Raw genomic sequence first — 64,025 nt, 5'->3', positions numbered from 1 at the left:
TCAAAGTCTGGTCCAAGAGTGGAATTCTACCTCAGGAGAAGTAAGACACAAGACCTGACACTGGAGGAGGTGCACTCTGTGAGACCGGAAAAGGGACAGAGGTACAGTTACCCTGTATTCATGAAAAACCTATTCACCTAATTGTAGATTGCTTAAAAATGTAATGATGTAGTATACTTCTGGTTTCAAGCAAATTCAATTACATTTTGATTTACTTTTTCTTTAGTGTGATTAGAAATCATACTGTTTATGTAAATTACATGTTTAAAATTATACAAGACTTTATTCACAGAACTACAATGCAACCCTGCTTTTTCAACAGCTGCTGCTGATGGGCCAGATTCCGATCTCAGTTGCAGCAGTGCAAATCTGGAATAATCCCATTGAACTAAAAAACTAATTGGGATTTACACAGGTGTAAATAAAATCAGAATATGGCCATTTTTTGTACTCATGCTAAATGCAGAACTTAAAATCTCCATGGAGATGGTGGTGGCTTTGTTTTCAGACATAGCACTAGGTTTAAGCCATTTTAACATTGAAAAGAAGAAACTGAATATAGAGTTACTATTAGCAAGCAAAACAATGTTGAGTCACAGTAAAGGTTACTGCAGGACACATCCCATCCCACCCAAAACCTTAAATGTATGGAAATAAGAAATTAGGGGGGAAAATTTGTGCCTTCTCTTCCACTTTTATATTAACACACTCCAGTGCTCCATAATGCTTTGACTTCCATCTTCAACAGATACCCAAAAACAATACATCCCCCAACTTCATCAGATTTACACTGTAAGGCAAAACCTTAACAGTTACTTCATATGCTCAGCGCTTTTATATCAAGAGATCAGCATATTTGCCTGTCGCATTCCATCCATCCGGGAAATTTATTTGCCTTAATTTTGCCAAGGTTGCTGTTGCTGGTGTTGATACGTGGGCAGAGTTGGCATTGAGGTTTGTTGCATGGATTGGTTCCTGAGTTAGAGTTGTTATGGTGTGATGTGTGGTGACTGGTGAGAATATGCTTAAGGTTGGTGGGTTTTCACAGCATATTCTCACCAGCAACCACACACCACACCATAACAATTCTGACTCTAACTCAGGAACCAATCCATGCAACAAACCTCAATGCCGACTCTGCCCACATATCAACACCAGCAACACCATCACAGGACCAAACCAGATCAGCTACAAGATCACTGGTTCATTCACCTGCACGTCCACCAATGCTATGTATATTTGCCAAACTGGACAGTCACTATGTAAAAGGATGAATGGACACAAGTCAGATATCAGGAATGGCAATATACAAAAACCTGTAGGAGAACACTTCAACCTTCCTGGACACACAATAGCAGATGTAAAGGTAGCCATCTTACAGCAAAAAAACTTCAGGACCAGACTCCAAAGAGAAACTGCTGAGCTTCAGTTCATTTGCAAATTTGACACCATCTGATCAGGATTAAACAAAGACTGTGAATGGCTTGCCAACTACAAAAGCAGTTTCTCCTCCCTTGGTGTTCACACCTCAGCTGATAGCAGAGAACCTCACCCTCCCTGATTGAACTAACCTCCTTATCTCTAGACTGATTCTTGCCTGAATATTTATACCTGCCTCTGGAAATTTCCATTGCATGCGTTTGACGAAAGTGGGTATTCACCCACAAAAGCTCATGCTCTAATACATCTGTTAGTCTTAAAGGTGCCACAGGACTCTCTGTTGCTTTTTACAGATCCAGACTAACACGGCTACCCCTCTGATAGTGAGAGTCTGTCTACCTGGGCTGGAAATTGGGAGGTACTCTCCCAGCTGCAGTGTAGACATACCCAAAATGGATGACCTGCATTCTCAAGGAAATTGCTCTTTTTCCCCTCAGTCTTGGAATCAGATTTGTGCAGATTTGATTGTAGCACTGGTGACTTAAATTTGAGTTGTCTTAAATAAGTTGTTTTATTCTTTTGGGGAGGGGAGCTGTGTACATTTTCCTTGAGAAAACTGATGTACTTCTGAATTAGCATACAGGCATCCAGATAAAATGATAATGAGATTTTTAGAAATACTGTTATGTTATTTTGGTACATATATTTATAAGGCCTGTAGTCAAGGGGAAGGCTTGCATTTTTGTGTGGATATTTAAAGTTGAATTTTGACCCTGTGAGGATCACACACAAACTGATTGTGAGCAGCTTCCCCAAAAGTGTAAAAAATAATAAGGCAGGTGGAAAACTATTATTTTAAAGAGCTTCACTATTTTAAGCCAATTTCATGAATGGGGGCCGGGGAAGGGTCTGACTAGGGTGACCAGATGTCCCGATTTTATAGGGACAGTCCTGATATTTGGGGCTTTTTCTTATATAGATGTCTATTACCCCCCATCCCCATCCCGATTTTTCATGCTTGCTGTCTGGTCACTCTAGGTCTGACTCATGGCTTTTGAACCTTTCGAGATCCCTTGGGTCAATGCATTGAACACTGTAGGGTCAAGGGCCTAGTTTTTTGACTCCTAGTCCCTACTTGCACCTCTAAACTATGCTACCTCCTTTTTCAGGCTGAAGGTTGGAAAACAGTTTATTATATGACATGACTGGTTTGCACCAGTGACAGGTCTTCCATGTGGAAATGTACAGCCACCATATGCCACTAGGCTGGCTGCTAGAGTCTTTTCACAAGCATTATGAAATACTCATCTTTTCAGTAATCCGCATTATCTTATATATGTATAGAAACCCACTTTTTAAGATCATACACTGGATTGCTTGCCAGAAAAACCACCCCTGATCAATGTCTAATGTGAGTTTCTCAACCTGTACACCAAACCCTTTTCTTTTCTTTTTTTGAAGAGACACGGTTTGTAAGATTGCTAGATGGGAGCTATGCCCATAATGCTAGGGGCTGAATCACCAGCCTGTAGCCTCAGCTGGTAGCACTACCCTGCCATGTGGGAGTCCCAAGTTTGGAGCAATCTTTGCTCCCTGGGCTAGCTGAAGGGTAAACACAAAAGCTTGCACTTGTTAGCTTAAGTCTGTTAAATTCCACATTAATTTTCAAACGCTGGGACTCCACAGCAAAGATTTTTTTTTCTAAGTACAAAAATCAAATACTTCCGCGAGCCTCCACTTGTCCATTTCACGGGACACCCCGGCTCCGAGCTCTCACCTTACAGGCTCCACCACCCGCCTCACGCCCTGCATGGGAGGCAGCCCAGCCCGGCTGTCACGCGCGCACGCCCTTGAAAAGGCCGGGCAAGAGCGAGCCCCGCCTGCCGTGCGCTGCCTAGCGGGGCGGCCCCGAGGTCAAGCAGAGACGCGCGCAGCCGCCGCTGCTTGGGGTCCGGTCATGTGGGGCTGCCGCGGGCTGAGCTGCGCAGCCCGGGTTCTGCTTGGTGTCCCGCGGGCGGCCGGGGGCTGGACCAGCGGCCGCCGCCCGCTGCAGCCTGGTGAGTGGCGCCGTGCAGCCGGCTGTCCCGCTGGCTTGGGTCGGAGAATGTGCCTAGCCCTTTTTGGAGGCGCGCCGGCAGGAGGCCGAGGCCGTGGTGTGCGGCAGGGGAAGCTCTATACTTAGTGCGCAAGGCTTGGCGCACTGCTGCGCGTGAAAGTGGCTGTGCTGGGGGGCTTGCGTCTGGAAGCTGCGGTGTGATGTTAAAAAAAAAAAAATATGACATGGCTGGGACTGAGCAGGCTCATGCGAAGTGAGGCTACTCCGTAGCATCTGCTGAAGCTGCTGCCCTGCCCCTTACTCTGGTCTGGTATTACAAGTTCATAGATTTTGTTTGCACTGCAGTTGTAGTCCTAAATCCCAGGATATTAGCGAGCCATGGTGGGTGTGGTGATACCGTGGAAGTTATGAACTGACTGATCAACCAAGCACCTCATTTGGAACCGAAAGTATGTGATCAGGCAGCAACAGAGACACAAAAGGCAAATGCAGTACTATGTTAAATGTAAACTACTTAACATTTTCTTTTTATTAGGTAAGGAAGCTGCCTCTGTCCTTGTTTCATTTAAATTAAGATGGTTTAAAAGCAGCATTTTTCTTCTGCATAGTAAAATTCTAAAGCTGTACTAACTCAATATTCAGTTGTAAACTTTTGAAAGAACCACCATAATGTTTGCTCAGAGTTATGGACATTCCCTTATCTGTAATCGCTAAGGAAGGTCTGAGAAATGTGTGTATATCTGTATAATCAGATACACAAGGCCTGAACACTCTAGGACAGAGGTAGTGAATAGGCAGACCATGAGCCAAATCTAGACCAGCAGATGCTTTTGAGTGGACTCTGAAATGTTTTTATTTAACTTTATTATTATTAATTATTTTATTTATTATTAGCATCATTATTGTTGGGTGTATGTGTTTTTTTGTTTTTTCCTCTCTCTCTTTCTGGAGTCTGGACCTTGACTATACCAGGTTCAAGAAACTTGGACCTTGACAAAAAATAATTGACTAACCTGGTTCTAGGATGACTGTAAAGGTAGACAAGTGGTATCTGGAAAGTCAAGAGAATTTTAGCAATTAAAAAAGAAAGTGACTCTTAATCACTGTTAAATTTTATGTGAATACTTCTCTAATTTAAAATGACTATTGCCCAGATATTTAAAGGTGTTTAGGGCCATGTCTACATCTAAAATTTTGCAGCGCTGGTTGTTACAGCTGTATAGGGCCAGCGCTGCAGAGTGGCCACACTTACAGCAACCAGCGCTGCAAGTGGTGTTAGATGTGGCCACACTGCAGCGCTGTTGGGCGGCTTCAAGGGGTTTCGGGGAACGCGAGAGCAAACCGGGGAAGGAGACCAGCTTCGCCGCGGTTTGCTCTCGCGTTCCGCGAACCACCCTGCAAACCGCAGGGAAGGAGACCTGCTTGCTCGGGTTCGGGGAACGCGAGAGCAAACTGGGAAAGGAGACCAGCTTCGCCGCGGTTTGCTCTCGCGTTCCGCGAACCACCGTGCAAACCGCAGGGAAGGAGACCTGCTTGTTCGGGGAACGCGAGAGCAAACCGCGGCGAAGCTGGTCTCCTTCCCCGGTTTGCTCTCGCGTTCCCCGAACCGCCGAGCAAGCAGGTCTCCTTCCCTGCGGTTTGCAGGGTGGTTCGCGGAACGCGAGAGCAAACCGCGGCGAAGCTGGTCTCCTTCCCCGGTTTGCTCTCGCGTTCCCGGAACCACCCTGCAAACAGCAGGGAAGGAGACCTGCTTGCTTGGGGTTCGGGGAACGCGAGAGCAAGCCGGGGAAGGAGACCAGCTTGATTACCAGAGGCTTCCTCAGGTATGCTGGGATACCTGCTTATTCCACGGAGGTCAAGAAAAGCGCTGGTAAGTGTCTATACTTGATTACCAGCGCTGGATCACCAGCGCTGGATCCTCTACACCCGAGACAAAACGGGAGTACGGCCAGCGCTGCAAACAGGGAGTTGCAGCGCTGGTGGTGCCCTGCAGATGTGTACACCTCCTAAGTTGCAGCGCTGTAACTCCCTCACCAGCGCTGCAACTTTCTGATGTAGACAAGCCCTAGGTGTTGCTGAACTCAGTCCAATTGAGTGTCAATGGGATTTTGGCTCCTAAGTGATTAGCCTGCTTTTGAAATGACAGGCTCTTAAATCAGTTAGGGGTTGGACTGCTGAGCACAGCAATGCCAAAATACTTAGACTCAGATTTTTAAGATATCAGTCCTTTATCCAAAGTGTTAATTTCAGAAAATTTGTTCCTTCAGTTATTAACGCTCCCAGTCAATATGCATCATTCAAGATGTCTTCCAGCAAAAACAAACACACACAACCAAAATAAGTGTCTTTTCAGGCCTTTTTCTTATCAAATTGCTTTTTAAAAAAGATTTCTGTTTTTATTAACCTGATAGTCATTTTTATTGCTACCATGTAAGTGGAATGGGTCTATGACCAGCCAGTAGGAAACCAAGGATTTAAAATACATTGTAAATAAAAATCCATTTTATAGTGCTGAAAAGTGTATTTAACTCTTTCCTGCTAGGAGTTTTATTAAAATGCAAATGAACCTGAGGGACAAGCACAGTCCTTAACATAAATATTAGCAGAAAATACAGCCTACATTTTTGTGATTAAGGCCTGCACCTATGTTGAGAATTAAGAGGGAAACCTACTATCAGGTTGCAAAAAGAAACAATTTCATTGTCAGTATTGATCAAAGATAGGAAGCAAATCCCACTTCTTTGAGCCATCTCACAATACCTTTTAAAATCCACTTTAGAACCTCATAGAGCAGTGGTCCCCAAGCTTTTCGTCTGGCAGGCACCAGATGAAGGACTGTGGCGGCAGTGGAGCACCCGCCGAAATGCTGCCGAATTTCTGCGGCAACGCCTCTCGCTGACATCACTTGGCGACAAGCGGCGTCATCAAGAGGTGTCGCCGCCGGCCAGGATGTGGGCGCATTTAGATGCGGGCACTGCGTTGGGGACCCCTGTCATAGAGAATAAACAGACCACTCCTTCCTGACTCTTGGGAAAAGAGAGAAATGTGTATATACTTTATTTCTAATTTTGGGAGGCACTAGGATAACCACGGTGGCAGATAGTGGAATAACTCTGGCTCACCTTAACGTCTGTAAATTTGCCATTTAGTGAATTTTCAGTGGGAAATTCCCTCAGATTGGAGCATCTTAATTTTTTAGCATGATTACTGGTAACCACCTTTTCCAAGATTTCTTTTTTTCCCCCCCACCCTCTGCTTCTTGTGGGATAACAGTCCTTTTTCTTTTCCTAGTAAATGTGATCTTTCGAAATCTTGACACTGCTGCTGATTGTAGTCTTTCGTATAAAGAACTCAAAGGCTTGCTAAAATCCCAAACAACTCTTATTGATGTTCGAGAGAAGTGGGAAATTGGACAGTTTGGAAAAATTCCTGGATCCGTCAACATACCATGTAAGTTATATGTATCACTGCATAGCAACAAGATCAGAAACCTTTAAGCCTAAACTTGCAAGCAAACTCTGGTGACTTGACAAAAACAAGTTGCAATACATATGGCAACCTCTTCTGGGAAACTAACTAGTGTAAATCTTCACCAACGAAACTCCTTCATTAATTACACATAAGAGGCTTTGCATCTATTCTTGCAGTGGGTGAGGTTGTGGAAGCTCTGCAGATGAACCCAAAAGACTTTAAAGAACGGTACAATCAAGATATGCCTGCTAAATCTGACCATCTAGTCTTTTCCTGCATGGCAGGAGTGCGAAGCAAGAAGGCATTGGATATTGCTATGTCTTTGGGCTTCAGCAGGTAAGCAACTGAGGTGCTGGCTGGGTAAGCTCTCGTATGGAGAACAGGATGAATGGGAAAAGTCACTTTCTGAAAAGTAGACTCCTTCCCTGGTGGGCTCAGATTAGAGAGGCTGCAAAGACAGATCCCCCATTATTATTGACTGGGTACATATCCCCTCAGGAAGGAATGCAAATAAAACTTCTAGAACCCATAAATGATGGCTTTTTGGAGCAACTTGTCCTGGCACCCACAAGGGAAGAGGCAAATTTTTTTTTTTTTATTTCAGGGGTGGGCAAACGTTTTGGCCCAAGAGCCACATCGGGGTTGCACAACTGTATGGAGGGCGACGGCTGTGCCTCCCCAAACAGCCTGGCCTCTGCCCCCTATCTGTCCCATCCCACTTCCTGCCCCCCGACTGCCCCCCTCAGAACTCCCCCCCACTCCTTGTCCCCTGACCACTCCTTCCTGGGACCCCCGCCCCCTCTCCACACCCCTACCCCAATAGCCCCCCTGGAACTCCCATCCCCTATCCAAGGGCCCTCTGCTCCTTGTCCGCTGACCACCCCCTCCTAGGACCCCTGTCCCTAACTCTCCTCTGGGACTGCATCCCCTTATCCAACCCTCCCTTTCCCCGACTGCCCTCCTGACCCCTAGCCACATCTGTGCCCCCGACAGGCCCCCTCGGGACTCCCACTCCCAACTATCCTTGTTCCTCATCACCTGACTGTCTTCCAGGACCCTTCACTCCCTTACCAACAGCAGGAGCTTGCAGCCGTGACACCCAGCCAGAGCCAGCTGCACTCCCCACGCTACCCAGCGGGAGCGGCGGGCAAGAGCGTGCCGCTGTGGGGGAGGGGAAACAGCGGGGGAGGGGCTGGGCACTAGACTCCCCAGCTGGGCAGAACGGTCCCGCGGGCCGTAGTTTCCCTACATCTGTTTTATTTAGTCCTAAGTGGAGCACAGGCTCTGGTCCAGGAGGGAAATATAGCTGAACCATTTGGTAATAGCGAGCATAAGTTTAATTACATTAACATCCTTGTAGGAGGGCAAATACCAAAGAAATGCTACTGGGGTAGGTTTAACTTCAAAAGGGGGAATTACACAAAAGTGAGGAATCTAGTTAAACAGAAGTTACAAGGAACAGTCACAAGGGTGAAATTTAAAAACACCATAATATAGGTGCAAACTAAATGTATACCCCAAATCAAAAACAAACAGTAAAGGAACAAACATAAGCTAAACAGCAGTGTAAAAGGAAATTACAGGCAAAAAGTCATCTTCTGAAAATTGGAAGTCAGAGCCTAGTGAGGAAAATAGAAAGGAGCATAAACTCCGGCAAATCAAGTGTAAAAGTATAATTAGACAGGCCAAGAAGAAAACTGGAAGATCCACTTGCAAAAGATACAAAAACTAACACTAAGAAAAATTAAGTACATCAGAAGAAGGATGTGCCAAAGGATGATCAAGTTGCTAAAGGAGCATCCAAGGCAGACAACGCTGTTGCAGAGAAGCTAAATTAATTCTTGTCAGTTTTCACTGCAGAGAATGTAATGCAATGCAACCCCATACGCAAGGTGTCCCCTACTCCTCCAACTGCCAGAAGAATTTGGCAGTAGCCACTGTTAGAGACCAGATATTGGGCTAGATGGACCATAGGTCTGGCCTAGTCTGGCCATTATCATCTTAAGGGTACAGGTGAAAACAAATACAACTTAGGTACTAGTTATTTTCATTTTTTTTGTCTTAAATATGGGCTATATGAAAATGGTACTTTGCAGATATGCTCCCAGAATCTATTCAGAGACATCTCTGGTCAATCAGTAACAAGACTTTTTTTTTCCCCACTGCTGTCAGCTCTGCAAAACCAGAACAGCTCTGGGAGACTGAACTGAATTCTCTTGTTGCATATCAACAAAACTATTGGCTCACTTGGCAATTGCAGTGCCATCTGTGCAATGCTATTGTCTTCAAATAAAGCCCTCAATTATATAATCCTTTGCTAGATTGCTCAGGTATATGGTAATTAAGGGCATAACATGATTGCACAGGTGTAAGATGAAAGCAGCACTTAACTGCAGAATTCTTATTACTCAGGTTCCTCTTATCTAGCCATCAATCTGACTTTCAGGCCGCAGGCTGAGTTTGGTCTGCTGGCAGTCGTGGTTCTTGTAAACTGAGCAAATATTGAAGTGGAAATAGTTCAAACCAAAATGGAATCTCTCAATTCCAATCTTGTACTCTACTCTTCTGAGAAGAACCAGACTAAACCATCTATAACCCCACATTTGTTATGTGTGTGTGGTTTTTTTTGTTGCTACTGGTTTTTTTTTTTCACCCCTCCCCCCCGCGTGGAGTTTCAACATTTGTTTTCATATTGCTTCATAGAGAAGGCTCTTGTGTTATTTCCTCTTTTAAATTTGGTTACTTTGTAGATTGGAAAAACCTCCTTAATTAATGTCAGCACACAGTTTTTTAAACTGTCATTCTGGCCCTAAATGCTCCACTACCCACCTACCTGCCTCTTTATGGTATTTTCTAGATCAGTGGTTCTCAAAGCCGGTCCGCCACTTGTTCAGGGTAAGCCCCTGGCGGGCTGGGCTGGTTTTGTTTACCTGCCGCGTCTGCAGGTTCGGCTGCTCGCGGCTCTCACTGGCCGCGGTTTGCTGCTCCAGGCCAGTAGAGACTGCGGGAAGAGCGGCCAGCACATCCCTCAGCCCACGCCGCTTCCTGCAGCCCCCATTGACCTAGAGCGGCGAACCACAGCCAGTGGGATCTGTGATTGGCCAAACCTGTGGATGCGGCAGGTAAACAAACCGGCCCTGGGCTGCCAGGGGCTTTCCCTGAACAACCAGCGGACCAGCTTTGAGAACCACTGTTCTAGATACTATAGCATCTGGGAAGGTGTTGGGTACCAGTCAGATATTGAACCTTCTCTCCCTCACCTACATCAATACAGAGAATCTCAACAGTCTGAAATTCATATTGCAAACATAACAGGTTTTTCATTAGTTAACTTATCTAACAGCTATGCACGGAAAATGTGAGTGGTGGATTTAAAACAAATTCCAACTCTCTTAAACTAGTGCAAACGTGAGGCCAAAATGGTCTTCACTGTAGTGGTTTGAAATGTTTCCACTCTATTACCAATGCATTCAAGATGTTTATACACATCTCCTTGGAGAATGTATAGCTCAGATATGAATCTAGGATAGCTCAGTGGTTTGAGCATTGGCCTGCTAAACCTAGGGTTGTCAGCTCAATCCTTGAGAGAGGCCATTTAGGGATCTGGGGCACAAATCTGGGGATTAGCCTCGCTTTGAGCAGCGGGTTGGCCTAGATGATCTCCTGAGAGCCCTTCCAACCCTGGTATTCTATGAATCTGGTTTCTGAAAGTGAGGTTTGAACAGATGAAATATTAAGGACTAAATTGATACCACTTAAATCTCCCAAAGTAAAGTGAATGTACTGCTGTTTCACAGCTACTTGTTCAAACTTCATTTAAACATGGCCAGTGCTTTCATTTTTTTCCCCTCTGAATGCAATATGCATTGACAGATGCCACCACTTGCTTGATATTTAATCAGTTATTCCTTTTCTCTAATTGAAATAAGATCACTAAGTGAAAGTAGGCCATAAAGACTACTGCCAAATACTTGCATTTTGCTCTGTGAAACCAGGAGCAATTACATTGTTTGCAATAGTGAACACTGCCACTATTATGCAATGTCTCAAACTAATCTTTTTAATATAAAAGCAACTAGGCTTTAATCTTTTTTTCACAAGATTACCAGCAGTAGTATATCCATAACACTGACAATCTTCTGTATACTTTCAGAGTTCAGCACTATGCTGGTGGCTTGGAGGAGTGGGCAAAATATGAATCGCCAGAGAAAAAACAATGAAGATAAATTTTGGAATATAAGCCTTGTTATATAGTACTAGCCTTGTGTAAATTTCAGGACACTATCTTGTATGAAATAAGATTGAGAATGTAGTCTGAAGGAGAATGATTGTTTATATATGTAAAGTTAATACACTGTTAAATATACTGGTTATCTTGAATTTAAATTGATTGAGAGTCGAAGATTACATGAGTAGACTGTTCATTCTCCTTTGGTCATATGTTAAAATTACTGTGGAATTACTCCATGAAGAAAACTTAACGTAAAGCTAAGGACTTCAATGTAAAAACTGAACATGCTGTACTAAAATATATACATATACATCATAGTAATGTGTATAACAGGGGATCATGATTAAACTTAGTGATGAGTAAGACTTTATACAAGTCATTTTGTTATATATTCCTCTTGGCACAGTTATCTAGAAACATGTCAGATTGCAGTTATGTTAATTGGGTTAGAATGATACTTTGCAGATAAGTACCAATTTATTCTGAGTATAGCAGCTGTTCTTAACCTGTCTGTCTTGTCAGGAGGGCAAATAGGAAGGGAGGAACAGATCCTGCAAACACAAGAGGTGACACTCTCAAATTTGACTGCAAAATGTAATGAGTCTGGCTATAGGGAGCTATGCCTGGGTACTTCAAGAAAGGTTAGTAACATTTGTTTAAAAGCAAATGTAGAGTTTTGGACAGAAAACGACAGACAATACATATACCTCCCTTATGAGCCTAATGTGAAATAAGAATTTAGGCATAGATGTGATGTGATTGATTTTTAGGTTAGGATTCTTCAGAGCCCAAGGGAGTTAGACACTGACTAGGTCTACAGTCAGAACTACAAATCAGTTAGCAACCCCGCTCAAATAAAGTACACTTGCTATTGTATTACAGTAGAATCCCCATTTTATAAACTAATTTGGCATTGAGTTCATAAAATTGAACATTATAAAGTTATAGTACGATGCACTGCATCATTTTCTTGTCCTTCATACTACTGCAAAGTGACTTGCAATGCACTGAAGGAATCAGAATATGAAGAGATGTCTACTTGCTGCTCTCACATTTTTATTGTGTAACACTTTTCCCATCAGGAAAAATAGTTTGTATAAGTTGTAGCTTATAAAACTTAAGTTCTATTGTGCTTAGACTTGCAGTTTGTTGCAGATTAGATCACAGGCTACTCTGAACAGCTTTGCCCCATAACTTTCCATCTGCATATGGGAAGAAATGTGGATTTTTCTTTTAGATATGGGTCTTACTGGTTACTTGTGCCTGACTAGACAACTGTAATGCTCTCTAATGGGGCAACAACTATTGAGCAGTGGGTTCAGTATGGGGTATACACCTGTTCGTTGTATATTGCTAAACGAGGAGGGGAGAACTACCAGGACAGATTCTTGCTAAATAGGAATAGAGGGGGTGTCATAACCTAGTCCCAGATTTGGACCTTAGCGTCCAAAATATGGGGGTTAGCATGAAAACCTCCAAGCTTAGTTACCAGCTTGGACCTGGTAAAGCTGCCACCACCCAAAAAATTAGTGTTTTGGGGCACTCTGGTCCCCCCAAACCTTCCCTGGGGACCCCAAGACCCAAATCCCTTGAGTCTCACAACAAAGGGAAATAAACCTTTTCCCTTCCCCCCTCCAGGTGTTTCTGGAGAGATACACAGAAACAAGCTCCGTGAATCTAAACAGAGGGATTCCACCCTCCTCGTTTCCAGCCTTGGAAAACAGAAGTACCGAGAGCTAATCTCTCTTCCCCCCTCACCCAGAGGGAATACAAAGTCAAGCTAGTAAATCTAACACACACAGATTTCCCCCTGACTTCTTCCTTCCACCAATTCCCTGGTGAGCACAGACTCAATTCCCTAGAGTTCCCCACTAAAGAAAAACTCCAACAGGTTTTAAAAAGAAAGCTTTATGTAAAAAAGAAAAATACATAAAAAATGGTCTCTCTGTATTAAGGTGACAAATACAGGGTCAGTTGCTTAAAAGAAATATGTATAAACAGCCTTATTCAAAAGAATACAATTTAACACATTCCAGCAACTATACCATGTAAATACAAAAAAAAACAAACGATAACCCTTATTGTTTTATGATCTCTGTACTCACAACTTGGAAACAGAAGATTAGAAAGCAGGAAACAGAAATCCTCTCATAGTCGAGAGAGGGACAGGCAGAAACCCAAAGAACCAAGGATTCAGACACAAACTTCCCTCCACCCAGATCTGAAAAGTCTTGTTTCCTGACTGGTCCTCTGGTCCGGTGTTTCAGGTTTCTTCTTTCCAGGTGTAAGAGACATTAACCCTTAGCTAACTGTTTGACACGCCCCCCAAATTGCAGACAGTGGGGAAGCTCACTGGCGCCGATTTCCTTCTAGAACTTTAAAATAAACAGATTAATACAACACATGCACCTTTACATATACCACTAAGTATTTTCGTTGCTGGTGAACCGCTCCCCGCAGGTGCACCTGAGGGTATTTCAGGCTCTGGCTGAGCCTTTTGGGTATGGCTGTCTTGCTTCTGCCAGTTCTGGCTCGCTGGCGCCCACTGGCGTTGAGTTTGAAGATGTGGTTGCAATTGCTGGTTGCTGTTCCAGTTCCGGGCCTGGGACTGGAGGCGCTGTGGCTGTTTCAGTGGTTGGCATGGAATCCGGGTCCACTACCTCTGTCTGGGTCTCTGGTAACACAGACAGGGCGTCTGTGGACGGCTCAGGAACAGGAACAGGTCTGGAAGCTTGCCTGGTTTGGCTATGTGTAACCATTTCCACTCGCTTGGCCCGCTTCACCTGGTTGGCCAAGTCTTCCCCCAGTAGCATGGGGATAGGATAATTGTCATAGACTGCAAAAGTCCACATTCCTGACCAGCCTTTGTACTGGACAGGCAGTTCAGCTGTAGGCAAGTCTACAGCTTGTGACATGAAGGGGTAAATTGTCACTTGGGCCTTTGGGTTGATGAATTTGGGGTCTACGAAGGATTGGTGGATAGCTGACACTTGTGCCCCCGTGTCTCTCCATGCAGTAACCTTCTTTCCGCCCACTCTCAAATTTTCCCTTCACTCCAAGGGTATTTGAGAGGCATTTGGGCCTGGGGATCTTTTCGGTGATGGTGGTGTAATGAACTGCACTCGGCGGTCTTTGGGCAGTTGGCCTTGATATGTCCCAGTTCATTACACTTAAAGCATCTTCCATCTGATGGGTCACTGGGTCGAGGTGAGTTACTGGAGACTGGTGAGGTGGAAGAATAGGGCGTCTGTGGCTTTACTTGGGTTGTATGTGGGGTCTTTGGCTATCCTCGGTTGTAGGGTTTATGGTCGGTGTGCCCCCTGGGGTATTCGTTCCCCTTGACAGTAGCTTTTTTGCTTTCTGCCACTTCCATCCATCTGGCTCCAATCTCCCCCGCCTCAGCGAGATTTTGGGGTTTTCCATCTTGTATGTACCGTGTTATGTCCTCAGGAACACCATCCAAGAACTGCTCCATTTGTATGAGGAGGTGCAGTTCTTCCAACGATTTAACATTGTGTCCTGATATCCAGGCCTCATAATTTTTCCCAACATAGTAGGCGTGTTTGGGAAATGACACATCTGGTTTCCACTTTTGGGTTCTGAAACGCCGACGGGCATGATCCAGGGTTATCCCCATTCTGTATCTGGCCTTGGTTTGAAAAAGTTTATAGTCGTTCATTTGCTGCTTAGGCCTTTCAGCTGCCACCTCTGCTAAAGGTCCACTGAGCTGTGGCCTCAATTCTACCATGTACTGGTCTTCAGGGATGCTGTACCCAAGACAGGCTCTTTCAAAATTTTCCAAGAAGGCCTCTGTGTCATCACCTGCCTTGTAGGTGGGAAATTTCCTGTGCTGTGGAACAATCATTGGCGCAGGGTTGTTAGGGTTGGCTGTGTTTTGCTTAGCCTTTTCTAATTCCATGGCCTGTCGGTGGGCTTCCCTCTGGAGTTCCAGCTGTTTTTGGTGGTCTGCATCTTTGGCTTCTTGCACTCTTTTGTAGGCCACCTCTCTGGCTGCTTGTTCTCTTTTGTAGGCCACCTCTCTCTCTTAGTTCCATCTCTTTTTGTTTTATTTCCAGTTGTCGCCTGTGTTCAGCTTCTTTGAATTGTTCTTCTGCCTCCCTTTTTTCCTTGGAAGTCATGGTTCCTGTTTTCTTGTGTTGGGGTGCCCTCTGATGTTTGTTATCTGAACTGCAGGTTCTCTGTTGCCTCCTGGGATCTGCCTAGCAACAGTGCCTTTTTCCCTTTCTTCCTCTAGCTAATCTTTTCAATGTAAAGTAAACCAGAAAAACCACTTTATTTGCATGTGTATATTGCTGGTATTTGACTCCTAATGGGAGTGCTATTGTGTCACAAAAGACCCTTTTGTCACAGCTTAATGGTTCCTTGCTTAATATGCAAGCCAGAAACTGCGAGAGAGAGCAGAGAAAAAAAAATTCTCTCTGGTTCCCTTTAAAACCAAACTGTTTCTCTCTGCTTAAAAGCCCCTAGCAGAGAAAAGAAAAATATAATATTCCTATTGGCTTCTGGATTCTATCTTTCCCACAAATGCTGCCACCATGTCATAACCTAGTCCCAGATTTGGACCTTAGCGTCCAAAATATGGGGGTTAGCATGAAAACCTCCAAGCTTAGTTACCAGCTTGGACCTGGTAAAGCTGCCACCACCCAAAAAATTAGTGTTTTGGGGCACTCTGGTCCCCCCAAACCTTCCCTGGGGACCCCAAGACCCAAATCCCTTGAGTCTCACAACAAAGGGAAATAAACCTTTTCCCTTCCCCCCCTCCAGGTATTCCTGGAGAGATACACAGAAACAAGCTCCGTGAATCTAAACAGAGGGATTCCACCCTCCTCGTTTCCAGCCTTGGAAAACAGAAGTACCGAGAGCTAATCTCTCTTCCCCCCTCACCCAGAGGGAATGCAAAGTCAGGCTAGTAAATCTAACACACACAGATTTCCCCCTGACTTCTTCCTTCCACCAATTCCCTGGTGAGCACAGACTCAATTCCCTGGAATTCCCCACTAAAGAAAAACTCCAACAGGTTTTAAAAAGAAAGAAAAATACATAAAAAATGGTCTCTCTCTATTAAGGTGACAAATACAGGGTCAATTGCTTAAAAGAAATATGAATAAACAGCCTTATTCAAAAGAATACAATTTAACACATTCCAGCAACTATACCATGTAAATACAAAAAAAACAAACAATAACCCTTATTGTTTTATGATCTCTGTACTCACAACTTGGAAACAGAAGATTAGAAAGCAGGAACCAGAAATCCTCTCATAGCCGAGAGAGAGACAGGCAGAAACCCAAAGAACCAAGGACTCAGACACAAACTTCCCTCCACCCAGATTTGAAAAGTCTTGTTTCCTGATTGGTCCTCTGGTCCAGTGTTTCAGGTTTCTTCTTTCCAGGTGTAAGAGACATTAACCCTTAGCTAACTGTTTATGATGGGGTTACTGTGTAGGGAAATGTTGTGAACCACTGATTAAGTCCATTTGCAAGTTATTGGAACATGATTTAGCAGTGCTTCATATGATAAGTGAATTGCACATGTCCTCTAATCTGCACAAATAGCTTCCCTGTGGGGTTGGAGTTTTGACTTAGCCCTGGTCTACACTGGGAGGGGTGGGGGGAAATCAATCTGTTATGCAACTTCAGTTATGTAAATAACATAGCTGAAGTCGATGTACTTAGATCGACTCACTGTGGTGTCTTCCCCGTGGTGAGTCGACTCTGCTTGCACCTTTCATGGCGCTGAAGTACAGGAGTCTATGAGAATGCGCTCAGGAGTCGACGTATTGCGTCTAGAGTAGACGCAATAAATTGATCCCTGCTGGATTGATCGCTACCTGCCAATCTGGTAGGTAGTGAAGACATACCCTTAGCCAAGTAGTATGCCAAATAAGGCTGACAGACCACCTCTTTATATGCAACCCTAGAAGCACTAAGCTAGCTATCCCCTCCTCTTAAAGGAAGAAGGTGCTTTGGAAGGGCACTTTCCAACAATAGAACTCTACCTCTCCACCCAAGTTGTTTTGACAGAATCTTTATTTGTTGGTGAAAAGGGTACACTTAAAGGTTCTCTCTCTTGCAGGCTTTTATTAAGGGTGTTAACACAGATTTACCTTAGAGGGACAGTTGAGGTGTTTTGTGTGTATCTTAAATGTTTGTACACATGAGGGGAGACAAGTACTTAAAAAAAATCTAATTAAAAGGTGTAGACATCCTACTAAAAGGTACCAGAAACCAGCTCATCTATTTGCCTTTAGTAAGGCTTTCAGTTTATGCTGTTTACTTCATGTATTGTGTGTGTAGACACAGTTCTTTTTGGAGGTCAGTCTACAGAGCTATTTTAGGTCTATAACCTGTTTTCCCCCCCCCCCCGCATTATCACCTTCAGGTGGGGATTCTCTGGTCACCATTTTCTTGTATCTGCTGCACCAGTGTAATGACATTTTAGCTCTGAGGACAAGCAGAGAAGTGATACTTGTCTAATGCAATCAATGAACTCTTTAGAACTACATTTGAAAAAATACTTTCACCACTATAATCATGAAAACATATTTACATGCAGAAGCAAGAAGTTTTGAAAACAAATGGTTAACTTTCTAGTCTAAAACCTTGAATTAAAACTGTAGATTGTAAAATACTTATTTTGCTAGTACAGCTACTACTGAGGAATACTACTTCAATAAAGCTTTAGTTCAGGAATAATCAGTGTTAAGAACTACACGCAATCATTGTTAGTTTATATTGATTTATTCCTACTCATTGTATCCATGTTATAAACAATACACTGTTTAAGTTTCAAGGGATAAAACCAACAAGCCAGTTTTCAAGAGTAGAAGGACCAAGTGTCTTTACCAACAAAAGTAATGAAATATAAGGCTAAAATACCTGTTGTCTTACTATAAAGCAGGTTTTAATTTGCATCAGATTTTTATAAAAATAACTAGAATAAGTGCAAGTAGCCTCACTGATTGCATACAAAACCACATTTTGATTGCACTTCATTGAATGAGGAGTCCAGTAGAGGACTACAAAAAATAAGGGGGGGTTTTAAATGGTCAAGTTTTAGAATTAACAAGGTCTATCAGGCCAGGTTTTTCAAGCACTTAGTCTATATTTTAGACCTGTGTAATGTGTTAGTATGCTTTAGAAAAAAATTAGATTGGATAAAAAAGCTATTGGACTTCAGTTTTTATCATTTGGCTTTTATTTGTGGGCAAATCAGCATTTTCAGTTGAGAATTAAATAGTATAGAAGCTGTTGGGCAAGAGGGACAAAACATTAACATTTTTAGGGCCTAATCGTGCCTTATGTGGGAGGTTCTGCATGACTCAGGAATGTAGGCTACAACCCGTGGTTTGAAGGAAACTCATTTTGTCCAGCAAGTAGGTAACAAAAGAATCCCATTGCAGTAATTCTTAAGAGCTACTCTTAGTCACATTTTAAAACAGCCTTGATGAAGCTTGTTCCTTTCAATAAACTTCTACAAAATCTCAAATTCATGACATGAAGGCAGACTAACAGTGTACACCTTTTTGTACCAAAAAAACCCACAATAAAAAAAATCAGCTGGATAATATTGCTAGGTGCTTCTAGAACACTTGAGTATTGCACAGTATAGTACTTGCAAATAATTTATAAACTTTAAAATTCCTAATATTTGAAATAGTGAAGAAAACTGAGGTTCATTTCAAATGTCCACTATACATATTGCACTTTTCTGGTAGGCTGGGCTACTAAGTTTTGTGGAAAAATATCCAAGCTAGATGTACTGAGTAAAACAGTATCACTTCAGTCCAGAAGAGGAACTTACTTTCCTGCACTGTTTTCAGGTTTTTGTAGCTTTTGTTGCTGAAAGATTAGTTTTTGTTTTTTTTATAATATGCTAGGTAAATGACAAGATTTATACACTGTCCTCCTTCAGTAACAAACTGAATGATTAAAGACATAGGATCATTAATATGGTTACAATCAACAGGCTTCATTACTGTAGTTTAAAAAATAATCTTCACTTTAATGGCAATCTACATTTTTCTGAAAGCAAACAAACAAAACAGTATTCAGCTATTAATACTGAAGTGGATGTGTGAATCGTTTGAAGCTCTGTTCAAAACTTTTGAATGCCTTACATTGAGAAATCTTGCTAATATGTTGTTCCAGTGTTAAAGGGGTTCATTGCAGTTTTAAAGAAAAAGCTTTCAACATGCTTGATAGAAACAAGCCATTTATTCTTCAAGTTCTTTGTCAAAGATATTATTAAAACCTTCTGTCCATTTCATGAACACAATTAAGATCCTAGTATGTCTTGATCCAAAGTGGTCCATAATAAAGTTCTTTGGAATGTCTTAAGACTGGTTATAGCTGGAGTTCTGACTTCCATTTGGACCCTGTTCTCCTTCACTGTTTGGAGGGAGGAATACATATTTCAGATACAAAATGTATATTCATTACATTGCTAGCCTTTAAGAAAGGAAGAACTATTGTTGTGCAATAGCAGACGAAGCACTAAAAGCCTCTTGAAATGAAGAATCTTTAGACACAAAATTCAGAGCATTTTTTTTTGCTTCTCCCAACTCTATGCAATTAAAAACTCACTGTTTTGATAACTAGGTCTACATAAATTAATTCCACTAGAAAACATGCAAAACAACCAACACTTGAAGGACCTGATTTTCCAAACTGCACATGCAAAAACATTGTCCAATTGCGAACCGCATTTACCTCTGCAGTTACCATAATTAAGCTCACATATTTGCATGTGCAGATTGTCAATTTACACAACACCCAATCACCATACCTACACAAGCAAATTTTGCATAAAATTGTACATGCATAGTTCTGAGCAATCAGACCTTCCTAGTTATGGTGAACTCATGTAAATGAAGTTCCTTATGTTTGCTGAACTGAATCAAAGATGTTCTCATTAAATGAATTTAATCAGAAAAGCTAACATTAAAAAAAATGTTGATAGGAGAGTAGTTTTAAACAAGAAGCAACTCTTCTTCATGGCTCCCAAACTAGTAAATAGGAGTAAGTCTATCATGGAAAGATCTGCACTGTAAACATATTTACTATGCCCCAATGAAATATTCACTTGTGTTTTAAGAGGAAGTGTCTAGTTTAAGACATTTGTACAATATTATGAAGTGGTATGAAAAAAGAAAATTAAAGACATTATTGTACCTGTTTGGAGGTGGTTTCGGTTTAGGCATCTTATTAAGAATAGTAGCCATTTCTTTCCTCTCATCAAAGTTCTTCCACTGTTCATACAGTTTTAGAATGACCCTGATTATTTCCAAAATCTAATTAGAAAGATATTTGAGATCAGATACTGTAGTGGTTCTGTGTTCATCACTACCCATACAAATGTGTAGCCACTAACCAACCAAAATGTAAGTATGATGCTTTCTCTATATCAGAGTGGCTTTCACATCAGTCTCAACAATTTAGCAATCTTAACTATTTCCACAGATAGCTGAGAGCATCTTGGTCTAGCTCAGGGGTTCTAAAGCTTTTCCTTACAGTAAATTACATCATAACACTTGTAAGGGATGGTCTAGATTCACTTGGTCCTGCCTCAGGCACAGAGGACAGGACTTGCAGGGCTAGAAGGGATCTTGAAACATCATTTCTATGATACTGCAAAGTGTTTCTTGGGCCACTTTGCCTCCCATTCAGAATTACACAAGCCACTATTTTTCTCCCCATCAAAAACTGAACATTCCACCTGTTACATGGAAAAATATTAGGAATGTGTTTTTAGCTTCTTTTAAGACTATTTAGCAGCTGGTAACCAGGATAGGCAGTAGCATATAACCAGCCAGCTCTCCACGGATCACCCAGCAAGTGGTCTGCAGACCAAAGGTGCTCCGTGGACCATGGTTTGATAACCACTGGTTTAGGTACCCTAGAGGAAGGGAGGGGCTGAACAGTGCACAATTATTTTGTCCTATGAACTGTAACATTCCCAGAGCAGCTCTTTTGTTTGCCAAAGAACCGTCTATAATAGGTGAAAAAAATCAAAAATTGGTAGTTTATTCTCTTTTTATTCATACCACTTATTTTTGCTCTGTGGCTGTCTTAGCTTTGCCCTCTCTTCCTACTAACCTCTACAAATATGACTTTCTAGTGCAGTATTTTTACTAAGAAAGGATTGCATGTGATGTATGGCTCTCACATTGGCAATCGCTGACTTAATGTTAGATAGTAAAACAAAAATAAATAAAAAACCCTGAGTTCAGATAAAGCATTGAGCACCATGGAAGCAACATACATCTCTGAAATCAAGAGTCACAATTAGCTAAGGAGTCTAGTGATGTGAACGGTTAAGCCTAGGCTGTCGTCAGTATCAGTAGTGGGAAGTCTAAACACACAAATATATTCAATAGCAGGAGTAACTTGGTAGCTAGGTAAGACCATCCATTGGTGCAGAGTCGTTTCCCCCTGTACTCCCTGTCGTGTTCAACTCATTTTGCCTTACACTTGTAGGCACAACACTCTGCAACTGTGCCATGCAGTCAAGCCCAAAGTGTGATTCATATTGCCTGGTTCAGCAAAGCTCTTAAGCATGAGCTTAAGTGCTTTAATGAATGGAGGTCATAGTGCTTTTCATCCAGAAAGATTTGCTGTGTGTAAAGCACTGTGGAAACTACAGAACAGTTATATTAAAAATAAGAATGGCAAATAAGCAACCAGTACTGCAGGAAGAATTAGGCAGAGTTGTCCACACTGGAGTTTGGCCAGAATGCTTGGGCTAACACCTTTATTTTGTGAAAAATGCCATAGACTATTTAATGACCACAACTAAACAAGAGCTCAGTTTTATGTTTCATCTGAAAGATGACAACTCCAGAAGCACTCTGTGTTTGAGCATTGGCTCAGAGGACAGAGTGCTATGCACTGAATCACCAAGTCCTCCTCCTGAAATACCTGGGTTTTTCGAGATGTCTCCCATCCAACTCCTGCCTAGCTTTAACAGTTCATAGTATGCATCATTTAACGAGAGTATAAATCTAAATCAGGGATTGGCAACCTTTGGCACATAGCCTACCAGGATAAGCCCCCTGGCGGGCTGGGCCAGTTTGTTTACCTGCCGTGTCCAGAGGTTCGGCCAATCGTGGCTCCCACTGGCCACGGTTCGCCGCTCCAGGCCAATGGGGGCTGTGGAAAGCGGCATGGGCAGAGGGATGTGCTGGCCGCCGCTTCCCGTGGCCAGTGGGAGCCGCGATCGGCTGAACCTGCGGACGCAACAGGTAAACAAACCAGTCCAGCCCGCCAGGAGGCTTACCCCGGCAGGCTGCATGCCAAAGGTTGCCGATCCCTGCTCTAAAATGATACAGATGCAAAATATCAATTCATAACATTAATGACATCTTTCTGGTCAGTATGTATCAAGTAAGAAAAAAAAATACCTTCTCCATATCAACAGACAACTCAGCAAACCACTGCCTTGCATCCTTCTGCTGGACAACACAGGCCACATGTAGGCAAGCTGCAAAGCAAAATGTGTGTGGGGACATGTCTACTGAACAAAGATTAGTTTGTTTATTGTAACAAGAACAGATGTTTGTAAATGAAAATAATTTTCAGAATACATTTTCTACTATTATTTACTTCTTTATAATTCTGAGGGCTTCTGCCTCCCTTTACCACTGTCTATTCTACAACACTTCCAAGTTACAGTTTTCAAGGATTAAGCTCAGAATCAAGCTTTCCGGTTTCTTGCTACAGTTTCAAGCCATATGATTGCATGGTCAATAACATCTGATGTGCTAATTGAAGGAGATGGTGGGGATAACAAATCAACATTTTTTAATACAGTGGATTTGCTAAGAAATGCCCATTCATGGAACACTATGCAAGATGAAACCATTCAGATACAGAGAAGTAGTTTAACTTGTTACCTACCTAGGGCTATCATGAAGGGAGGGTACAGTAGACAAAGATCAGTTCTATATGTGTCATTCACTATCCTCCTGTGCAAACAAAAGTGGTAGATAAAATGAGAATAAAGGTGAACAACAGGGTGTTTACTTCAGAAGTTACCATCCATTTTTATTTTAAAAGTTAGGAGCAATTTTTTTTTTTTTTTTTTTACATTAAGGCAGTCAGAAATAAAGGTGGGGAAAATCATGAATATCTGTATCCAGGTACACACACTTCTCATCCTGAATCTTTTGACTCATTCCCAAGTGACCATAGTAATGGTTTGCTTCTAAGCAGTCTACTTAGAAGTATATTGTGCTTCCTAATAAAATGTTGCTTTGCAAAGTATTTTGAAGATTCATCATAAAATTGTCAACATGAACCAATCCTCACAGCTCTCCTGTGAAGTATTATAATCATTTTATGGAGGAGGAAACAAGGGCAAAAAGAGTAAGTAGCTTGTTCAAAGCTACAGAGGGAGTCATGTCTGAGTTTAAGTTATAATTCAAGAGCTCTTGGCTTCTACTAGACAGTCCAGAGTGGCATAGGCTAAATTTTTATTGCATTTTTTTTATTTTAAAAACAAAGCTTTGTTAATCTAAACAGTGGTTTTCAAACTAGAGTATGCATATCTCTAGGGGTACGCAAGCTCTCATCAGGGGGTACGTGAGAAAAATCCTGTAATGGTGGACAATGCATTTTACTTAGTACGGAAGTTTTCAAACTAGGGGGATCGTACCCGATGGGGGGCACTGAGGAAAGTTCTCACGGAGGGCGAGTGGCAACACCAGGCGACTTGGGCCAGCGCCTCATGGATGGGCTTGAGGAGGGAGTGCCACCTCCACCGGCCACCCAGCCTGTCTGGGTCGGGGCCAGGGGAGGTTGCAAGGCATTGAGCCCCGCCTTTGAGTTACCATTTTTAGTTGCACCTCCCTGCCAACCCAGACAGGTGGGTGGCCTGTGAGGTGAGTCAGGGGTGGAGGTGGCATTCCCTCCCCAAGCCCCACCGCGCAGGGCAGGTCCAAGCCACCTGGCATCCTTACTCACCCCCTTGAATGTTCCTCCAGGCCTCCGCTGAAAATCCTCTAGAAGCTATTGCTAAATGGAGTGCCATTCCAGATTTCTGCCCGTGACCCACCCACCCACACATAGAATCTGCCTATCTCAGATGGGGGCACTTTGTGTAGACGACATTATTTGGAAAGTGGTACACAGCCTAAAAAGTTTGAAAATCACTGATCTAAAAGAACAGATCAACTGTATACTACTTCTGACATTCTACTATGACAAGGTACAACAAAAAGCTCTCACATTAGCAGGGAAAGAGCATCTCTATTCAATGTTCATTATTTAGCAGGGCAGGCACTATGCTACTAGTTCTGGTCTACACACAAGTTTAAAATCAGTTTAAAAACAGAATAGTTACCCCACTGTGAATCCCTGTGTAGACACATTTACATCAATAAATTGCTGCCACTTTGTGTTTAGACCTGGCCAAACCAACTTGTAATTGACCATCTCTGAATTTTTTTATTTTTTCAAGTTAGCTTTCCTACTGAAAGGATGCACTAGTATTAACCTTTGTCTTCATTACCATGCGAGGGGTAGCAGCATGTCTTCTTGGCCCATATCCTGCACATATTGGAGCAAAGGTCTATAAGGATGATACACTATCAAACAGCAATCCTAGAAATAAGTTTAAAAAAATCAAATTATAACTATAATAGAAAATACACTGTCATCAGTTTGCATTACAAATGTTGATTTAACAAATCAGTTTTTTTTCTTTATTTTCCCTTTCAGTTTCATAGATTTTAGCATCATGACACCCTAAGTCTCTGATAATGAGGGAAGCACTCTCCTAAAATACCATTAAATAGACTGATTGCCAGTCTGTCCTTGTCATTTTCTTTTCCCTTAGAGAGGCAAAGTGCCACATCTGCAGCACACTGAAACCTTATTTGCCTACAAACCCATAATTCTCAACTGAAAATTCAAAACGCTGCCAGAAAACAGTCTGTCACTAAATAATACTATACATGAGAAACTTGCCAGAATCACTGACACTGGTCTACACAGCTCTGAATTTTCTTCCTTACTCTTAAGGTTGGAGTGTACAGTAACTCCTCACTTAAAGTCGTCCCGCTTAATGCTGTTTTGTTGTTACGTTGCTGATCAATTAGGGAGCATACTCAGGCTACGTCTACACTACAGCATAAAATCGAAATTACTAAAGCCGGTTTTATAAAACCGATATTATAAAATCGATTTTATGTGTCCACACTAGGGCACATTAATTCGGTGGTGTGCGTCCATGGTCCTAGGCTACCATCGATTTCCAGAGCGGTGCACTCTGGGTAGCTACATTAAAGGAATGAGACCAATAACTTTGATTTCCGTCCACACTAACCCTAAATCGATATAGTAATATCGATTTTAGGGTTACTCCTCTCGTTGGGGAGGAGTACAGAAATCGATTTTAAGAGCCCTTAAAATCGATTTAAAGTGCCTTGTAGTGTGGACGGGTACAGAGTTAAATCGATTTAACGCTGTTTAAATCGATTTAACTGTGTAGTGTGGACCAGGCCTCATTTGAAGTTGTGCAATGCTCCACTCTTACGCTGTTTGGCTGCCTGCTTTCTCCACAGCTCGCAGCCTCCCTATGGCCCCCTCCCCCGTCAGTGCCTCCCACCCACCGGCAGACTCTGCTGATCACCGCCTTCCCCTTCTCCCCCCGCCTCCTGCCAGCGGCAATCAGCTGGCTTGCGGCATTTTGGAGGCAGGAGGGAGGGGGGAGGAGCGAGGACTTGGCACGCAGGCTCCCACCCGCCTCCCGAGCATGGCAAGCCAGCTGATTGCCCCAGGCAGAAGGGGGGGGGAGCGAAGACTCGGGGTGCCTCCCCCCTCCCTCCCCTACTCGGCAATCAGCTGGCTTGTGGCATTTAGAAGGGAGTGGTGGGAGCGGGGAGGAGCCAGGACGCAGCAAGTGAAGTAAAAGTGGGGAGAAGAGGCGGGTCAAGGGTGGGGGCTTGGGGGAAGGAGTGGAGTGGATGGGCTAAAGGTTGGTGCTTGCAGAGTAGGGGAAGCTGCCCTGGAAACTAACCCACCATTTACATTAATTCTTATGGGGAAATTGGATTCATTTAACATCGTTTCACTTAAAGTCGCATTTTTCAGGAACATAACTACAACATTAAGTGAGGAGTTACTGTACAAGGAAGAACAAAGACCCGCCCCCCTCGCCTCCCAACGATAGCTAGTTATAGGTATGCAACACTGGAGGGCTGTCTCAGTGAATATATGCTACATATAATGCTGAAATTAAATATTACCTGTACATTGTTTCAGGGGGGAAATGTTAATTGTCACAAAAAGTAACTTTCTGTAAATAAAGTCAGTTACAATTGATGTCTGATTAATTATCAAGATCAGAGACTGTTCCTAAGCACAGCACAGGATGCCGATATTCAAAACACCTCTTTCTCAACAAAAGAAATATTACTCTTTTTACAAAAACACTGAAAGTCAAATACAGGGAATTTGGGACATTTCATTGCTGCAGTACCTTCAACTATTTCTTCTTCCATATTTACAAAAATTAACCTATGTATTATATCCTTATCATGCATTTAAAAAGGCTTTTCTTTCTGGTACTAGTTATGTGAAGTGTAGTCTAGTTATCTGAGCTGACTCCCTCTGCAGCCTGGGACAAGTCGCTTAATCTCCCTGCCTTTGCTTCACTTCCTCCACTATAAAAATTAAAATAATCCCAACAACAACCCTAACAAAGAGTCAAGTTAGCTAAATATTGGTGTGATGCTCTGAAGATGTAGACACTAAATAAATTATTTAGTATTTGGGCAATTCCAAGAACTGCACACCTGTATTTGGTACATTTAAGTGCTTTATAGTACTGGATACAGGTAGTGGCGAAATTACAAATCTATACAATTACATATTTAAAAACCTATGTTAAAATAACGTTATTTAGGTTGTAGAATTAGGCATTCAAATTTAAGAAATGTCAGATTTTAGGTGCCCTCTGAAACCTTAATTCGGCCACCTGCACTGCATCATACTACAGTCTCTAGTTACATGATCACATACTATTTGATCAAAAATATTTAACTACGATTGTACTGTTCCACAGGACCTCTGCCTCATTCAGTGCACAAGATGGACAATGTTCAGGGAATGAGGCAGATGTTCAATATTTATTTTTATCTTAATTATTAATGTGTGACTCTGTCTTAACAGGACACATCCAACCCCTGCAATGAATTCAGAATTATTAATTTCCTTGTGGTATTTTCTAGAGCACTAATCATTCTAATATCTGAATGCTTCACAAATATTAATGAATTTATCCTCAGATTTGCACTGTAAGAATTTGAATGTTCACATTCGGTTATTATTTTGGCATGCTGCCAAAGTTTAGCTGAAAGGAAAATAGTGACTTTCAAAAGTTTCTCTCTGCCAAACCTGAACAGAATTTCTTGGTACAAAAGAAACATCCCTATCTCTGATCCTATGGTCTTCAGCCTGTTAAATTTCAGAGTCCTTCTGCACATACTGGAAGTACTGTATTAAAGTTTTTCAAAAATCTTTACAGTGCAAAATGGCAGGCAACCTAAATACAGGAGGTCGCTGACCTCCACATATTCGAAAACACAAGTTAATTGAGAAAAGGGGACAATAAGAACCTCAACAATGAAACTCACGTTGAAAAAACAAATGGCAGCTCCATACATATTATTTCGTATGTGCAGAATCCAGAACATTCTTACTAGGTAAAAATAAACTAATGTGGTAGTAAGAGAAAGAAAGACACCTACCATTAATTCTAAAAGATAGAATTCACATTCTAATATCTGCAAAGAATTAAAAATATAATTAAGCAACAATTTTCTCTTAACAGGAAAGAGAGTAAAGGGTTAATCAGTAACCAGACCAATACATTTTTCTACATATAAGCATTCCCATATACTACGAATTGCACAAAAAACCTCAGTCATTCCCAAGAGCTTTCACCAATTTCAAAATTTCTTTTATAGAAATACTACAAACCAATTAAGAAATATCTGAACAGAAAACATCTTTAGCTAGTCAACTGTCTCATCATTTTAATAACCACACCACTTCTAAGAATGGTTTTATTTTCCTATCACTGCTATGTACTTAATTAAGTATTTTCATGTAATTGTTATATGAATATGTTCTGTAGACTATTTCATTTACAGAACTTACGCTGCTTTGTTCACCTGGGGCTGGATCTTTCAAGGGGTTGAGTGCCCCCAACTTAATTGGAGGTTAAAAACAGATGAGGGCACTTGCGCCTTTGTACGTTTAGTTTCTCTACTGTTACAGCAAAGATAAATGAAATGGAAGGGATATTCGGCATATTGACAGATGCATAGGATATTAGAGTATAAAATGTTACTAAAATATTCTGTCAAATTATAGACATCAAGACAAGATATCTCATATTCAAGACTCAGGATAATTGTTTAGCACCACGAGAAAGGGACTAGACTGCATTTGTTCAGTTAAAGCAAGCAATATTTTCCTGCATATTAAGAAAGGCTATGAACTATAATGATGGCACTAACTGTGTTACACTAAACTAGAAGACATTTAACATTTCTAATACAATTATGTGGCACATAGGAATGTCAGTTACCAGCCTCCAATCACATATTTCATTACCAATAAGTAATTTCAGAGGTATCTACTAAGAGATTGGGTATGCTGAAGTTTCCTGTGGTATCGGTTCCATGTAACCACACCTTGATGTATCATACAGTTCTATAAAACTGAATGCTGACTCAACAAGAACCAGAATAGCAGTGTTGTTCAATATTATACTTTTACGTGATTTTGAGTTTGACCCTGAAATAGCAGCACAGCATTGCCCCAGAGATCTATATCAAGATTTAAAGAAGAATTAATATATAGAATTGGGCTGGCCGGCTCTTTTGGAGAGCTGTACAAATGAAAATGAAAAAAATATACTGAGATTAGAATTTAGTTGTATATTATATATCACAGTTACCAAGATCGTATGGAGACATGCTTTGCCTATGGGAATATAATAGTAAAAGCTAAAAAGAAGTAAATTTGAAAAAAATATATTACATTAATAAAATCTGCACCAATCCCCTCATTATTGTGAGGCTGCATTACCAAAGATCTTGCCTTCAAAACACTTGGAAATTTCTTAACTCTAACTAAGAGTTGTAGAAAAATGGACAGATTTTTACTACAGATTAAATATTGGGGACAAAAATAAAAAACCCTTAAGATGAGCCAACTGTTCCCATGTGTAGGCCTGGTGAGTATCCCAGGAACTGGAATTACTTTGATCTACCCTGGAGCAGCGTACTTGGTAACCAACTGCTGTATAATTACTGATATTTTATTCAGTCCCACTGTATTTCTCTATTCCCTTTATAATATTTCTTTCTACTAATTTAAGGAAAGTAGGTGATACAACAAGTAACTCTTTCATAAAGAAACTGCAAGTATGGATGTGGGTTACCCCAAAAAAATTTGCCTACAAACAATCTGAAGTTAATTGTGAATACCTTGAGATAACAATGACACTATATTGCTTAGAAACTGTTTAGCAAAGAATAGGACATTCTTTTCCATGGAAGACCTGAAAAAAAACCTTGTTTCCAAAGGATTGCCTGGTGCAATTTTTGCTCAGTTGGGCCCCAAATTGAGATTTAATTGCCTCTTGTTACAAAATAGTACAATGTATTAAATTTATAAAACAGTCACAGTGTTGTAGCCATATGAATTAAATAAAAAGGCGAAGGAGCTAAATATTCTTGCAGAGCCAGAATGGCACAAGTTAGATCACTAAATTAATGGCTAGGGTCCTGCCAAATTCATGGTCCGTTTTGGTCAATTTCATGGTCATAGGATTTAAAAAATGTTAAATTTCATGATTTCAGCTATTGAAATCTGAAATTTCACAGTGTTGCAATCGTTGGGGTCCTGACCCAAAAAGGAGTTGTGGGAAGGGTGGGGGGTGGCAAGGTTAGTGTGTGGGGGTGTGTGTGTGTGGGGTGGCAGTACTGCTACCTCTACTTCTGCATTGCTGCTGGCGGCAGCGCTGCCCTCAGAACTGGGCAGCTAGAGAGCGGTGGCTCTTCGGTGAGAGCCCAGCTCTGAAGGCAGAGCCACCACCAGCAGCAGCGCAGAAGTTGTGATATGGTATTGCCATCCTTACTTCTGCACTGCTACCTGCAGAGCTGCGCTCACAGTAAGCAGCCGCCACACTCTGGCTGCCCAGCTCGGAAGGCAGCAGTGCAGAAGTCAGGGTGACATGGTATGGTATTGCCACTCTGACTTCACTGCTGCTGCGGTGGGGGCACCGCCTTCAGAGCTGGGCACCTAGTCAACAGCTGCCGCTCTCTGGCCACCCAGTTCTGAAGGCAGCGCAGAAGTAAGGATGGCAATACCACAACTTCCCTAAAATAACCTTGTGACCCCCCCCCCCCCGCAACTCCCCTTAGGATCAGGACCCCCAATTTGAGAAATGCTGACCTTTCCCATGAAATCTGTATAGTAGAGGGTAAAAGCACACAAAAGACCAGATTTCACAGTCCGTGACGCATTTTTCATGGCCTTGAATTTGGTAGGACCCTATTAATGATACAGAGCTGTTCCACCTGTAAGAAAAGAGAGTTACCTTTTCCGTAACTGATGTTCTTTAAGATGTGTTGCTCATGCCCATTCAACTTAGGTGCGTGTGCTCGCCACATGCACTGGTGCCGGAAGTTTTTCCCTCAGCAGTAAGCGGATAGTGTTGAGGGAAAAACTTCCAGCACCGGAGCTTGTGGCAAGCACACACACTTAAGTTGAAGGGACATGAGCAAGCACTCCAAGAAGAACATACAATTTATTCCTGCTCACACATGCTTGTCTATGTATTTTTTGAGTTATATCATACTTACATGATTCATCCTATAAGGAAACTCCTTCGGAAAGGCATAAGAAAACCTAGTTTTCACTGTAGTAAAAAGAGACAGATGTATTAAAAATAATGACAAAATTAAATCAAATATTCTTCTTTACTTATTTCTATTAGTTCATCAGTATGTAGACCCTCAAACCCTCTTATTTGACTGCTAACCATCCACTACTATACATAAAGAACAATCCTACTTGGAAGAGGAGAATTAACTCAATTGTATAACTCAGTTGTTTAATTCCTGAAAGGTGAAGTATTATTTGAATAAAGACTGTTGATTCTGTCAGATCATGCATTTTTAAAGCTATTTTAGAAGCTCCCCCTCTGGATACAATGGACAACATTTAACATTTTCTGAGTAGACAGTGTTCCCTGTAATACTGAGAGACAGTAATTTAGGGCTTGATTCTGGCTGAAGTCACTACACTATTGACATCAGTGGGGGAAGGATCTAGCCTCTTAACAACTAAAGGATTGAACCTGAAGTCCTTAGGTATGTATGCATATTCCGTATGCTTCCATATGAATTTTGTCTGCAGGATCACACCATTAGATGGAAATTTTAGTTATTTCAAATTGAGAGAGTAATTTTAATTTTGAGTTGTTTGATAGATTAAAAACAATGAACTGCTCAATATTTATGTGGACTATTTATTCAGAAAACTACTGCAGCTTCATTTACTTGTTTTTAATTTACACCAGAAACAACATACAATGAAAAGAAGCCAAAAACTAATGTAAACAATATAATTCTATAATAATTTTAAAAAGAGAACCTTGTGTATACCACTGCCTCAAAGAAAAACAGCATTAGACGTGGAGGAGACTATAGCTTGACCAAGCCAAGTTTTAGAAATAGACTCAGTTGCAGGTCAATTTTACAGCTCTGTGTCAAACAGAAACAAGACTACAGTTCACCAGCAGTGGACAGTCCTTTCATCAAGGCTCTTTAATTGACTCTGAAGTTGAGCAGAAAAGGTCTCCTCACCACACTTTTTCAAGCAAGTCGGGGTAAAAAAATCCCAATTTTTTGGAAGAGTTGTGGGGAAAAGATATGATTTTCAAAGCATGCTGGAGCCACCTCTCCATTGAGCTCTTCCTGCACTCAACTGCAGGAGTAGAGTGAAGAGGTTGCTAGAGATCAATTTAAGGTGCCTTCTCCCCAAGGAGAAGTGTACAGTGCCTCCTCGGTGCTTCTAGCCACTGCACAAGGTGCAAAGGACCAAACTGCCTCAATTAACTGGCAGGTCTTCCTTTTTGTTAGTTAGTTTCCTTTTATGCATCCCCCATTTCTTCCACTCATTCTTTTTTTCCCTCCTCTCCAAAGTCCTCTACCAACCAACTGAACCTGTGCTGCTGAAGAAACTCTGCTAACAGAGGCACAGGCAGAACACAGACATACAAAAGTGATGCTAAAGAAAAAGCCACCTGTGCATTGTCCTCACACTTAATGTGTGCTCCCAAGTGCAGTGGAGTATTCTGTTTTTAAAGCACTACAGAGGACATTTCTCTTTGGGATTCTGATGCACGGGAATTTCTAAAAAAAGAAAGATTCCTGGAAACTAACATCAAATTTAGACTCCTGTATCTTTTCCAATACATATCTGCTTTCCTCATTGATGCACAAAGTTATCACACAAATCTGCACTCTTGATAAGATTTTAATGTAAAATGGCAAACCTACTACTAACTGCAGTACTGATGTATTTTTAGTCTCAGAATTCTATATAAATATTTTTCTCATTAAGTCAGTCCTTACAAGATCTTACATATACAACCATAGTCTTTTTCCAAATGTCAAAATATAGGATTCTACGAACTTTAAGATTTTAATCTGAATATCTTTTATTTTTAAAATGAAAACAAAATCTCAAACAGAGCAGTAGTTCTACGAAAGCTAATCATGCTAAAAAGGACAAATAAAGCCAAACACTTCTGATTTACACTGCTGCTTGAATTGAAATCTAGAGCTGATTTTCAGGATTTATTTATTTAGGATAATCATCATGGCACCTTATTTTCAGTTGTGATTTGACTGATATGTTCCCACCAGAATTGATACCAGTGTGGAATGGTACACAGAAAGGACCTTTTCTTCCACATACACACTTAAAACAGGTGTATTTTTCCCTAAAAGCACAGATGATGTAAATGAATTGCCTTTATGGAGAGAGGTTAAAAATCCCTCATGATTTGATAAGAAATTACATGAGATTTGATATTTCTTGACAAAGTAAACATCTCCTCTCCCCTGAAAACAGTCTCCTTAATACAGTATAACAAATACATCATTTACACTTACATACAGAAGTAGCAGCAGAAATCAACCTTGTGTTTGAGACCACACCAAATTCCTGAGCAAAGAAGAGCAGTAAATGAGTTGAACTAGCTGAAATATCATTTGATCACACTATTTATCAGTTTAAAAGCACTGGGCTTTCCTTCTACAGTTTTTTTTTTTTTTTACACATTGTATTTTAACTAAATATTTTCTCCCCTATTAAATTTCTGTTTAGGTGATCAGAATAAGTTAGTTATTTAAGTAAAGCTACACCATGACAGGGGTTACTTTTTCATTTAATAATTACTCCACTGTTCTCATTAAAAAATGAATAGAAACAAACATTTAACACTCAGAAATGTCAGATTCACAATACTGAATTTATTTATAGTACCCATACAGAATAGGCAGTCATACTGCAAGCTCCAACATCCCATTACCAATACATCTCAATCTTATTCGAGAGGAAACCCTGTTCTAGAAAGCCACTGCTAATGTTTCAAGGGTAGCTCAGTTTCCATGCATTATTGTTGGCAGTATTAGCCAAGACCACCGGGCCTTATTTACATCAGGTAATTTTACAGAAAAATTCCCACCAGTGCTAACACCAGTTCAGCTGCCTTCTTAACACCAGTGGGAGTCCAAGTATAGACAAGGCTTTGGTGGCACCCAGTGTTTTCAATACTGTGTAAATTAAAACTGTGTATCTATTATTTCTGTCTGCCATTTTCAGCAGATTAAATTAACACGATGATAAAAAGAAACTGCACACACACAGGATGCTGCCAAAGCTTCATCTACATCAAGACTTCCACTAGTGCTAACAAGGGTTCAGCTGAACTAGGAGTAACATCAGCAGATTTTGCATGTGTGTAAAATTCCCTTGTATGGACACAGTACAAGTCTGTCATTTGCAGGTATGTTTTCTGGTGAGCAGACACCTATCGAAGAATGACCTGAGACCATTTTATTTTACAAAGGGCCATGAACAGCCTCCAGATTATAACAAATCTCAGGCACTGCTGACCCTAGCCATACTCAGGGAGCTTCAGCTGGAAAGATTGGTTCCTCCTTACCAATATCCTTTGCCATCCAACTACACACATTTTTCTCAAAATAAACATCTGAGCTTCAGCATTTGCTACTGAAATTAAAAAAAGCCCGTGTGGTAAATTCTGGAGATCCCTTCCCATATACAGTGAAAAACACAGTAGAATATCAGTTATATTTGAAAATTCGAGTAAACATTTAACCAGTTTCTATACATAAAAGACAAAACTGAACCACATAAAAATGGAGATTTTACAGAACAGCAGCACAATTTAAGATATAAAAAATAACTACATTAAAATATAATCTAAACACTCTGTCAATGTCTCCAAGATCCTTTAGGGTTGAGAAAACAAGTCAGTAACTCAGGCAACATTGTGAAAGATGAAGTACTACTTAATAGCAGCTATTGGGTCTTTTCTCTCTGATGCTAAAGCAATATGGAAATCCATAGAAAAAGAGGTCTGAACCCCTAAATCATGGAAACAACAAAAAATACCTTAAGAACCCTAAATGTTTCATCTTCCCTATATATCATATACTTTTACATTAGAAAATTATAATACATCATACCTCTACTTTGGATGCCAAAAACACACACGTAGGAGCCATTAATACTGGATCTATACTTTTTAGGGAATATCTGAAATGTTATAACAAAATTATGTCGTTTTACACACGTAGAAAGATTAATCTATCAAGAGCACCACACTTCCTTTGGAAAAGTAAAAGCTTCTTAAGCTAACATTATAGACATAAAAGCTTTACACCATTCACAAATAAAAATGATATTTTTATTTTATTATTGCACTTTTAAAGGGCTATCAAAATCTGCCTAACAAATGCTTTATTCTTGTACCATCATAGTAAACAGTCCTACCTGGCATAGAATCTCTTGAAGTACACTGTAGCAGTGGCAATAACTTGTTGTCTTAATTTAAGATGTTCACCTAAAGCCTGGATGACTTAAAAAAAAACGAACAAAATATTTAAGTTGCATTTTAATATGATTTGGTACCATTTATTGGGCACTCTACGTGTGGCCCATAGGAGAAACTGAACTGAAAGGGTTCTAAAGTGTGGTCAGACAGCCATCATTTTTAATTCAGAGGTTTGGCCCCACAGAGACCATGTTTCAGCAGGCCATTTTGATAGCAGTGGATGCATGCTGCAACCAGTGGTGTATGTGGACTGGACCTTTTCTTAAAGATGAGGATGAGAATTTGCTCCATTATGTACAAATTATACATGTCCCTTGGGAAGGTGACCACATACTACACAGCCCTCCACTGGGTAAAATGTGGATGTCTACTTTACAGTCTAAAATATTTTAAATTCAAATGTTTTAAATTAAAACCTATGACTTTTAAATACATTGTAAATTGAATAAAGCTGCCAACATAAACATGGTCACTGGATTTGGCAGAGGCAGCAGGTGTTGGAGGAGTGACATGTTTAGCCTAGGGAAAGGAGGTGGGAGACCAGAGGAAGTAGTCAGCTGCTCCATCACAAGTGTTCTCTGCCAGTTGGCCAAGAAGCAGCCCTGGTGTCAGCTGTGCAGGTAGCTCATTTGGCCTCCCAGGCAAAGGAACAGTGCCAAGCACATTAGATGCATCAGTCTGGGATACAGAGCAGAGGTGGGATTAGAGAATGATGGAATGAAACATTACATTTTGTTATATGCCATTTTTTCTGTATTTCTCGCTCTGCTGTTAGTCTGAGCATGGCAATCCCATATCAGTATCATGCCTTTTATACAGAGGTCTCAAGTTCTGTCATTTAGTTTACACATAATATATTTTAAGTATGTACAACAAAAACCAAACAGTGGCATATTAGATGGGAAAAGCAAGCAGTTTAAATTATTAAAAAATGCCAGAATCTTACACTGTATTAGAAGCATATAAGCACTTGTAATTGTCTAGTTTGCTCATGTACCATTGTCCACTGTCTCCCACAGACAACAGAAGCTCTCTCCCCACATTCAAGTACACAAATGTCATGTGAAGGTACTGGGGGCATAGCTGGCTGGAGGTGGGATGAACCTGAGAGAAAGTCACTCTTAATAGCCTTGTTCCTTGGCCACCCAGCAGATTTTCCAGAGAAAAAAATGTCATGTGTTAACTTTACTCGAAGCAAGACTAAGTCCTTATCTCTGACATGTGACCTCCTCACCCCCTCAGGGAGAGAGCCCACGTGCTGCACAGCTACGGTCAGGCTGCCAATGGCATCAAGGCACATAAATAAGCAATGCTGCCAGGGAAGGGGCTAAGCTGCAACATGAAACTTCGCTGCACAAATGCCTCAATATCCACAAGCTTCCCAATGAATCTTGGGACATTTGCACAATTACAGTATTGTGTCCCCTGATCCGACTACATGCTGCTGTCCTCACATCGGGGATGATGCATCAGAAAAATCCACACAGTAAGCCACAAAGAATTTTATAAATTCATTTTCCCTTCCCATGGAGTTTTTCTGCAGGAAAGAATGGTTGGGCCATGTGACCAGAAAGAGAAATCAAGTGAGATTTAGAAAAGGAAAAAAAAAAAAAAAAAGTTAACTGATAAGTGCCTAAAGAGACCTTATAAATGGAAGCTTTCAAATGAAGCATTTTAAAGAAAATTATTAGGTTGTTTAGCTCCAATGTTTCACAAAAATCTAATACTAACAAGCTTTTTCACAACCATTTCAAAAACTTGATTTAAAAATGAAAACATTTCTGTTTAAAGTTGAAATATTTTTCTTAATAGATTATAACACAAACATAGCTTTTGTGCTAGTGCATGAAAACCAAAAGGAAACTAGTCTACTCCAAGGGGAGCATAAATTCTAGTAAACATCCACAATCTTACAGATGAGAGTGGTCACAAACATCCTTCTTTGGATAATGGTAAGAGCTGATTAAAAAAACCTAACTTAAAAAGTATGTAACAAAACAAGTGACTGTGTCATTCATTTAATCAGCCGGTAATCTTCACCAGAAAATGAAACTAACTAGTCTGTTGTTTTCTTTGTCCAAGAGGAGTGAAGAACTAAAAGCAACATCAATGGAAAAAGTTAGATTTTTAAAATATTTCAGTGTTCATAAATCTAAAGTAATCTAAGTAACATAAACAAGGAAATATGTGATTGTTAACTTATCAGTATCCTTTTAAATCTTGTTGGATTACAAAATTAGAGTATTATTTTATTTTGTCCTCAAGGAACTTTAGGATAGTTAAACACGAGTACTCATTCAGTTATTTTGTACTATATGAGTGTTAATACAGCCTAATTATTTGTGACCAGATTTTACAGAGTACTTTAATCTTGGTAATTGTAAATAAGAATAGCTATGCCAAAGAGAAATGCACCCGAGCATACAAATGGGGGATGGCAAACTAGAGTGAACTCTGTAAGTGCCCTCAAAAAAGTCACTAACCTTTCTGCCTCGGTTTCTCCTCCCAGACAACTGAGAAACTACTACATTACCTACTTTACAGGATGGTTCAGAGAGCGTATTTAAATCGCACTTTGCACAAAGTGCTAGTTTAAGAGTCTCTTCTCCCTTAGGGCTTTGTCCTGCAAGATACTTAAATGCAGGGCCAGCTTTAGGAAGCACGGGGCCCAATTCGAACAGTTTCGACGGGACCCCAGCAGGGATGACTAAAAAAAAAAAAACCACCACCACACACATGTAAAAAAACACATGGGGCTTGTATTCACCCGGCGGTGCTCTGAGTCTTCGGTGGCAGGTCCTTCACTCACTCCAGGTCTTCGGCAGCACTGAAGGACCCGCTGCCAAAGTGCCGCTCAAGACCCAGAGCAAGCGAAGGACCCACCACCAAAGTGCTGCTGAAGACCCGAAGCACCGCCAGGTAGGTAAAAATTAAAATGGCGCCCCTAGCCAGAGAAGGGATTCTCACTGGGCGTGAGGCCCTCTTAGGCGCGGGGCCCAATTCGGGTGAATTGGTGGACTAGGCCTAAAGCCGGCCCTGCTTAAGTGTTCTGATCCTTATGACACGAAGCACTTAAGCCCGGATTTTTAAAGATATTTAGGCATTGCTGTGCTAAGCATTGCAATGCCTAACTGATTTAGAAGCCTAGTTTCATTTTCAAAAGTGATTTTGGGTACATTAACGCTGGGGAAAAAAACACAACCCTGCAGCAGTGAGTCTCAGAGCCTGGATCAACTGACTTGGTGACAGGGGTGGATCTCAGAGCCCAGGCTCCAATCTGAGCAGGAACATCGACACTGCTACTGTCAGCCCCCTAGCACAAGCCCAAATCGGTTGACTCGGGTCTGAGACTCACTGCTACACTTTTTGCTTTTTTTCCTGCAGTGTGGATGTGCCCTAAATCACTTCTAAAAATGAAACTTAGGCATTGCAATGCTGAGTACAGCAACACCTACATTTCTCTGATTTTTAAAGGTATCTCATTGCTCCAACAGGACTATTCTGGTGCTTAAATGTCAGGGTCGGAGTGTTCAGCACCTTGCAGGATTAAGTCCTAAATAACTCCACATTCTAACCTTTAAACTTCTACATATAAATTTACTTCTTTTTTTGCCCTCTTCCTTTTGTCTTTACAGAAACTTCCTGAAAATATGGAGGAAGCCTACTGAAATGTCATAACATAACTGAGAAATACATATGCCGCTAGTTTATCTATAAAACCCCTCGTATAACTAAGAATACAGCTAATCTGAATAATATATAAAAGATTACTTAAAGTTACATGTTAAATAGGTTGAGAGAATGTATATAAGATGTTAATGAGATATTTTAAGCAACTGAAACGTGAATTCAGACATGAAAATACAGTATGGGTTAAACAGCTAAGCTAAAAATAAAACCATTTTACCATTAGTAAAGAATATCTGCAGTTTCCAATATTCTTCTTCTGTCAGAAATTTCAAGTCCTTTTGGCGTTCCTTCAACAAATCTTGTTTATCCAAAATCCATTGTAAACTAGGCGGGGGGGAAAGCAATTTTTAAAAACTATGCACAAACATTATGTACTGTCTCTAGCACAAGTAGATTGCAGATTACATTTGGGGACCAAAAAGGCTGACAGTTCCCTTTAATCAAGTCTTCCAATACTAGAGGCATGCTTGTAAAATTAATACTCATTAGGGTGATTAAAGTCAGGCTCTTAGAAAAATACTCACAAAAAGTAAGAGGATTTCTTTTAATACTATTGCTGAACATGTTTATAAAATTGATAAATTGTCAGTTATTCATCTGTTTTATTCTATATTTTTATCAAATATGCTTTTTAAAATTATGTATACTCAAATCTGGACTGATCTGCATTCTTCATTCTTGTATAATAATGAGATACTCTATCAGTTCTTCTTGGCTACCTTAAATATTTAGTTCAAGGGGCCTTTCCTTCCAGGAAAGGCTTTTCAATTCCTCTCTCTCTCGCTCTCCTTGGTACAGAATATTATTAGACATGAAGGGAGTATTTACACAGTCATTCCTGGAGCATTTGTGACTTTTCTTCTGCAACCCCAATATACACCTGCTTTAAAAATGTTTAAAACGCTGGCCTTCCACTGACTGATGCTACAATTACCTTTTTTAATTAGTTGCCAACATTTTTAATCTGACTGCTTCAATTGGGATTACTCAAATGCCTCATACAAATATTTGCACATGTGCTTAACCTGTGTGAATCTAACTGAACCACTTTCACTTCCAACATATTATCATACTTCTTGAACTTGTCCAGTCATGAGTTTTGCATGCTTAGCCTGTGTAAAAATATGGAAAGTTCACCTATGTATACATACACTGGAGTGGGATGTAAAGGTGGGGATTTACTGGTAAATAGTTTGTGTGTACATGAACATTCCCCATTAATCAGGGCAGCCAAGTGAGCAAGGAACAAAACAGAGGAGAAAGGAAATGGCTAAACTGCAGGTGTCATGAAAATTACTACTAGGCCAGAGAAACTGATCAGCTGTTTTAAATATTTAGATACCAATATGCTCTAGCTACTAAATGATGTTTATTTTGGTTTATAAATATTTCCATTTGAGTCATTTTAATTAGCAATGATTCATCTATCATAAGTCCCTTATGAACCCTATTTTACATGGTCATGTCCCTGACTTTGCTAAAAGATATTTTCCTCCCATCACACTATTCTTCCTTCTGTCACCAGTTTTAATTTCATGCTCTAGATTCCCCTCTCAACTGCTTGGAAAATGTTATTTTTTAATTTTGTTTTGTCTGTTAAAAAATAATATTTCAGAACACATTCTCCAGCCCACAATTTGGATGTGTCAAAAACCGAGGGGGGGACGGGACGACGAACAGGTATTTTAATTATTATTCATAAATTATTGGCATTCTCCAAATCAAGTAAAGCGCTCCCCCACCCCCACCTTACATCTTCCCACACAAGTTTAATAAGTTTTCTATGGCCTTCACTTTAAAAAAAATAATGCGGTGGAAACAAGGGGGGGCGGGGTGGAAAGCGTCAGGAGCAGACTGAAGTGAATGGGCAAAGGACCGGGTTAAAGAGCGTCTGGATGGATTTAAAAGCCTCGGGGTTACACTGTTGTGTCTCCCCCTAGCCCAAGCCCAACTCTCCCAGATGCACCCGGCCACACGGACAGCTGCGCCCAGCCTTGCCCAAGCCCCTGCACACAGCACCCCCCAGCCCAGAGCCCCAGCGCCGCGCCTCCCCCCAGGCAGCCCCGGGCCGGGCCGGGCGGGGGCCACTCACTAGTGCGAGCTCTGCCAGAAGTTCCCTGCCATGAAGAGGAGACCGGAGCCGACCGCTTCGCCTCACGCTGCCGACGACCCCGCCGCTCAGCCCGGCAGCAGGAGGAGGAAGGAGGCGGCGGCAGGAGCCCGGTGGTGTCCTGGCTCCGCCGACCGGCGGCGCACACTGCCGAGCGCGCCAGTTCCCGCGCGGGCGGGTTCCGCCTGGAAACCACCCCGCCGCCGGGCGGGGGAAGCGAGAGCTGGGCTGGGGCGGCTGGCGGAGGCCAGGCAGGGTCACGGCAGGGCGGCTGCGCTGGGGAGGCGGGAGCGGAAATGTACCACCAGGAGCCCTTGTGCACACAGCTGGCCGGGCTGGGGCGCCTGGGGGGCGCTGCGTGCTGGGGCAGCACCTTGCACCGGGGACAGCGGCATTTCCATGCTCTCTGCTACACCTTGTAGCCCACTGATGTCTGAGAGCAGACACAGGTGGGCTAAGGAAAATATTCCCTCTAGCCATCCGAATGGCATCGTAGCGCTGGACGGGACCTCGAGACAGGGTGACCAGATCGCAAGAGTGAAATATCAGGAGGGGGGAGGAGAGAGAGCGAGCGCCACAGCTGCCCAGCACCCCCCACAGAACCCCCCCCCCACAGATTTCTCATCCCTCCGTCCCCACAGCCCCACCACAACAACTAAACAATGCCCCACACAGACCCCAGTGCCCTGACACACACAGATCTCCCCCACTGCCCAGCACCCCAAAACACACAAACCTCCCCCACTGCCCAGCCCCCTCCACACCCTCACAGCCCAGTACCCCCCCAGACACTCACTCCATCACACTGCCCCCTTCCCTGGCTGCACTCACCAGCTGTGCTGGGAGGTCTCTGGCTCCTAGGGTCAGAGCCGTGCGGAGGGGTTTCCAGACTCTCCACGAGCTGCGCCCGCCACAGGCGGGAGCTTCGTCACTCCCCTTGGCCAGAAAAAGCGTCAATGGGAGCTGCTGGAGCCACGGCGCAGAGCTTGCAGGTGGAAGCAGCCTGCAGAGTCCCGTACCCACCCCCCGATCCTAAAAGCCAGAGGGACTTGCCGGGGGTGGGGGGGGTCCCCGACAGTGCCTACCTGGGCGGCTGCTCCCAGGAAGGATCTGGCAGATCCCTCTGGCGTCTAGGATCAGGGGCGGTTGAGGGGTCTCCACGTGCTAAGCCCATCACAAGCACGAGTTCCGTGGCTCCCTGTCATAAACAGATAGTTAAGGGTTAATAGAACAGGAGTACTTCATGTCTCTTTTGCCTGTAAAGGGTTAACAAGTTCAGTGAGCCTGGCTGTCACCTGACCAGAAGACCAATCAGGGAACAGCATACTTTCAAATCTTGAGGGAGGGAAGTTTTTGTGTGTGCTGTTAGTTTTTGGTGGTTGTTCTCTCTGGGTTCTGAGAGTGACCAGACCTGCAACCAGGTTTCTCTCCAATCTCCCTGATACAGGTTCTTATAGATTCAAAATAGTAAGTACTAGGTGATAAGGTGAGTTAGGCTTATGTTTGTTTTCTTTATTTGCAAATGTGTATTTGGCTGGGAGGAGTTCAAATGTGTATTTGGCTGGAAGGATTTTAATTTGTACTTGTATACTTAGGCTGGGAGGGTATTCCCAGTGTCTATAACTGAAAGACCCTGTAACATATTCCATCTTAAATTACAAAGATAATTTTTATTGTTTTTTCTTTCTTTATTTAAAAGCTTTTCTTGTTTAAGAACCTGATTGTTTTTTTATTCTGGTGAGACCCCAGGGGACTGGGTCTGGATTCACCAGGGAATTGGTGGGGAGAAAGGAGGGAAGGGGGAGAGAGAGGTTAATTTTCTCTCTGTGTTAGGATTACTTTCTCTCTTAGGGAGAGTTGGAAGGGGGAGAGAGAAGGAGGGGGGAAGGTGGATTTTCCTCTCTGTTTTAAGATTCAAGGAGTTTGAATCACAATAATCTTCCAGGGTAACCCAGGGAGGGGAAGTCTGGGAGAGGCAACAGTGAGGGAAAGACTTTACTTTCCTTGTATTAAGATCCAGAGGGACTGGGTCTTGGGGGTCCCCGGGCAAGGTTTTGTGGGGACCAGAGTGTACCAGGCACTGGAATTCCTGGTTGGTGGCAGCGCTGCAAGTACTAAGCTGGTAATTGAGCTTAGTGGAATTCATGCTGGTACCCCATCTTTTGGACACTAAGGTTCAGAGTGGGGAATTATACCATGACACTCCCATTGATTGGGAAAAGCATCAATGGACGCTGCCGGAGCCGCAAAGCAGGGCTTGCAGGTGAAGGCAGCACGCAGAGAGCCCCCTGCCGCCCCGATCCTAAGATCTAGAGGTACCCGCTGGGAGGCAAGGTGGGGAGTCCCGCCGGTACTTATCTGGGGTGGCTCCCGGGAAGCATCCGGCAGGTCCCTCTTGCTCCTAGGGTTGGGGGGGGGTGGCGGAGGGCTCTCTGCCTGTTACTGGTGCTTGCAAGTCCCGCTCCCACAGCTCTGATTGGGCAGGAGGGAGCCAGTGCAACACGCAGAGACCCCCTCTGCCTCTGTGTCTAGGGGCCGCACTGCAGGGTCCTGCCGGTGGGCAGGCGCCAGGAGCTGCCCCACCAGGAAGTGCTGTCAGCCCCGGGTCTTCAGGTGCGTGTGGTGAGCGGTCCTTGATATCGGGACACGGGACAAATCTCTTAAAATTGGGACTGTCCCAATAATATCGGGACATCTAGTCCAGTCCTCTGCACTCATGGCAGGACTAACGATCATCCAGAGCAGTGGTTCTCAAAGTGTGGTTCGCAGAACATTTCAGGGGGGTTTCCAGAAAAATTTCACTAATGGTTGCCAGAGGACCCTGTGCATTGGAGGCAGCAGGTGGGACCCGGTTGCAGGGCAGACAGCCTGAGCCCTGCCTCCATCAGCAGGGGAGCCGGCAGCCCGAACCCCAGGGAGAGTGGGGCCAGATGCTGAATCAGACCTGAGATTTTATCTTTCTCCAATGGTTCTGGACTTCCAAGAGCTATGCAGAGCAAAGCAAGTGCATCCATCACACTGAGGAAATTTAAACTTAAATCACTGGAAAATTTCGTGTTTAGGAGAGAGTTCATGAGATTTCAAAATTTAGTAAAAGGGGTTCACTGGCTGTTAAAGTTTGGGAACCACTGATCTAGAGCATCCTTGACAGGTGTTTGTCCAACCTGCTCTTAAAAATCCCCAATGATGGAGATTCCACAACCTCCCTGATCAATTTATTCCAGTGCTTAACCACCCTGACAACAGTTAGGAAGTTTTTCCTAATGTCCAGTCTAAACTGCCCTTGCTGCAATTTCAGCCCATTGCTTCTTGTCCTATCCTCAGAGGTTAAGAAGAACAATTTTTCTCCTTCCTCCTTATAACAACCTTTTATGTACCTGAATGCAGACATTCGCTTTCTTGTTGCAATTGGTTATCTATCTATCTACCACAGATGGCAAGCAAGGACTTGTATTTTGCTGCAAGTTCTGTTCATTTTCTTACCTCATCATCCCTTCCTGCCTCCTCCCACCCCAGTTGTCACTTTAGCCCACCTATTACAACCATCTGACACCTAGTGTCTGACAGGACAGGAGTTATGCAGTGTCACTGTAGCCCTGTGGGGTCCCAGGATATTAGAGAGACAAGGTGGATGAGATAACGTCTTTAATAGATCAACTTCTGTTGGTAAGAGATACAAGCTGTTGAGCCACATAGAGCTCTGCTTCAGGATAGGAATTGCCTTTTTTATTTGCCTGCTTAGTGCCTTGCTTAATGGGACCCTGTTCTTTACTAAGGTTCCCAGGAGTGACAACAATAATAATAGTTAATACTAATTTCTATTATATAAAGTATTCAGAGTAGACACCATGTTTACTTCTGTGATTGTGGTGCATATAGCCCATTGTGGATCCTATTGAAAACAAATATGAATAATATTTAGCATCCAATATCAAGATATCTGGACAGTGATCTATAGATGTGAGAAGTGGCTTTCTTCTTTCAAATTCACTGACTGGCACAACTCACAGACCGTGCAAAATACTGATTGAAAGAATAGTTTGTTTTCTTCACAAGGAATTCACATGAGCTTAATTTTCCTTAGCATGCCCCAGATATCGTGAAACTGCTCTATAGCAGTTGGAGCTTCCTTTTTATGCCTAGATTCAATTTTCTTCTTTTGCAGGCAAATAATTTGATTTTATCACGGTTACTGTGAACTAAGAACAATAAGTCTTAAATCAGCACTAAGGAGGTGTAAAAGGGCAATACGAAAAACATATGGACACTAACAGTCAAACACTAACCTGCAGAAACATAGCAACATGCAGAATAATCACAGCAGGCACGTGGAGCTTATTGATTACACTGTGTTATGCTTGCCATCAGGTAGTGTAAAATATCTAATTTGTGTTTGCTGTAGCTATAACAGTAACTGTTATTTTTCTCAAACTGATCAGAGAAACAATTAACTAATCCTGACACAGGCCAAGATTCTGCTATGCGGTTTTACCTGAGTGGGAGTGTCCAGCCACATGGGTCCAATTTCAGGGTCAGGGCCATAAAATTTCCAGATTACATCAAAGAAATCAATGTTGATTAATTCTGGTGTAAGTAAATTTGATCTAAGTAAATTGTGGGGGTTGGGAGGTTTTGTCTGTTTGTTGTTTGTTTGTGAGTTTATTTGTTTGTTTTAGGGGGATTGAAGTGTTGTAGATTGTGGACCTAAGAGAACACTGTAGTAGTTATTACAAGTAGTTTCATAATATACTGCTTTAAATTTTGGTTATATGAGAAAAGTATTCATTTGCCTACAAAGTGACTGACTGATATTTTTATAGTGTTTGTTAACACCAGAATAAACCAATTATGTTCAAATATACCTAAAACAACAATATTAACATTAGAGTTTATGGTACATCAACTACATATACAATAAAACCAATTCACTTCAGCATCTAATTTTCTGGAAGGTGATTTTCACTATATTATTATTTTCACTTATTTTTTGTATTATCTTAGCATCTAGAAGCTCTGGTCATGGATCAGGACCCCATTGTGCTAGGGCTGTATAAACAGAACAGAAAGACACTCCCTGCCCCCAAAAGTTTACAATCTATCTATAAGACAAAACACAATATGCTGGGACATGTTATGGTACCTCATTGAGTTAAAAACATAGAATGCTACATGGTAGACGTTATACTCAGAAGAAAAATGAAGTAAATAAAATAAAAAATCCCACCAGGAACTATATATATAGAGGCATGCGTCTGACAAAGTGGGCATTCACCCATGAAAGCTTGTGTTCCAATACATCTGTTAGTCTTTAAGGTGCCACAGGACTCTTTGTTGATTTTTATAGAGAGAGGGGGGGCTTATATATGAAATCAAATGTGTTATATGCAGATATTAAGCAGGAAAACTTTTGCAAGGTACTAACAAAATTAAGGGGCCTTATTTTGACCCAAGCTATGTCTCTTTACATCAATTGAGTGGCAGAACATGGCCACAAAGCTACCTTCAGCAGGGACCTGAGGATTCCCCCAGCATAACTGGCTATACCCCAGGTCTTCTTAGTGGGTGTGGACGTGCTAGATCCTTTCTAAAGAGTGCTGCTCTCCAGAGGTCTGAGACCTGCGAAACCTTGGGAGCCATTAAAAGCCAGTGGCAATTACAACAATCTTGGCAGCCCTGGGGATTAAGGGAGAACAAAAGTAAACCTTTTGTGCTCTCTTTCTCCTCAGCTGCTTTGAACAGAGCTTGGCACAGCTGACTGTCCAGTCACTATATACAATTATGTGGCAGCATTGGAAGACAGCATTATAATACTGCAAAAAAAACCCTGTAAAGCAAATGGCATTATGCTGTGTCCGTAACTTGAGCCTCTCAAGAAGGCAGTAAATAATAATAGAGAATGCAGAAAAATAACAGCTGCAATAAAGAAAAATAAGTGTCTATCCTATAGAAAACAGCCCTTTATGAAGAAACGTGAGGCTATTACACATGCCATGTTGATTTGCTTATTCTTGTTTCATAGGTCGTGGCATAATTCTAGTTAAGAAATTAGGTGATACTCAAAGTCAAATGAGAGAATGTTCCCTCATATCTGTATTATTTTCTGGTCGTGTAGGACTTAATCCTTTGCCCTTCTATGGCCAAACTTCCATTATGTTTTAAGTAGATCAGACCCTACTCCCATTTCTCCAGGTTAGCACTCTGCTGTCTGATTGTCCATTACACAATACTGCACAGGTAATGTTTCCATTATAACTGGTTCACAGTCATCAGTGCTTGTGTTAACACATGGTTCTGCTCTGAAAAGGGATTCTGTAAAAATGGCATTGTAGTCGTCTATATTTATTGTCTTTCAATAACTCCCAGATCCTGGAACTGTTCTCAGTTATGCTAAGGCTCTTGAATGCTGCCTTAGCAGTTAAAAAGGATGCTTTAAAAGGATGGAAACAGCCCCTTGAGAATAGCCTCTGCAAAGGGCCCTTTGTGATGTTATCTGATTAAAATAGGACCATATATATCATTGTTGCTACCGCTGTTAAACAATTGCAACAAATCTTGTACAAAGTATATCATGTAAGGTGTCAATGGAAAAGTTATGATTTGTTGAACATGATTATCCTGTTTGTATGCATGGGTCATTTTAGTATCTGAAGCTATGAATATTGACTATGTACCTGTATTTCAAATGTGTTTGCTCCTGTGGTAACATCCACAAGGTAGTTTACATCCAGTCTAGCCAGCATGTTGTGAATGAACTATTCAAATTGAAAGCCCATCAACGAACTCTATTGGCCATGGAAGAAGCTTATCCCCACCTGATGAACTTGCTTGTGGATGTTCTAGCTAGAATATGGGTAATGGCCCTATTGTGACTCACTGAAGCATGTGAGGGCATGTGACCAGCTCATGTGACACTAGACTACTCCATCAAGTGCCTGTACTTTTTCACAAACTGTGCTGACTGCTGAGGGCTTTGCTTGGAACAATAAGTTTCCCTCCACATGGCAGAAGCTATAAGAGGCCCTGCAAACATCTCCATTTTGCCTCTTTCCTGCTCTGATCTCTGGACTATGGAATTATAATAATAGGAGCATTCTAACCAAAGGACTGAGGACCTTCCAATCATTTGGAAGCAACCAGCGACTTAACAAGCCAGCAGTTTATACCATCACTGCTTCAAACCTGATTCAAGAATGCTGCAATTATTGTATTTGATTCCTTTAACCAATTTTAACTCTTACCTCTTTCTTTTTTCTTATAAATAAACCTGTAAATATTAGATACTAAAGGATTGGCAACAGTGTGATTATTCATTAAGATCTGAGTTATATTAACCTGGCTATGTGGCTGGTCTTTTGGGATCAGAAGAACCCTTTCATTGATTAAATTGGTTTTATATAACCACTCTTCATTAAGTCAAGTGTCTGGGTGTTGAAACAAGGACTGGAATACCTAAGAAGGCTGCATTTCTGAAATTTACTTTTGTTGCTGGTTTGTTATATCATAGAAGAATAACCACCAGTTTGGGAGGGGGAGTGTCTGTCCTATTTCCCACTAGTTTGTCCTGAATTTGGTATTCTTGGTTGTGACCCACTGAGGCACGTTGACACCCTTCCTGGCTGATGTAAAGCTGGTGTAAGAATTCTATATTGGCCCTGTTCCCAGCCCCTCACATAGTAGGTGGGGCTTGGAACACATCAAGAGTGTGTCTGAACTATATTATTACTTCAGGTTTTCTCTGCTTTCAGGGACCCATAAGGGCCTTGTTGATGCAACATCATGACAAAAATAATCTCATCACAATATCTGGACATTTCTCTGTGATTATTTCAGAAGTCAAACATACAGTTATGTTCATAAATATAAATAAATAGGATATTTACTAGGTAATTTACTCCTCATGCATGGAAAGTCAATTAGGGAAACTAAAAAGGGGAATGTTACAAAAGTCAAGACAGGAGATGATGAGAGTCTAAGTGAGAGATTTCATGGTGTGGGTGGGAAAAGAACAGATCTTAGAGAAGTGGAGGAAGAAGAAACATCAGGATTTGCTCACCTCTTAAACATGAGGGGAAAGGGGGAAAGAGGAGACAAATATGATCCCCAGGTTTCAGGGTTGAGTGACAGAGAACAAATAGCTTCCTATTGTCACTAAACAAAGGATGGAGACATTTTTTCTGCTTTGGTCATCATCATCATCACTATTTATTATTTGTTTTGCGGTAGTGCCTAGAAACCCCAATCACGGAAGAAGGCCCCTTATGCTAGGTGCTATACAAACATATAAGAAGGCATGTTCCCACCTTGAAGCATTTGCAGCCTAAACAGATGGATAACTGACAAAGGTTGGGGAAAAGGGATACAACATCCAAGCACAATAATCAGGTTGATGATAGGCTCAAATCATGTTAGTTCCCTTTCCCCCCCATTTTAACTGTTGCACCTAACCCTAATTTCTAGGTAATTTTTATTAAAAAATTGAATTTATTCTGTCAACAATTATGCATCTTGCTACTGGTTAACTATTTAAAAAGAAAAGTACAAAATTCCTCCTCCCACATAAAGCCCTACCAAGATGCTGAAGTAAAACCTACTCAATAGTAATATCTTCTCAATCTCTTTTTTAGGATCAGTCTTCTAGCCACCTACTTTTCAACAATCAAACAGAAATTAGCACCATACTCATGATATCACTGGGGTATGCTCCCAGTTTGAAGTTGCAGCAGTTCTCTGAGTGTTTTTGACCTGCTGGGGTTTCCTGTCTTACATGGTTGCTCCTAGAAGAGGGATGGAGTAGCTACTGGGGTGTAGTCCTACCTCCAGGTTTTAGGCCAAGATGAGAGAATACTCAATCTGAATCACTCCCTCCCACAGCGCTGTTGCTCCTAGCTCCCCTTGTTCTTAATTTAATTAACTCATTGCATGATCATTTCTGACCTAGATTAAAGCAAAAGATCACATTATTTTAATATTATATTGGAATACATTAATGTTTTCTTCAGGTGTGTTTTTGTTGTTTCTGTGGGTTTTTATTACATTAGTGGTAGGTTGGACTGACTTTTTGGCCTCTGGGTGTGTAATAGAGTCCTTGGACCGTATTCATCACTGTGTTTTGCCAAATATATGTTGCCATGGCACCGCTGAAATTTATGGCATTACACCAATGTAAAACTGGAGCAATGCAGTGACCAATCTGACTCTTTATCTGAGGTTCAAAGCTGTATCTTATCCAGCTGGGAATGCAGACCCCATCTCCTCTATTTATACCTACTGTATGAAGCCACAATCATTGCTGGCATAACTTCATTGATGTCAGAGGAATTATAGCATGGATGGATCTGGCATAGTCTGTCCGAATGACAATGGCTGATATAGGGGGAGGTGTGATTAACCACTGCTTGCCTGATAATGAAGATCCTGGTCTGATTCTCTTCTTTCTTACAACAGTTTGTACAGCTGTAACTCAATTAACCTCCGTGGAATAACTTCTCATTCACACTGGTATAAATCAAAAGAAACTCAAGCTCCAGTCTCTATTGAATACTAGCAAAGGAGGCAATACATAATAATTTTACTGAAACTTTGGCTTAGTATGACCCAATGTTCTTTCACAATGTCTATAGTTTAATTGTTAAGGATACTTGCTACTCTCCCAGTGACTATGGCTTCTGGAGAGCATTCTTTTTTTCTCTTTTCTAGTACATTACTACTTTTGCAGGTATGCAATTCCTGAGCAACATTTTAATCTTCATCAAGAGCTGACAGAAGACATAAGTAGACTAATAGAAAACACAGCTGACCACTTTCTAAAACAGTCAAAATCTTGGAAAAATTTGCTTTTTAGAAATCAACCATTTCACTGTTGTTTATAAATATGCAGCTTATTTACATTCAGGTCCCATTCATCCACACCCTATAGTGAAATTCTGTAAACGTGACTATGAGTAAATATCTAAGGCAGTGATTACCCGCCGTGGCATTTCCCATCAGCATTTTCACAAATTTCTTCAGAGCTGGTATAGTATTTGTTCAATTCTGCAATGACATTTGTTTTTTCTACCAGTTTAGGGTGGTTTTGCCACCATTTTAGAGCTGATCATCTTCAGTGCTAGATGTAATCTTGTGGTAGACCGAAATGTTCATGTCATTCTGGCCATTCACTTCTAAATGGATAACTGAATTATAGGTGTAATGCAATGACTTTACACAGAGGCATAATGCAGTAAACCATCAGTAAAACATTTGAATCAAGAACATGTAGTTTTTCCTTGTTAGAAGATTCCGTGATGTGTGAAGAGAACCCTCAGTTACCCCATTTGTTTGAGATTGTATGAACTTGATGAAACATATTTAAACAGATGCTTTCTGGACAATTGGTGAACTGATATATTGTAGTCCGCAATCAGTTATTAACCCATCAGGAATTATTACATGGCATGCAGGTTATTATATGCAATAGGTTAGAACATATATATGTATCACAGTACTCATAGAATTCAAAAGAATAAGAGTAGTAGAGATAATACTTTTAGGCTTAAACAGATATGTTTCCATTTGGACTGTGATTACTACAGAATTTCTCGCGACTTGTGTGTTTATTCCATATTATGGTAAGTTTTGTTTTATTTATTTTAATATAGACTATAACTTGATTGCTTATTTACATCAGTGTAAATCTTTTGTTGTTATACTGTCTTGTTCGTACAATTAATGTGAGATCACAATTGGATCGTAAATATTTTTATTCCTAAATCTTCTGAGAATTGATTCTCCTCACTACACCAAACCCTGAGTAGAAGGCTGATCCAAATTGGGTTCTTGAATTCCCTACACCCTTTTCTGGAGTTCAGACTTTTTCTGTTTACCCCAATACATTCCCACCCTTTGCAAAAGGTGACATTGTGGACACTTTTTGGGTCAAAATGATAAGTAAGCAACTATTTTATATGAGAGATGCACAGTAATGTTAATGTGTGAATTGGTTGATGTCAAACATCACTCTTCCTTCCCCTCGGAAATCGGGTAGGTCACCTCCACAAAGCACCAAACTCCAGTGAATATTGAGAATACTTCGGTCATTTCTGCTCCAATCTCCCCATATGATATGATGACATGCTGTTCAGTACACCCAAAACTGTAAGCCAGCTCTCTACCTCAGCAAAAGTGAGCTTTGCTGCAGATAAGGCTCTGTGTAAGCTCTCTGCCACACCAGCCTGTCTGTCTTATGAGCAAATTCCTCAAGACTTAACCTTGTTTGCAGGTAACTTACAGCACACTCCAGTTTACGAGTTCCCCAGAGACAACTCTTTGCAGTGTCCAGCCCTCTCCTGAAACACTCACAGACATTATTAAGTTCATTGCTTCTTTAATATACTGCAGACAATACATTGCAACTCATTAATTTAACTGCAGTTTGACAAATACTTATTTCAATCACAGCACTGTCTTGGTTTATATTAAAAGTAAAACTAGTTTATTAAACAAAAGTCATAGGTTTAAGTGATACCAAGTATAAGAAATAAAGATAGAAATGATTACACACAAACAAAAGTAAAAATATGCCTCTAAGACTAAAATCTTAGATTTAAATCTCTTGTTCATAGAAGTTTCTCACCAAGTCTCTTCCAGCATGGCTGCCCAAACTGGCTGGCCAGGACCCTTCACAGAACATAAAGTGCTCGGTTGCTTTGTCTCCTCAGGTGAAGAATAACTTAGGGGTTTGTTCTCCCTCTCTTTGTAGTCCAGTAAACCTGTGAAATGTATCTTCTGAAATGTGTCCCCAGATAGAATTCCTTTTCCCTGGTGGATGTGGATGCCATGCTGCCCGGTGTAGACTCTGTGCTGTCTTCTCCCGCACTGGTGACTTTTACAATGCAAATTATCTCTTCCTGTAACCTCCAGTATAAATGAATAGCCACCTGATTTGAGGTGTTGGCCTCTTTCCTTTATCTGGAGTAAACTTGTCGGAAGTGAACTATCCTTGACATGCCTGGTTTAAACACCTTTTAGTCTCATATTTCCAGCTCATCTGTGAAGTTCTGTGTGGGTTGATCATATATACATCATGCAAGAATGTTAATGATAAGTAAGTTATTGGTTTTCCAATGATATATTACATTCCATCTTTTGGGTAAATATCATGACAACAGTTTTCCTTCTGGCCTTGGGATGCTCTAAGGGTCACAGATAGTTCTTCCAGCTTGTAACCAAGGCAATGATGTTTCAGTGAGGTGCTATTCTGTGAGCACCCAGACACTATGGTAATAATGGGCACCTTAAAAATTTGTGTAAATAATAACTAATAAATAGAGTCAAATCATGACTTTAATTATCTTCCTCTCAGTCCTTACTTAAGCAAAATTCCCTTTGACTTAACTGAGAGTTTTGTCTGAGTAAAGACTGAATACATGCATAAAAACTGAATAAGGGCGTCAAGCTTTGGTCCATAATACGTAAGTCAGTTTATATGAAATCTATATGTTTTATACACCAGTATTCATGCTTTCTCAACTTTTAACACCTTGTGATAGCTATTTATATATTTGGCAGCTAAGGTGCTGCTGGTTCAGTAAAACACAACTATTCAAGATGGCACTTAAGCACTTACGCTAGTGCTTTCCTCAATCAGGCCCCAAATGAACACTGCATTTCTGTGAGCTCCCACAACTCTATTGAAGGTTTACAGGAATAGAAAAAGAAAATGAATAGTGTAGTTGTGTCTAGAAAAATTAGCAAGTCTAGTGGGAGAGCTAGACACAACAGAGCACATAAACCATGTTGACACATGGTAAGTATGCCTAAAGCATGCTTAATGAAGCTGGGGGAAAGTACCAAACATAAGAAGTTGATAAAAGTCACTTTGTATAGTGAAGATGTTGAAGTACTATCTAATCTGAATTGGGAGAGAACAATTCATAGTAGGTGGCTTTTATTTTTCCATTTCTGTTGATTCTTTTTGAAGTTGACTACATAAAAAGCAATGTATAGATTTTTGTGTTGATTATTGACACCTCTTTACAGTCACTCTTTATATTTTGTTTTAATAGGATGACAGATAACAAGAGCAATAGACCACCTGATAGCTTGCTGAGAGATATTTAAAGAGAGGAAGTGTGGGGATAATATTCTGACTGGATACTTGGCTTATCTGCACTGGATAAAATATGGCATCTGAAGAATAACAGTTATTAAGAAACTTTCAAAGCAGAGAACTGTGCTGGGTGGTACTGCCCAGGCTGGGTCGAGCAACACTTTCAAGCTGCCACCCTGATAGGCCTCTGGACTCAGCAGGCTGGGTCAAGCAGCACTTCCAAGCTGCTACCCTCCTATGCCACAGGTTCAGCACATCCCTATCCCCACTTTCATATTACAATTGTTCCAGTAGTAACCCACTGGATGAGTAAACCCCACAGGAATTTTGGGTGCTACAGGGATCTTTATCTTAGGTAAGAGGAAAGTTGCTGCAGAGCAAATGGGGAAGCCAACAACATGAGAGACACACATGCACACAGACAGACAGACAGAGGGAAGCAACCAGCTAAACCATAGAAGTTATTTATTGCCAGGTAATAACCATAGAAGGAGAGCCAAACAAACAAAACTGTTACAATATTAAATCTAGCTTAAATTTGATTACAAAAGTCAGGCTTAGAAAACTGTATCTGATCACACAAGCCAGGGTTACAAAGCTGTACTTAGAAAACCAGAGTGAGTGTGAGAGAGAGAGAGAGTTAGGTTCTCACCACTCTGTGAAGCTTGAACTGGTCAGGGTTCCCATATGGCAGTAGTAGCTGAGGGTCTGGAGTGCTGGAGACAGGCAGAGCCCCCAGCACAATCAATCAGGAGAAGATGAAGTCCCAATGGAACTGATGCAGATGTTGGATCCAGGCATCAGAACACTTATTTGAGCGTGGGTAGGGGGTTTTGTAGGGAAACTACAATGGTTCAAGGGAGAACACTAGACTTGTTTATGGGTAAACTGATGGCTCAAGGGAGTATACCAACGTTGTTTTGTTCAGGCTAGACAACAGGAACTGATCATTCCTGGCTGTGGGCAGTGTTCCTTCCAGGGAGCTCACAATGCAATTAGGCAGCTTCAGTATTTTGGATACCAATAAAGGATTTATTGCTAGATTTGGTCTACAACTACAACTACTGAGCTGGGGGTGTGCAGGTGTGGGTTCATTAGCATCTGGAGTAGAGATCCCCATCATGCAGTGCTTCCCTGCTTTTCTGGTCCCAGAGCTCAGTGTGGTTCTTGCCTTGGAATCTCTGTTCTCCATTCTGTATGCTAATGGAGATGCCTCCCTGTCCCATCTTCAATGCAAATAAGGCTAGGGGAGTTGCCTTAATCTGGTCACCCTTGTCTGGAGGGGTTTAGGTGTGTCTCCCACTACCTTTTCATTGCTTTTTGTAAGTCTTTCTTCTGATCAATTTTGGTTCAAGTGGAGGCTGGGGGGGTGTCCTTCATGAGTCAGACAGGCTCGATACAGCACCCTGGTCCCCCAAGAACACAGATCTGACAGGTAACACCCTCCCCTAGATGGACTTTTGCTCTGTTCCAGTACTGCATTTCCTATATTCATAAAATAACAATGATCTAGCCATCATATATTTGTTTTATACTAATAAGACTTTAGATTATTAAAACATACCTATTAGAACAAAGAATTCGACCGACCCAAGACTGAAGGTTAATCAGTTGTTTCAGTTTTGAATATATCTCCTAATAAGCTTGAAGGGAGCAAGTAACAGCACCATTTTATTTCTCTTAACTCTTTTGCACGTTGTCTAGTGATCGTAGTAAAAGCAAAGCACGTGTCATGTGTGTCCTACGTCATGTAATAAAAGCTATTTTTGTATTAAATTATATTTAATAAAACGTGAAGATCTATGCAGCCCCTGCAAATGAACGTGTGAGCGCCTATGTGAATTCTTGGAACATTTTTTTCTTGTCTCCTTTTCTTGGAAGGGTGAAATTGGTGATACAAATAACTCCGAGGGGGAGGGGACTTAAAATCCATATGCTAAAGTAGTAGTAGCCATCCTCTGATCCCGCTGCTTCAAGTTAGCTATTAGGAACGCTTTCCGTGCTTCTTTCTTTCTTTCTCCTCTGTGAATCAGCCTTGCACACCTTCACCTTGGCATTATAATTTGCTCCCCTGCAGTGCTGGAGATGCTCCCTATGTGGCCGATGTTTTTTAAAAGCACCCCACCCCTTTCTCACATAGCCCGCTGTGTCTCACACAGCGCAGACAGAAGTTAAGAGACACATTGGCACTGTACATTTCACGTATATTCAGACTCTTGCTCGCACGCTTTGTTCTCCAGCTCTCATGCTGGACCTGGCACGTCTGACTGAGGTCAGCAGCAGGAGGGAAGGTTGCTGCCTAACCCTTCCCTTCTCCTTTGGGGATCTGGCTTCTGAGGGGGATTTTGACAGGGAGGAGAGAAGGGTGAGTCCGCCTGCTGCTGGGACCCGGCTAGGACATTCCTGAGCTGCTGGCGCTGCAACAAGGGAATGTCGCTCGCAGGCTGCCAGCGTCGCCACTGACTACACACTCAGCTAGCTCCAGCCAGCTTTCCATTGCTCTGGCACTCGCCCCTCCAGCCAGCCATTTCTAGACACCCAGCCTGGTGACCGTCCACCCCTCTCCATCTGTCCCGGCCGGGATCCATCCCTCCTTGTCTGTACCCTCCTTTCCATTCACCCCAGTATCACTCCTCTAGCCACCCACCCCTCGCCCTCCAGGCAGCCCTCCGCAGAGCCGCAGCCCAGCCAGGATCTCCTCCTACCGTCGGCCGGCGCTTCCAGGACAGCGGCCGCAGCAGCTCGGAGGCGGTGCACCGGCTGGTGTCCAGCCCCCACGTCAGCGCTGCTCGACCAGCAACAGCAGCCGCACGCAAACCCAGAGCCTTTCGGCTGCGGAGCGCCTGGTCCAGCAGAAGGACCAGCTCGGCCACCAGCAGGCCGAGCCTGGCCAGGTAAAGGGGAAGGCGGGAGGGGTGGGGAGAGGCGTGGCTACAGCTGGCCTGCCAGCTGCTGCGACCGGCCGCCGAGCTCTCCGGCAGCAGAAGGCACCAGCTGCAGCTGACAAAGGGGGCTTGCGCTCCACTTCGTGGGAGGCTTGGGAGGGCTTCCGCTCAAAGCGGACTTCACCGCGCTCAGTCTAGGGCCCCAGTGAATATTAGGAAGTTCTCCCGCGCGTTACAGCGGATTGCTGGGGGGAGGAATCAGGCCTGTCCCTTTAAACTGAGAAAGAGTTCTCCTGAAGCTTCAGATACGGAGCTCTAGATCCCGGTGCTGCGTATAAAAAGGGGCAAATGATCGGAGTAGTTACATGTAGACACTTAAAGGTTAGAAAAGGATTGTTTCGCATCCGCGGCATGCCCAGAGAGACACCCCGGGTCCGATACACTTTTTACATCGAGGTTTGCTACGCAGGTTGTGCGCGTAGAGCTTAAAAATCTTGCTTCTTTCCTCATCTCCCGATCAAAGATCTGTAGAGATTGTGAAAAGCATCCTAGCAAAATCGAAGTGCGTTGTTCCCCGGGCTAAGAGCCATGAGTGAACGTTAAAGGGTGAAAAGGATAATGATTTAATTAGAAAGATTCTTTCTAATGCTTTTGTTGACTAATTATGTGTTTTTAGGGGGAGGTGAAACAAAATTAGCAGCTTGGGCTATTCCTGATGAACTCCTTGGGATTTCTTCATTTCCCTGAGGTCCGAAATAGATGTGTCAATATTTACCCTGACCTTTTATGTTTTAAATATTTTAAATCTACTTTCGAGAGACATAAAGTGAACTATTTTACATAACAGTGACTTAGCTTAAGATAAAGAAAGGGGTTAAAGGAGCTATTGCGACAATGTTTAGGTCGCATTCACACGGACATCTATATAATTACACAAATAAAACAGGAATTGCTTCACTATCCCATTAGGATTTCAAACACCCACAAGACGGGAGTATGAAGCCCCTAACTCTCCCCTTGACAGAGCTAATGAGAAGCGTACAGAAGGAAAAAAACAGCAGCAGGGTGCTTGCAGGATTTCCCTGACAGTCTGCAGAGTATATTTATAACAAGTAAAGAAAATGAAGGGCTGTTCTGTGAATCTTTGATACAGAAGGCAAGTAAACTGCCCTAACACAGTATCACGGTTTGTTATTGTTGACCGCTTGATTTAAACACTCCTCATTGGCGTATATATTTGAGATTTATTTTACACGTGTTACTATATGGACATTGATTTATGTTCCAGAAGTGCCTTAGTTTTGGAATGCATTACAGGCAATCGTGAAGCTCGTGTACAGCGTGCCACTGTATATGGAATAAAAGTGATCTCTTTAGTAGCCTTTAAAAATAAATGCATTACATTACAGTGGGTTACCGTGTTGGCTTTCATTTCTGATTTACAATTAGCAAGCTTTTATTATTATTTACTATTATGTATTAAGATTCTATACACGTGTTGGTTCGGTATGTATTAAGACATTAATCCAATCGATTTTGTATGAGCACAATGAGCTCGTTTCAATGCATTTTCTGTTTCTAATTTTTTTTAAAGCGTTGTGCGTGCGCACGTGTTTAGTTTGGAGAAGTAATTAAATACATGACGTCGTTTGGACAGGCGCTAACGGTGCCCCATCTTGCTGATGCTGTGGGCCCAATCTTGAAGTAATTAGCCCCGATCCTGCACTCACGGAAGTCAATGGCAAAACTCCCATTGTCTTTAATGGGAACAGAGTTGTGCAAAGGGGAGGAGGGAGGGTAAATGCATGTAAAAACATCTGAGCCAACTCCACATCCTCCATACCAAAAAGGTAACACACAAACCTGGTCTGAAAGGGATGTGCAACCGGGGCATTCCATCACCAGCCCTAGATGTGAGGATGGGGGTAAGGTGTCCAGAGATGTTTGCGAAAAAAAATACGTGTAGAAAGGCGTGTTGAGGTTTAGCTAGTAAGAGAGGCTTCTTTTTCAGTATCAAGTAAAAAAGGAATGTTCCCAGATACTTATGTACCTGGCAAAACCCAAGATCTTTCCTTTCCTTTCCCACTTACCAAATCTATTGCTTCAGGAACTCCTGGAGTTTGGGGGTGAGGGGGTAGTTCCTTCCCACCCACTGTTAATAAAGTTAATGAGGGCCACCAGAGCCAGTAACCGCAGTTTCATGGCCCCCTACTAAGGCTGGTAGATTAATGGGGTGCCTTCCACATCCAAGACCCCCTTCTGGGAACTTGACAGCTAGGTTCAATTGGCGCTAAAAGTAGCTCTAAACTGATGGAGTGTAAATCCACTATTTGGGAGACTATCCTGCAGACCTCCATCAGAAGTAGCTGTTGAGGCTTACCCCCGCGCCCATTGACGTCAGCAGAAGTTTAGTCATTGACTTGGGAGCAGGATGGATTTCCATTAGGGAGCTCCCTAGTTAAGTGAAGTAATGGCTGGATTCTCAAACGGGGCAGGTGGGGGGTGCAGTACGCCTGTCATGCAGAATTTCTTCGCTTGGCCCCAGACACATCTCCGTCCCGAACAGCCCCGGTTTCCTGCTCCCAGGTGTGTGTGACCTGAGTACGTCCTGCCACGTGAAGCAGGCATGAGTACTTGCTCACTGGGAGTGCCGCGTGAAGTCTGCCCTCCATATCAAACTCTAACAGCAGCTTCGAGGCAGCAGCAGCCTCCTGGGGCCTTCAGCGTGCTGGGATGTGAGACTGTTTGCAGAGCCACGTGGAAAGGTCCCGGCTGATGCTGCCACGGCTGGTCATCAAAGAAAGGACTTAGCAGAGCTAACGGTGCAATTGTGACCACGTTTCATGAGCAAATCGTTGCGAATAGGGATAGCTGACAAATGCCACCTTTCTCTGGGGGGTCTCTGAGGCTCTCCGCATGCTGGGCGCTATGCTGTAAAGTGGAAAGCCATCTGACAGGCTTTCGGGAGAGAGATGGGGGCAGGCCTTGAGTGTTTCACTGTTGCTCCTGCTGTACAGATGCGCTCCCTGAGTTGCTCTCTGTGTCCCAGCATCATACAGCGGGGTCCTAGTTTGGGGCTGCCATGGGGCCGGAGCAATGCGTGGGCATCTGAAGGCGGCCAAGGCAGTAAGCCAAGAATTCCTGAGCACAAGGAACAGCGATAAACGCCAGCTGATCATGCTCTGTGGCTGCGTGGCCAAGTACAGCGCAAAGGCGCAGGGACCCCGCTCCGCTCCGGGCTACTGCAGGCTCGCAGCATAGCTGGAGTCACAGGGAGCATGGGAAAGCTTGGCCCTGCCTTTGACACGTTGCAGGATCGAGAAATAAATGTTCCGTCTGCAGCCAGGATCACCAGCCCGCCTCCCAGCGGATGTCACAGGAAAGGAGAAGGGGGCAAGCGAAAAGCCTGGTTGTATGGGGAGCTGTCATGCGGGGCGGGCAGGAGTGTGTGAGGGGGAAGGAGTGGCGGTGGTGTTGGAAACTCTGGGTTTGAGAGCTCGGTGTGCGAGGGCGGGTGGGAGCTCCATTGGGTGTATTGTGGCGGGGGAGGGGGGTTGAGGATCCCCAACGTGTGTGGGGAACCAGTCAGGGGCTGGATGCCCTGGTTGATTGATTCTTCTTTTGCTTCTGGGTAAGAGACTCGGAGCAAGGAAGCAAACTGCAGGAGACCTAGCTCAAAGCCCTGCGGTGGCCTGAGAGATCTGGATCGAGGGCCGCTGCTGGAGCTCTGCGGAGCCGCGGACCTTAGGAAAAGGCAAAAGGCAATAACCCTACTCTACCGCCTGGCCTGCTGTAGCAGAACACACTAGCTTGCCACAGCCACTGGGGAGCACCACAGCAAGCCACATCGTCCTACTCCATTTGTCTGTCTGTATCCACCTGTTGTCCTTCTTACATAGAACTGTACATAGATTGTGAGCCATTTGGAACAGGGCGTGTCTGTTTGTTCCGTGTTTGTTCAGCACCTAGAGTAACCCACACACCTCCTGGGTGTGGTGTTCTGTGGTGGGGGGGAGGTTTCTGCTCTACAGCCTTAGCTAACAGGCAGCTGGCTTTTAGCTCAGGCAGTAGAGGCTCATGAGACAGCCCCCTCTCAAGGTTCGATCCCGCCCCTGGGGTCTGTCAGTGTTACACTAGTACAATGGGGTCAGTGGTCTTGGTCCATGACTCTGGCTCCTATGCACTACAGTAATACATACAAGGGTGCACCACACCCAGGCAGGACAGCAACAAAGTGCTCCACCCAGGACCATAGTATACCATGCCTGTGTGTCCCACCCACACAAAAACATGTCACAATGGTGCCACACCCACAGCAATACACCACAGAATGCCACAGTGTAAAATGCCCAGGAAAATATACCCTGTCACCACACAACAGTGCTTCTTCACACAGTACTATAGGGTGCAACACCACACTAGAACATGCCACAGGACAGTTGATACACCGCAGCTACAACACACACAGGACCACACAGAAAGCCACCCCTCCCATTTACAAAGGACAGTACAGTGCTTTGCACCATCCTAACTGCACCATCACCACTGGAGAGAAAGGGCCCACCCATCCCTCAGTATGTCACAGGCCACATACTGCACTACTGCTTTTCCCGTGCCTTTGGTATCAAAAGATTCATCAGTCCTTGAAAAGTCTATTAGCAGTGGCTGCCAAGGAAGCTGTGTCCAACCAGTTGCAGTCCATAAAGAAGCCCTATGATGGTGCCTTTGAGGGGAGGAAGAAAGCCGAGAGAGACATGGAAGCTTTTAGCCCTATAGAACTGAGTTTATAATTAAGAAAAGCAGTTGCAGTTGCATGGAATGCAAACTATACTCTGCATTGATCCTATCATGCACTGAAACAATACCCCGATTTGGGATCATTTTCATCCTGATATTAGTGGGACCCGAAGCCAGCCGTCCTGGCAACACAAAATGGCAGAGGAGAGAAAGGGAGTGGAGGGAGAGAGAGAAAATTGTTTATGAAGATTATTTCATCTGTTCAGCCATTCTGTCACATACGTTTTATTTCACAGTGTGCTGTGCAATCAGAGGAAACCATTCTATACCTACAGAGTGGAGTTCGAAAAGCTAGTATTGGTGTTAAATGTGAAATCCGTTGCTAGATCTTTATTTTATATGCATGCCTATTTATGTATTTAGTTAATTGAAGGATGTGGAGGCTGCCACTTCAGCTCTCATCTCCCTGGAGAAACAGATGGATAATCTGGAGGCTGAAATTGCATTCCTGCAAAGAGTGCACAGTGAGGTTAGATTTAGAGTTTGCTTTAAACATCACTTTTCAATTTTTCTGTTCTGGAAGCTTTGCAGAAGTATCGTATTATTTACCATGTACTGTGTGTGTGTTTCTGTCAGAACAGGAAAACGAAGATTTGATGAAACAGAGCTACAGTGCTTCAGCGTGTGTTGATGTCTCCTGTTCAATCCCAGACCTGGCTCCTGCTCTGAGGGACATTCAGATGGAGTCTGAAGGAATTGCAGCCGAGAACCTGCAGGTAAAATTATACTTCAGCGGATCTGCAAAATGAAATTATCTGTCAGCCTCTGCTGATAAAAAATCCTTGTTCATGGCAAACATGTTTAATATGTTTACTATACCATCTCTAGAAACAAACATCCATAATATAGACACATATCTTCATAAGAGAAATATTTCTCCTACTACACATTCCACAAAAGGCATAGAAAGGCATGGAGGGAGAGTCTACTTTCAATGGCTGTACATTGCAAGATTAATTTTAAAATTACAAGCAATTTTTGCTTATTTACTTACAGTTATCTATAGCCCTCCATAAAATAGTTGGCAATATTCCCATTACTTTATATATATTTATGTATTAACAAAATAACTGAAACATTTTTTCTTTCATAGCTGACTATAAACATTCATGTTTGCCATATTCTGTTTAATTTCCCCTCACGAAATAGACGAGTGGTACAAAACCAGATTTCTTGACTTTAATCAACCTTCCACAAAACATGCCGAGAATGTGAGACGTTTCAGGGAAGAAACAGGGAACTGCAAAAGAAGTGTAAGTGGATTTGAAAACCCCTTCCAGCTTATGTTGTGTCACTTCTAATGCAACCCTTTGTTCTGATTTCACTAAGTTAGGTAATGTGACAGTTGTCTGATACATTTTCCAGTAATGGTGGTCTTTTAGGCTATATGCAGGGAGGGAGGTGGACTGGAGTAGTGGTGTCTCTATATATGACCCCATGCCAAACCGGTAGAATGCATACACGAATAATATTTTATATAACTTCGGCTACTTATTAATTCCCACATCTGAAATCAATATGTTGGTCGGTTCAGATCATCTGAAAAAATGGCTGACGGGGTTAGAGGACAATTAGTTTGCAATAGAACATGTCTTGTTTGGAAGAAAGTGACACTTCTAAAGACAGACAGCTCCTTGGTGTGGAGTCTAGGTGCCATTCGGGGTAGATTTATTAAGCTGTGAAAAACACAGTGAAGTAGCAGTTGCTAGTGAAGTCCACACTTTAATTTCCAGCATAAGGACAAATACTAAGGTACGTGTCAGAGACTGGGGTGTTATTAAAAGTCATTGTCTTACATATTGATAGATCCCTTTGACAGGTCGGGTCAGGGTCCAAAGTCCAAACTTTCTCCCTAACTCACATTTAAAATGAATCAAGCTGCAAACCTCCAACACAATAATTTATTATTTCAAAGGATTTTCATTTCTGGGTCCCAGAGACTCTTGCACTTTATTTACCCCACATCCTCCCAGTAAAACTTTTGCAACAGACAAAAATGCAATACCAAATTTCAGGTCAATGCATTTTCTTTTGATTTCCACATATTTTGGCCAGATAGGAACATATTCAATTTCCCCGAGGCTTAGGTACATATATATTAAGTGTATGTTTGATACAAAGAGGGTGTG

General features: G+C 42.2%; 2 protein-coding genes and 1 pseudogene across 7 annotated transcripts; 2 read left to right on the top strand and 1 right to left on the bottom strand.

Moving 5' to 3' along the window:
• Positions 1-3,285: 3,285 nt before the first annotated feature.
• On the top strand, positions 3,286-39,247 carry TSTD3 (thiosulfate sulfurtransferase like domain containing 3). Of its 5 annotated transcripts, XM_050949349.1 has the most exons (6): positions 3,286-3,437; positions 6,728-6,886; positions 7,084-7,243; positions 11,061-11,779; positions 36,570-36,813; positions 38,963-39,247. In XM_050949349.1, exons 1-4 carry the CDS (start codon positions 3,338-3,340, stop codon positions 11,125-11,127), a joined length of 486 nt encoding a protein of 161 aa, XP_050805306.1. In that variant the 5' UTR covers positions 3,286-3,337; the 3' UTR covers positions 11,128-11,779; positions 36,570-36,813; positions 38,963-39,247. The 5 variants fall into 5 exon arrangements, with proteins under 5 accessions (XP_050805306.1, XP_050805307.1, XP_050805305.1 ...); XM_050949350.1 differs by lacking the exon at positions 36,570-36,813 and having other exon boundaries at positions 11,061-11,704; XM_050949348.1 differs by lacking the exon at positions 36,570-36,813.
• CCNC (cyclin C) lies at positions 18,260-41,252 on the bottom strand. Of its 2 annotated transcripts, none has more exons than XM_050949335.1 (12): positions 41,110-41,252; positions 39,235-39,341; positions 35,267-35,351; positions 34,960-35,029; positions 33,358-33,409; positions 31,039-31,094; positions 27,910-27,945; positions 24,669-24,760; positions 23,057-23,124; positions 22,561-22,670; positions 20,333-20,451; positions 18,260-19,549 (listed from the first exon to the last, which is right to left on the bottom strand). In XM_050949335.1, the coding sequence occupies exons 1-12, from the start codon at positions 41,139-41,141 to the stop codon at positions 19,495-19,497; spliced, it is 882 nt and encodes a 293-aa protein (XP_050805292.1). In that variant the 5' UTR covers positions 41,142-41,252; the 3' UTR covers positions 18,260-19,494. The 2 variants fall into 2 exon arrangements, with proteins under 2 accessions (XP_050805292.1, XP_050805293.1); XM_050949336.1 differs by having other exon boundaries at positions 22,561-22,640.
• An 18,943-nt stretch (positions 41,253-60,195) lies between these two features.
• Positions 60,196-64,025, top strand: part of LOC127050092 (vimentin-1/2-like) — a 6,395-nt pseudogene continuing 2,565 nt past the window's right edge.

Source organism: Gopherus flavomarginatus, chromosome 4 (genome assembly GCF_025201925.1).
Source record: "Gopherus flavomarginatus isolate rGopFla2 chromosome 4, rGopFla2.mat.asm, whole genome shotgun sequence".
Lineage (NCBI taxonomy): Eukaryota > Metazoa > Chordata > Testudines > Testudinidae > Gopherus > Gopherus flavomarginatus.
The sequence above is the reverse complement of the archived record's forward strand: the minus strand, read 5'-3'. Positions and strand labels throughout refer to the sequence as shown.

Bases quoted from the DNA above. Each gene is read 5' to 3' on its own strand.
- CCNC (XM_050949335.1), bottom strand. From the start codon at position 41,141: ATGGCAGGGAACTTCTGGCAGAGCTCGCACTA. The intron at 39,342-41,109 runs GTGAGTGGCCCC...CCCCCCGCCTAG, and splicing joins TTCTGGCAGAGCTCGCACTA to TTTACAATGGATTTTGGATA. The intron at 33,410-34,959 runs GTATGATGTATT...TTCTTTGCTCAG, and splicing joins TTTTGGCATCCAAAGTAGAG to GAATTTGGTGTGGTCTCAAA.
- TSTD3 (XM_050949350.1), top strand. From the start codon at position 3,338: ATGTGGGGCTGCCGCGGGCTGAGCTGCGCAGCCCGGGTTCTGCTTGGT. The intron at 3,438-6,727 runs GTGAGTGGCGCC...TTCTTTTCCTAG, and splicing joins CCGCCGCCCGCTGCAGCCTG to TAAATGTGATCTTTCGAAAT. The intron at 7,244-11,060 runs GTAAGCAACTGA...GTATACTTTCAG, and splicing joins ATGTCTTTGGGCTTCAGCAG to AGTTCAGCACTATGCTGGTG.